Raw genomic sequence first — 57,157 nt, 5'->3', positions numbered from 1 at the left:
GTTATCCTGTGTATTTAAGTTCCTGTGTTTGAATCCTCATTTGTCCGGTTTGTCCTTTACTGTCGTCCTTTGGACTTCCACGAGTGTGACAGTGACCACTTGGCTAAATGCCTCTTTTGGTGAGCGAGTTTCTTTTCTTATTTTTTTCCTTCTGGTTTCTCCACACTTAAATAGCAATGAGCAAAATTCCCCATAGAATGCATTCAGTAGTAGCCTGTCAGAGATTAGTGCTCGGCTCAATTAGGTGCAAGCTATGGTCAGAACGGTTTACATAGCTGTTCAGTTTTAACATTTAAGTGATTTGACTGTATAAAAAAGTAACAGGTTTTATAGAGTCACAACAAAAATCTTTTTGTTTAAAAAAAAAAAAAAAAGTATTAAAGAAATATATATAATATATATATATGATTTATAGATACAATCTGTAGATGGATAGATTCCTCTGTGGAAAAAAATACAAAATATGTTTAATACAAGAACAACATAATGAAGCAAAGAAAAAAAAAAAAAAAATCAGCTTTCAATGGGAAAAGATGCTTTAAAGACATAGTAATTACTACCCTCTCAAACAAGGACTATAATCAAGTTTAAGCCTCCTCTGCCAGCCTGCCACTATAGTCTAAATCTTCAGAGGCAGAAAATTGATGAAGGTCAAGAGTTTAGCATGTTAGACAAAGGCTCATTCAGACTGAAAAAGCAAGGAGCCCAACTATATCAACCAGAGAGAGCATTAACACCATAATTTCCTAAACCTATAATCACTAATTGATAAAAATCTGTTGTAAGATGATAGCATTGTAAGATAGCCTTTATAGAAAGGGTATATAATAGGGCTTGAAACTCTTAAAACATTAATACATAATAAAGTTTAAAGTTTGTATCTTTGCGGAGAGTTGCCATACTTCTATTGTTTTTAACAACATTTTACATTTATTGTTTCTAACAATATTTTCCACTCCCTAACCCTAAACCTGTAACACCGTAACAGAAACATTTTAATTTATTTTTGCATTTTTACATTTTGAGATTAGACATAATTTATTATAATATGTTTATTAATCCGCATTTCCCTCATGGGAACTGCTGGCTGGTCCCCACAATGTACCTGTACACACACACACACACACACACACAAACACACACACACACACACACACACACACACACACACACACACACACACACACACACACACACACACACACACAATTAAAATGTATTCCCACAAATGAGGAAACCAACAAACAAAACAACAACAAAAATTTGGTTGAATCTTTAATTTGGTGAATTTGAAGAATACAGTCAATTCTTCAATATGTGTAAAAAAAAAATTAAACTTTTAATTTACTTGTCCTACCATGATGGTGAAAGCGTTGTCACATCCTGGGTGTCAAAAATTTAAGGAATGTTACTTTTTTTTTTTTTTTTAATTGGGAAAATTATGCAGCAACACGGTTGAGTGCAAAATGTACTACAGTACGTTTCTTCTGCCAAACTGACAATCACCCATGGGATCATTGTCTAGGTCATTACCATCAACAGCATATAACGACTGGAGGCTGTTTCACAATAGATTAAAGATTTTGCATTAGCATTTCGCATTCCATAATGCATGCAAAAATCTTTGATTAATGAAAATATAGTAACATACTGTTTTATTTTAATAAACATCAACCATACTTAATTTTCCCTGTGGCTCTAGTAGAGGTTCATATAAAGATAACAGCTGGTGACAGGTGGTAGAGGTTTTACAAAAAAGTTAGCTTGAACACATGAAACCAGCTCGGCACCAGTGTGTTTCCATGGTAATGTGAAATTAACCTTGTTTTCGTGTAATGTTTCTCATTTCCTTTGCAACACAGACAAATCACACTTGCTCTCACAGACTTGAGCTAAATGTGTCTTTGTGTCACACTTACACAAATAACCCAAGGGTATGTTCATCTACATTAGCATAGCTTCTGTCCAGCATACTCAAGGTGCCTTCAATCATCAGTCAGAAATATGGAAATGTTTGCATATAAGGAAAGTATAATAAGGAACATCAGAGGCAGTGGCTACCTATGATATATGGGTAGTTATAGATAGATAGATAGATAGATAGATAGATAGATAGATAGATAGATAGATAGATAGATAGATAGATAGATAGATAGATAGATAGATAGATAGATAGATAGATAGATATTGTAATCCAGATTATAACAGCAAAGAGATTGTTATCAGTTTTATATCTTCAACAATTTGTCATAATAAAAAGTGTGATTCTTTGTTATGTCCATATCCATCATCTTAGACAGATATGCACAGATAAGCGATAACTGAGACTGTTGTAAACTTTTGTGAATACAGTATAATATCTCTCTTCCCTTGGCATTTTAGCATTGTCTTTAAAGGTCTTTAGGTTATTAGAAGCTGTCGACTGATGTAATTTAACGACAGATTATGGACAATAAGTATGAAGTTTCAATAAAACAAAGAACATCATTTATTAGGCAAACACTGTTGTAGTGATTGGTACTCATGTCACCGATTACGTCGTGATTTTTGGATCACACATCGCTTAAGGTGTGGTTCTGAGTACATCAGATTAATGTGACCTTTCCAACGTGATTATGTAATGCGTGGCACGTCGCAGAGCGCTGCAAGATGATCATTTGTGGTTAAAAAGTATATAATTTTTTTATTTGTTTTAGAAAATGACCGATGGTTTCTCTAGATAAGACCCTTAATAGCCTACACTGTTCTCACATTTTAAGTAGGCTACAAAGAAACATTTTAATAAAAAGTGATCAACAATTTCTTAATTCATTTACAAAGAAATGGTTTAATAAAAAGTGATCAACAATTTCTTAATTCATGGACACAATTTTTCTGCATGTTATGCGCTGAGCTCTGTGATGTATGAGTATAAATGTTTCAGTGTGCATGCCTGACCAGTTGAAGTATATCAGTGAATTATCAAATGTAGTTTCAAACGTTTTGTCTGCCGTCACAGTATTATTTCACTATAACAGTAACCAAATAGCTGGAACATTAAGCACTTATATGATAAATGATTAGCCATGATTAAATGTTATATTATTATTATTATTATTACCAGCAATTTATTTAATTATTTTATCTTCAAAAGTACAAATGTCACAGCAGCCTTTCACAATGTTGCAAACGGGCCCTTTGCACCACCTGGTGGTGATTTCGCAAAAAGAATCACATGTCACTTGGTTGTATTTGATGTTCCGGCCTCGTGGGGGCGTTACATGCAGCAGTGATAGGCATTTTGGTTGATTACCTTTTGTACGTTTCATCATTGTATTACACGTTCAACCATGCACCCTGCTTTACACACTGAAGTTACTGATGTATACAGAAACATTGTTTTTTCCTTTAATTGTTTCCGTTCTATTATTTAGTGTTGCCATAATTTTCTGATTTAATAAAGCATTACTTTTGAGCCTATAGTTTAGTTTATAGGTTTACATGTGTCCCTCGTTTTTGTTGCTTCCCTGTTTCAAGGGTCGTAACAGGCCTCATTTGATGCCATCGTCCCCTCATTTTGTTGTTTCTATCGATGGAGACCCTGTGCCCTGCCTGACTAACATGCCAAAATCTGTATTTTGCATTATTTTGAACCTTGGGGTCAGGAGCGGGTTAGGTAATGTCAATTGTTACAACTGCATGCTTTCAATGGCCTCACTATCCCTTATATTGGGTATGTGGAGCTAGAGATTAAGCTCTGTGGGCGAATAGTTGCGGGCTACAGAGTTCTTGTTGTTAAAGACCCTCCAGGTGGCCTGTGCAATCAGAAACATGGATTATTATGGATGAATGTCTTGAGACAGTGTTACCTGATGTTTCAAAAGCCTTGTGTTTCGTGTCTCAGGTGTGGTAATTTATGCTGAAAATGGGCACCATACAGGTGCTGGTCATATAATTAGAATATCATCAAAAAGTTGATGTATTTCACTAATTCCATTCAAAAAGTGAAACTTGTATATTATATGCATTCAATACACACAAACTGATTTATTTCAAATGTTTATTTCTTTTAATTTTGAGGATTATAACTGACAACTAAGGAAAATCCCAAATTCAGTATCTCAGAAAATTAGAATATTGTGAAAAGGTTCAATATTGAAGACACCTGATGCCACACTCTAATCAGCTAATTAACTCAAAACACCTGCAAAGGCCTTTAAATGGTCTCTCAGTCTAGTTCTGTAGGCTACACAATCATGGGGAAGACTGCTGACTTGACAGTTGTCCAAAAGACGACCATTGACACTTTGCACAAGGAGGGCAAGACACAAAAGGTCATTGCAAAAGAGGCTGGCTGTTCACAGAGCTCTGTGTCCAAGCACATTAATAGAGAGACGAAGGGAAGGGAAATATGTGGTAGAAAAAAGTGTACAAGCAATAGGGATAACCACATCCTGGAGAGGATTGTGAAACAAAACCCATTCAAAAATGTGGGGGAGATTCACAAAGAGTGGACTGCAGCTGGAGTCAGTGCTTCAAGAACCACTACGCACAGACGTATGCAACATATGGGTTTCAGCTGTTGCATTCCTCCACTCTTGAACAACAGACAGTGTCAGAAGCATCTCGCCTGGGCTAAAGACAAAAAGGACTGGACTGCTGCTGAGTGGTCCAAAGTTATGTTCTCTGATGAAAGTAAATTTAGCATTTCCTTTGGAAATCAGAGTCCCAGAGTCTGGAGGAAGAGAAGAGAGGCACACAATCCACGTTGCTTGAGGTCCAGTGTAAAGTTTCCACAGTCAGTGATGGTTTGGGGTGCCATGTCATCTGCTGGTGTTGGTCCACTGTGTTTTCTGAGGTCCAAGGTCAACACAGCCGTATACCAGGAAGTTTTAGAGCACTTCATGCTTCCTGCTGCTGACCAACTTTATGGAGATGCAGATTTCATTTTCCAACAGGACTTGGCACCTGCACACAGTGCCAAAGCTACCAGTACCCGGTTTAAGGACCATGGTATCCCTGTTCTTAATTGGCCAGCAAACTCGCCTGACCTTAACCCCATAGAAAATCTATGGGATATTGTGAAGAGGAAGATGCAATATGCCAGACCCAACAATGCAGAAGAGCTGAAGGCCACTATCAGAGCAACCTGGGCTCTCATAACACCTGAGCAGTGCCACAGACTGATCGACTCCATGCCATGCTGCATTGCTGCAGTAATTCAGGCAAAAGGAGCCCCAACTAAGTATTGAGTGCTGTACATGCTCATACTTTTCATGTTCATATTTTTCAGTTGGCCAAGATTTCTAAAAATCCTTTCTTTGTATTGGTCTTAAGTGATATTCTAATTTTCTGAGATACTGAATTTGGGATTTTCCTTAGTTGTCAGTTATAATCATCAAAATTAAAAGAAATAAACATTTGAAATATATCAGTCTGTGTGTAATGAATGAATCTAAAATACAATGGAATTAGTGAAATAAATCAACTTTTTGATGACATTCTAATTATATGACCAGCACTTGTAAATGTAAGGATTTGGTTGATATGGGTACCAAATTAATATAGTGAGTTTTGGTCACGTTACTTAAACCTCTGGGGTCGACGAACGCGCCGGCGCGTTTTGGTCTTTTTTTCACATAGCAGAAAAATCGACTTAAAATACTGTCTTTTATGGTCATACAGATAAAAGCAATACATAATTCAAAACTGTAGTCTACTTTTATATGTGTCCACTTAAAATAAATACAAAACATTGTGCTTTTGTAAAATAAAGAAAACAGAGTGTTCTTTCTGCCGTCTTGGTCTCTGTAAACTTTTTTCTGGAGCTCGTCACAAAAATGAAATAAAACTCAGCGAATACTTGTCACACAGACATGAACAATATATCTATAGAAACATTTAAGTATCGACTTTTAAATGATCTAATTCAAAACAAAAGAAATATTCTCTGTTTATGTAATCTGTATGAAGAGAGAGAGATGTCCAGTTGTTCTTGTGTAAGCTCAATACCGTTAATGTGAACATGCCTACAGACAGCTTGTGCTATTCATACGGTAATGATCTGAGGCGATCCATGCCAACAGAGTCAGCTTCCACATCAACTCATTAAAATGCATCAAGTTTCATCAGATTTACTAACTTTACATAGTTTTGGGATATGGTGAGGAATAATTCTAGACGAACTGACCTCAGAAGAAGAGCACGACTGTGTTTTCACTTCCACTTTTAGGAGGAACTTTATCCAGCCGAGGAAATGTGGGGTAATCTTCCATCGAACACCCCTCTTTTTATGGAGGCCTGTATTCTATTGTATTTATTTGTGCCATCGTTTGGAAATTTGTTTATTTGTTCTTATTTTATTACTGACTGTTTACTTGTCTTTTTTTGTCAATGTAGTTCAACGATTTAAATAAACCCTCCCTACTCTGTGTGTAAGCTATTACAACAAAATGACACAAATGATCAAAAATTATGAGATAACAAAACATCTTTATGGCGTTATAAATGGCAGTTTTCCACGAGGTATCGAAAATGGCATTGAATATCATATTTTTCAAGGTATATCAAAATTGCAAATTCCAGAATCATGACAACACTACACAAAAAAGTCAAAATGCCATTTGCCAAGTATCCTCGTAAACACGGTCAGTTAAAGTGAATGTAAACAGTTCATTTGATTACTTTATTCAGTTTCTGTTGTAGGCTATTACTTATCTGAATACCATTGTTAGTACATCTTCCTGAAAAACTTGAAGCACTGTTTATTTAATTTATATTTTTGTTCTGTTTTATTTGTACAATTTGTTTGTAATTAGTTTATTTGTTCTTATTGAATTTTTGACTGTTTACTTGTCTACCTTTACGTTGTTACAGTAGTTTTTGCTGAAATAGCCTATCGATAATTGTGACATTTTACTGATATCAAAAATTACTCATATTATGAAATAAGACTTTGATCATATTGCCCACCAGTAATCATGTTAAATAATCATGATTTCAGTATTGACCAGAATAAACTTGATTATGATTTTTGCCATAATCTAGCAGCCCTAGGTCCCGAAAACATTGAAAAGGAACTCCAAAATAGCTATAATGTCTTTCCTGTTGTGGCGGTTCAGCACCTTAATGTGCAGAGCCAGAGCATTTTTAAAGGCATTGTCAGTGATGAGGAAGGTTGCCCTGCCGTCAGACTTCGTGAAAGCCTGCAGAAAACTCCATTATGACAATCTAGATATCGAATCATGCAAAGTGTTCTCTTATTGAAAGAGTCAGCTGATGCAGCTCATTAAGAAGCACAAGGAGGAATTTTCCAAGCATAAACTGGATTGTGGCAAGGCCAATGAGTTTGTCTATCAAATTCATTTATCAGATGATGGACCCTTCAGGCTCACATGCCGCAGTGTTCCTCCAGCACAGTACCAAAAGTTGAGAAGCACTCTCTCAGAGAAGATTAACAGAAAATTATAGTCTTTTAATGAGTGGGCTTCATCACTTAGTATGCTGGTATTAAAGAATAGAGACCTTTACATGCGTATGAACTACCGTTGGTTGAAGGTTTGGACTGTTAACGATGCCTACCCATTGCCTCATCAGGCTGATTGGTTAACAGCTTTGGGAGATAATGCCATCTTTAGTGCAAAGGGCTTATCCTCCAGGTTTTATAACATCATCATGTCTGAAGAGGACAAGAAGTTTGCTACCTTTACGACTCTCATGGGCCTGTATGAATTCAATCATCTGCCACAAAGGCTCTGTAACTTTCCAGCCAGCCTCATGACCAGCATTTTCTGGGATCAGAATTTCAGTCATCAACTGCAAACATAAATATTAGTAAGTTCAGTTCTTGTATACTCCAAGTGTCAAGTAGTAGGCCAATGCCAGGCCTAATAGTTATGAATAAATGATGTAGCATTAGAGTCTTCCTTGTAGAACTTACGCTAAAGCTGACATTTTCAGGGAATGGTGGTGTACAATCAAAAACTCATTCAGAACTGATCCAGCATTGCAAAACCATTGTTCACCTTGACAGCTGCGCCCAAAGGAAAGAAGACCCCTGTAAGAGGCGCTGCATCATTTAAGAAACTGAATCCTGGTGATTGGATGCGTGAACATAGTGAAATGTTCCAAACGCTGATGACAGCCCTGTTCAAATCGACCATTTATTCTATCTACGAATGTGTCTACACTGTAAAACTCGATAAGTTCACAGTACTCAAAATTATTATAGACACCGATTACCTCAAACATTTAAGTAAAGCAACTCAAATCTTTTAAGTAAAGAATAATTATAATGAACAATTAAGTCAAAGTGATTTTTTTTTTTTTTTTAGTTTTATTTAAAGGATTAGTTCACTTTCAAATAATTTTTTCCTGATAATTTACTCACCCTCATGTCATCAAAGATGTCATGTCCTTCTTTCTTCAGTCGAAAATAAATTAAGGTTTTTGATGAAAACATTCCAGGATTATTCTCCTTATAATGGACTTCAATGGCCTCCAAACGGTTGAAGGTCAAAATTACAGTTTCAGTGCAGCTTCAAAGGGCTTTAAATGATACCAGACGAGGAATAAGCATCTTATCTAGCGAAATGATCGGTCATTTTCGAAAAGTGTTTCCACCAAAACCTCACTTTCGTATTCTTCAAAAAGCTTACGCTGTATGTCCTACGCCTTCCCTATTCTACTTATGGAACGAACGCAGCTCCAGTTCTGTTTTTTCCATAAGTAGAATAGTGAACGCGTAGGACATACTGCATAAGCTTTTTGAAGAATACAAAAGTGTGGTTTTGGCGGAACCACTTGGAAGGCGATCATTTGTTTATATACAGGTGCTGGTCATGTAATTAGAATATCATCAAAAAGTTGATTTATTTCACTAATTCCATTCAAAAAGTGAAACTTGTATATTATATTCATTCATTGCACACAGACTGATACATTTCAAATGTTTATTTCTTTTAATTTTGATGATTATAACTGACAACTAAGGAAAATCCCAAATTCAGTATCTCAGAAAATTAGAATATTTTGAAAAGGTTCAATATTGAAGACACCTGGTGCCACACTCTAATCAGCTAATTAACTCAAAACACCTGCAAAGGCCTTTAAATGGTCTCTCAGTCTAGTTCTGTAGGCTACACAATCATGGGGAAGACTGCTGACTTGACAGTTGTCCAAAAGACGACCATTGACACCTTGCACAAGGAGGGCAAGACACAAAAGGTCATTGCAAAAGAGGCTGGCTGTTCACAGAGCTCTGTGTCCAAGCACATTAATAGAGAGGTGAAGGGAAGGGAAAGATGTGGTAGAAAAAAGTGTACAAGCAATAGGGATAACCGCACCCTGGAGAGGATTGTGAAACAAAACCCATTAAAAAATGTGAGGGAGATTCACAAAGAGTGGACTGCAGCTGGAGTCAGTGCTTCAAGAACAACTACGCACAGACATATGCAAGACATGGGTTTCAGCTGTCGCATTCCTTGTGTCAAGCCACTCTTGAACAACAGACAGCGTCAGAAGCATCTCGCCTGGGCTAAAGACAAAAAGGACTGGACTGCTGCTGAGTGGTCCAAAGTTATTTTCTTTGATGAAAGTAAATTTTGCATTTCCTTTGGAAATCAGGGTCCCAGAGTCTGGAGGAAGAGAAGAGAGGCACACAATCCACGTTGCTTGAGGTCCAGTGTAAAGTTTCCACAGTCAGTGATGGTTTGGGGTGCCATGTCATCTGCTGGTGTTGGTCCACTGTGTTTTCTGAGGTCCAAGGTCAACGCAGCCGTATACCAGGAAGTTTTAGAGCACTTCATGCTTCCTGCTGCTGACCAACTTTATGGAGATGCAGATTTCATTTTCCAACAGGACTTGGCACCTGCACACAGTGCCAAAGCTACCAGTACCTGGTTTAAGGACCATGGTATCCCTGTTCTTAATTGGCCAGCAAACTCGCCTGACCTCAACCCCATAGAAAATCTATAGGGTATTGTGAAGAGGAAGATGCGATATGCCAGACCCAACAATGCAGAAGAGCTGAAGGCCACTATCAGAGCAACCTGGGCTCTCATAACACCTGAGCAGTGCCACAGATTGATCGACTCCATGCCACACCGCATTGCTGCAGTAATTCAGGCAAAAGGTGTCATGATCACCAGTTGGAGTGCCCTGTTTAGCCACCAGAGGGCACTCCAACACGGACTATTTTTCACCTCACTTGGACTTCAATTCCCATAACCCACTTCCCGGACTCATTATCCCGTTCATTGCACCCAGCTGTTTTGTGTTTCATCATTAGTGTCTGTCTATTTATTCTTGGTTTGTTTCTGCTTTTGTTATTTTGTTATTTGTTATACCGGCTTCTCTGTTTGTTTTTCCCTTGTTTTTGTATGGACTGTTTTGTGGATTTTGACCCTTGCATGTTGGATTACGTTTCTGGATTACCCCATTAAAGCTGCACATGGATCTTACCTTCTTGTCTCTGTGCCATACGTGACAAAAGGAGCCCCAACCAAGTATTGAGTGCTCTACATGCTCATACTTTTCATGTTCATACTTTTCAGTTGGCCAAGATTTCTAAAAATCCTTTCTTTGTATTGGTCTTAAGTAATATTCTAGTTTTCTGAGATACTGAATTTGGGATTTTCCTTAGTTGTCAGTTATAATCATCAAAATTAAAAGAAATAAACATTTGGAAATATATCAGTCTGTGTGTAATGAATGAATATAATATACAAGTTTCACTTTTTGAGTGGAATTAGTGAAATAAATCAACTTTTTGATGATATTCTAATTATTTGACCAGCACCTGTAAAGCATATACATTTTTTATTTATTTATTTTTAAACTGACCGTAATGTTTCTTTTTTTTTCAATTATTTTGATGCAGTGGTTGTAAAACCCAATAAGTTCAGAATAATCAAAATATTTAAGTAAACAACTCAAATATTATTTTAGTAGAACCTAAAGAAATATTATTTTATACTACACAAATTCAGTAATTACAATTTAATTGAAATATTGAATAAACTAACACCTAATCTTTACAGTTAAGTGTTAGTTAGCACCAGCATCCACTAATGTAACCATCAAAGATCACTATTTACTTGTTATTTTGCACACAAAATAACACAATTTCAACATTTATTCTCCCTTACAGAGTGTGACGCAAAGCATGCTAGCAATTTGAAATCTGCTGCAACTGAATGGAATGGACTCTTCTGATAATGTTGGTTACGTCGGTAATATCGGCAATGACGTGACATAGATGACGTCACTTTATATCACTCAGTAAACTTAAAAATAATAATTTCAGTATAAGGTTTACTCAAAAATGTTGAGCTACACACACACACACAAAAAACTAAATTTAACTAAACTCCTCGTTCAGAAACCGTAATTGTTTTAAGTTGCATCAGTGATTTAACAGACTTTAATTGCAGCATTCTCAATCTTTATAAGTTAGAAGTACTGTTCAGGTTTACAGTGTATGCATTGGTTAGGAGCTGTACAGTCGCAGGTACCAGAAGGGGAAACTAAGGCATGGCCCATTGCCTTTGCCAGTAAAGCTCTCACTCATGCACAAGCCAAATACCCTGCTCATCATAAGAGTTTCTGGCTCTGAAGTGGTCTGTCTGCAACAAGTTCAGTCCCTGGTTGAAAGGATACTACTTCACTGTCTGAACTGACAACAATCACTTAACATACATTTTAACAAAGCCCAAGCTTGGCATGGGTGAGCAGAGGTGGGTGTCTAAGCTGGCCTTCTATAGCTTTAGTATTCAAGGCAGTAGAAATGTAGTCACAGACACTTTGACTCTTCATCTGTGAGTGTGTCAGTCAAAGGCTGATGTCCGAGTCATATGTTGCATTTATTATAATATATTAGAAGAGGCGGAACAAGACAGACTGAAAGCATCTTGGATGGCATTCTCTCTAAGCTCAACACTTGTAATATTAAACACTTCCCCTGTGCGGTATAAGAATCATACTTACTCACCACTATCAAAGTGTCAGTGACTTGATGTTCACACAATGTCCCCAGGTCCCAGTCTGCTGCCAGTTATGTTATTAAGGGAGCGGCAGGACAAACAGCAAGAGAATGTGACCCTGTCTATGTGAGCACATAAAGAAGCCATCTAGGTGTGAGAGATCTGGAGAAACACTCAGGGTACTCAAAACTTTGATGCAGTAGGAGAAGCTAAAAATGCATGATGGAATACTGTATCAAGTGTGCAAAGGCATCCTGATGGAAAAGAAGAGATTGCAGTATCTTGCCTTAGCTTCTCTGGTGAAGCAGGATCTTCGGGGCATTCATGACGAAGCTGGGCATCAAGGTCAGGGTAGGAATTTGTCTCTTGCGAGACAGAGGTTCTTCTGGATCAGTTTAGAGTGGGATGTGTTTTAGCATGTTAAATGTGGCAAGCGTTGTGTAATGACCAAAACACAAGAACCTGAAGGAAGAGCTCCTATGGAAAGCATCAAAACATAAAGCCTGCTGGAATTAGTCTGCATAGACTTTAGGCCTGCAGAGAATTGCAGTGGTCGCAGTGTGGGTGTCCTGGTTCTTACATACAGACTCAGACTAAAATGACCAGAAAATGAGGTAAAACTCAAACGTGGTGTTTATTAACAGGTTTGGGCACTGATCGTGATCGTGACACTGGTCATAACAGACAACTTAAGATGGCCCATGCTTTCCACTGTAGTTGCCAATCCACAAAGCAAGTTGCGAGGCTGTTGTGGGATAGATACTTTTGCGTATATGGCTTTCCAGAAAAGATACATTCTGATCGAGGTGCTAACTTCGAGAGCTTTCTGAATCATGAATTCTTGGAAGTTGCTGGAATGAAAAATTCAAGAACGATTGCATATCACCCCATGGGCAACAGTCATGTCGAGAGATTTAACAGAACTCTGGATAACATGATCAGGCTGTTGCCACCCAAGAACTAGAAAAAATGGCTGCAGATGTTGTTACTACACAGCCCATGAGTCAACTGGTTTTGCTCCATTTTACTTGATGCACAGCAGAATTCCCATGCTCCCGGTGGATCAGCAGTGTGTAGAGAGACAATGCCATTGCTGACTATGATAGATCAGTTAGGAGGTTGTGAATTGATTTAAAGGAAGCTTTGGCTTTTGCTTAAAAGAATACTGAAGCTAGTCATTACTAGCAGGTGGACTAATACAACAAGAGGACAAAAGGATACAAAATTTAAATTTTTGCAGATTGAGGTTGAATAACTTGAACCCTCATTCAGTGACATCAGTGAACCTGTCGTTGACAGTTGTGGAAATATATGAAAATCTATCTATCTATCTATCTATCTATCTATCTATCTATCTATCTATCTATCTATCTATCTATCTATCTATCTATCTATCTATCTATCTATCTATCTATCTATCTATCTATCTATCTATCTATCTATCTATCTATCTATCTATCTATCTATCTATCTATCTATCTATCTATCTATCTATCTATCTATCTATCTATCTATCCATCTATCCATCCATCCATCCATCCATCCATCTGCATTTTAAAACAGTAAAGCTAAAATGAGAACACATCAAACAAGGTCATTTTTAAGTGATTTTAGTAATATTTTTAGCTTAAACTCAAGAGGGCTTTAATTAGAACATGGCTTTCCTTCTAGAATGAAATTTTTTGTTTTTATATATATTATTATTAAAACGTTAAGACAGAGGTGGGTTTTTACTTAATATAAGAAAGCAGTTATTTACATAAAAAGTGAACAGAAATTGCAAAATTACATTATATGATTTATGTATTATATGGTATGGCCACTGAATGGACATTTATATCGTATGGACCATAGTACCTTAGTCGTTGAATCGTTGATGGTCAGTGGTGAAGATGGTGAATAGAAGCCAAATGTAAACTGGAAGAATTTTGTCCATTCATAGTGTTGAATTATTATTATTAAAGTGCCCTTATGATGATTCACAAAAACAGTTGATACTGTGGATGAAAAACAGACTCATCAACTATCTCTCTTTAATGAGCCTTTGCAGTCTTACAGGCAATAAAATATTTGATGTTTTAGCAAAAAGAAATTTAAATATTTCAAAGTACCCCTGGAATGTGCCCAAATACCCTCTAAGGGATATGTACCCCTGGTTTCAATGCACTTTTCTATTTATCCCTGTGGAAGGACATATGTCAACATAAATAAACACACATGCTTGAAACGTGATTCAACAGTGCCATATTGTTAAAGACTAATGGATGAAAGCATGTTTAGTCGTAGTCTAGTGTGGATCTGGAGTGAGCTTGATTCCACTGTCATGCTTATTTAAGGACAGCTTGGCATTTGATGGACAAGAGTCTGCCATGATTCTGCATGAATCATTTTCTATTTATTCACTCCTCTCTCTCCCTTTAGTCTCTTTCTCTGCTTTTACTACGTCAGAATGCAGATTGAATCACGTATCACCTGACAGTCTGCTGTTGGCAAAGTTAATTTTGGCAGTTTTGAATAGTAATTGAATTTATAACTGAATTGATTTTTTTTTTTTTTTTTTTTTTAAGAATAGAATGTTCTTTTTATGGTAATATTTCATGCACAGAAGATTCTGAATCAAGCCATGATGCCTTTTGAGTCTCTTTGTTAGCCATCTCTTCCACAAAATGCACTGCTTGCCATCCCTAAACAGCACAAACTGAGCATGGGACAAAAGTTTGTTAGTTGCATACCTGCTTGGTATTCATGCATTTATTCACAAATCTGACTTGGCACTAGGCAGGTGGGAGTAGAAGGGAGGAGTAAGTGCATAGGGCAGGTTACAAGCTGTGTACCAATAGGTGGCACTCTCCCCTTTTTGACTATAAAGGGCAACCCTGAGCATTTGGGCATCGGGAGGATATGGGTCTGTCATTGGATGGAGACTTGAGTGTTTATTTGCATAATCTCAAGCCATTTGGCTGTAAGAGAGACATTACAGACATTACAGAGATACAGTAAGTAGATATTGTTCTGGGCAATATTCTGTCAGTACAAAGTCACTAATTCTGAGACATGAACCCCAAGGACAATACATTAGAGAACTTCCAGATAATGCACATGATGCATGTATAATTCAATTGAATGAGCATTTGAACTTTTTTAAAAACTTTTTTTTTTTTTTTTTTTTTTTTTAAGATCCAAGGATGCATTCACTTTCTTGGAAAACAGTATTAAAGCTATCATTTCTGTCCATAGACATCTGCAATTAATATCACAATTTTCATCCTAATTAAATGGCTTTAATGGCACAATCATGAATTGCAGGTCAAGTCCACAATACATTGTTTTTTTCTGTTTATCTTTAAGTTGCTGAATGAAACAGTCTTGTTGCAACTAGGTTCATGAAAAAATACAATGGAACAACAAACATTACAATTTCAGAATTTAAAGAAAAAAGTTTCATGTTGAAATAAATTAAATCTTTACATACTGCAACAGCATGTACAACAACAGTCTACATGCTATGTAATCAGGTCTTATCATAGAATACCTGTAACAAAAAGACTTTAATATAATTAACATTTGACAACATATTACACTAGCATACTAAAATGTATTTTATTGTGAAAAAACAACAACTTTACAATCAATCAGAAAGGGGGAAACACATTAAAAGCTCTCATTTATTAAATAACAAAATAAACGTTTAACAAAAAATAAAAATCTTGGCTCAAAGGGGGACAAAAAGCCAAAATAGCTGAAATAAAAGACAAGCATCACATGGAGACATCAGTGACATCATATGTTACACAGAGGGATTAGTGTGTATATATAATGTTGTGCTTTCAACATAATAGCGACTCAACAATGATTGCTTTAAGCAATTCTGGGAGTGAGAAGGTGCGTGTGTGAGCATGTTTCTGCTGTGCGCTGTTCTTTATATTTTCTTTTGTCTGTGTTTTTTTCTCTATTCTTGACTTTTATAGTTTATTATTTGTAGAGATTAACATAGGGTTCTGTTAAGTAGCATGCCGTGCTTTGCATGGTTCACCTGGCATTAGATATGGCGTCCATATTGGCAGGTGGAAGGACACCATTATCTGGTTTCAGGTGCGTGCCAGAAGCTAGTGCTACAATTGAAGATGTTCTGTTAGTGGTTCGTGAGCAGATAGAACATGAAAATATCCTTTCGGCTTCAAGAATGAACAAAGCTGTAGTTAGAAGCATTGGTTAACAAGGTTATTGAAAACAGTTTGTGGGTGAAGGAAACTTTCGTTAACACTACTCTGCTGTTTGCACCGGCAACAAAAGTGATCCCTCCGTTCATTAAAAATGAAGCTATAGTGAGAGAACTTGCATGATTTGGAAAATTGGTAAGCACGGTTAAAACATTCTCTCTAGGATGTAAAAATCCTGTGCTTAGACGTGATGTCTTTTAGGAGACATGTGTTCATGTTCCTGAACTCTCTGGATAAATTGTTGGATGTATTGTTTAGAGTGAATGATAGTGACAGCTTGTACATGATTTCTGCAAGTACAGAGAGTTTTCGATATTTTGAATGTGGGGATTACAGACATAAAAGACTTTCATGCCCTCAAAAGGAAACACTGGAAGAACCTAGGATTAGTAGTGAGGTGGGTGGATCATTGTTGCATAAGGATATGGAGGTCAAACAGATACCAGGAGATGAGAAGTCAGGCTTGGATGGAGATCCAGTGGCTGAGATGAGTAAGGACATTGGACTGGGGGTGAGCAACTTAAACCATGTTGATAATGAAAAGTCTAGTTGTGAATGAAAAGGCCTACATGTCAGTGGTGTGGAGTGTGCAAGCAAGGAGGAGAATGATGAGGTTACTAACATTATGAGTCAGAATTACATGAATGATGATGGGAGTTTGTAAGATATGTAAGAACTCTATCGAGCTAATGATGACTTGTATTATGTAGACTAAAGGTAAAGAAAATATATTTTTTCCCAGATAAAGATAAGTTTGTTGTATCTGTAGTGTGGGCATGTAAAATGTACAATAATACTGTTATCACAGCAGAAACGGTTCAGTAGTTCATAATGGCGTTAAGGAAGGGTAAAAAGAATGTGAATAAAAGGAAAACCAGAGGAAAAGCTAAATGTGATCATGGACCACAAAACCAGTCATATGGGTCATATGGGTTTTGAAATTGAGATTTATACATCATCTGAAAGCTGAAAAGATAAACTTCCTATTGATGTATGATTTGTTAGGATGGGACAATATTTGGCCGAGATACAACTATTTGAAAATCTGTAATCTGAGGGGGGAAAAATTTAAAATATTGAGAAAATCGCCTATAAAGTTGTTCAAATGAAGTCATTAGCAATGCATATCCACTCACAAAAATACATTTATGATATATTTATTTAAAATATCTTCATGGAACATGATCTTTACTTAATATCCTAATGATTTTTGGCATAAAAGAAAAATTGATAATTTTGACCCATACAATGTTTTGTTGGCTGTTGCTGCAAATATACCTGTGCGACTTATGAGTGGTTTTGTGGTCCAGGGTCAAAAAATAAACATTTTGGCTTTATGTATGTACCTGTCCATCTCGTGGAGTATCTTTGAATAAGTTCTCTAACTGTAAATAGTCTGAGGGATATGAAAAAGCTTAAAATATTAATATTAAGAATATTGCAGTAGGTTTTCTTTAAGAAAACCATAGTATTATGAGCAATGAGTTTGAATGGGAATTGTGGTAGAAGTGAGAATATGTTTATGTCATGTTTAAGTGTAAGTCATGGCTCTAATGTGCAGGAGTTGTGATCTTGTTTAATTTAACTTTGAAAGCAAAAAATCTTATCTAGATATGATCTGATATGATAAGAGTGGAAAGATGTAATTTTCATTTTCTTTTTGTTAATATGCCCCTAATGGTGGTTGGGGTGGGCCTGTAGAAATCACTGAGCCAAGAGGCCTGTGTGAACCTTAATCCACCCCTGCAGGTCAGCATTGGCTGAGACCAGCGGTACTTTACCTGCCTCTTCATGAAGGGGGCCAAGGATTAATTGATAAAAGATGTAGGATTGCTGCTTTTAGGCTACAAGCTGCTCAGAGGCTTTTATATGAGAAGGATGTTAGTTGGGCTGATGTGGCTTGTGGTCTTCTGAGGAGAGGAGGACTACTGAGACTGGATCGCCAATTGTTTTTAATGAATTTAAATGATGTAGAATGATGGCAAATTAACACCTTTTTATAAGGCAGTTCTAAAATCAAGGAATGTTTTGAGAATTGTTTGAGAATAAGGTATTGTAAGTGGATCATGGATCAAAGAGGAACCTCTTTACAATACAGCATTAACTATGAAAATCTTATCGACGGTGACACGCGAATATTCTAATTTCTATTTCTCCGCGACGTCGCGTCTGGAACAACAACACAAAGTATGGCAATGATAATATCAGGTACTGTTTATGTGCTTTATTTAATGTTAAAAGCATCTAATGTGAGTTTGAAAATCGTTCTATGTTCCCAGCTTTTTAGCTGTAATGAAAACAACACTGGCTAATTCACCTCAGATCTTGAAAATAAATGAATGGGCACAAGAACATTCAAACTGTCAACTCAATGCGAACAAACAAGTGTATTCTTTGACAAAGATTGTTTCAGTCACTCTGTATGTGCTTTAAACAATGTTTAAATTGTGTAATATTTATGAATTTTACTAAGTACTTGCCCATTTCATTGTGTCTGCTGTGCTCTTGCCGAGAGAGCCCGCCCACACTCTCTTCTGATTGGCTGTGGATTTTGATTGATTTTATCGCTTCTCATTTTCATGTCGCGTCTAGTGTGGACAGTCAAATTGTCCCAATAAACTTCCCATTGATAAGATAACTGGTGACCTCCAGTGGTGGATAACACTGAGCAATAACTACTAATAGACATAGGGCACACATTGATCCAGCAGTAAGGGAATGTCCATTTTGTTTTTAGTCTGAAGATACGTATCTCTTATCCTTGCAGTGCGAAAAGTTGAAGGCAATTTTTCAGTTATTGGATGTAGTAAAAATACTGTATTTTGTATTTACATTAAATGTTTTGTTTTTTTTTTTTTGGCCTGGAATAGTATCAAAATAGAAAAATAGATGCTTTCATTTTTTCTTTTTTATATATATAAATATATGGTCAAGCAAAGTTAGCTGTGTGGCTAACAAGAAAAGCTAAAATGAATGGGGATGTTTCTACTGATGTTAATATGACTTTAAGATGTCTGATATCTGCCCGGCTTCACATATTATAAAATGTTCACATATTATTAGTTCACATATTATAAAATGGTTGGAGAACTTACTTTTAAAACTTAGGGTTTGAATGATGTTTGTCAATTGGAAGATGGTATTTTACAAATTAATGTATTAGGTAAATCTTATGTTTATGTAATGTCTTTTTTAATGTTTGTTTAATAAGTATATGTTATGTGAATATTTATGTATATTTGTATATTAATATATTTTAATAAAGTTGTAAGTAAATAATTGTTAAAATAAGGAGAGATTAAAAGTCAAGTCTCTAGAGAGAGAGAGAGAGACATTTGTTTCACTATATTAGTGAGGGCATTGCATAGACTTCCACTGATTTTATATCAGGTTAATTGTATTTTAACCCAACCAACCCCTACTCTTAATCCCGCCCATCACAGAAACATGCAAAACACTAGATTTAAATAAAAACATGTTTTGGCTGATTTATAAGCCTTTTTAACTAGTGAGCACCAGTAAAATGTCCTCACTAGTCGGGTTATCCACTATATAATTAAGGACATTTGGCCCTCACAAGTATAGCCAAATCTGTACATACACAAACCCTCTGTATGATTATGATTCTTTTCAAATATTACACTGCATAACGTCAAAGATAAGCAGGTCAGAGAACCTGCTAATCAGTGTGTTTGTAAGAGGCCATGCAGTCCATAACAACAAAACAGTATTATTATGCATATAAATAACCTGTAGTTACACATGTACATACAGCACATTAAACTGCTTACATTTGACCAGGGAAAATTTTTATGGGTGGGATCCCATCGTCACAGTTAACCATGATGGAAATTGCATTATTGTTTGTGAATTGGATTTGTTAGATTTTTTTTTTTTTTTTTTTTTTTTTTTTTTGGCTCTGTGACTTTATTATTTATTATTTTATTAGAAGAGTATTATTAAATGTTGATGTACTTGCATTTTAAAATGCAAAAAGTGCAGTCAATAATAAGATTAGAATTGAACATCACGTCAAGTCCATTTATAAAGACATATCAAAATGTGTTCTAAAAAACAACACAAATAAATGAACTAATTTCATAGCAGATGGACTGTTGCCAGGTAACCCTCTTCAGATGTTGGTTTCTGCCAAAGCAGACTTGGGTGGTGATGTATTTAAATATACATTTTATAATATGCTTTGATGGAGGCTAACAAATAAATCATCTTCAGTTATAATAGCACCTTGTTTAAGAACAACAATTTATCAATGCCAAAAAGGACAGTAGCACTGAATCTATCTACTCCTGCACTCTTGAAAAGAGCATATCTGTAGGAGTAAGAATGTATCTGTGTATTTTATTTTTTTTTAAATGTGTGAATAAAACAATGCATTTGAGACATACAAAAGCAGTCACCAGTGCTGCCTTTGTCTAAAACTGCAGAGAGTTCTTTAAAAACTCCTTCTTAAAAGACCCCCATGAATTCAACGAAGCAAAAAAGAGTGGGAAAAAATGATTCAAGAAAATAGCTACTGTCTGAAAATAGCACACATTCCTTGCCCCAGGTGGACTCCAGTGTCTAGAAAGACTTTTGTAGAAAAAGTGGACCAAAGCCACAATAAATAAAGCATCTTGACTCTGAAAATAAAAGAAAACTATAAATGCTGTTGTAAAGATTAGTCACATTAGGCTGACTGCCAATTAGCAGTATTTGTCAGTACAAAGATATAAAGATGTTGCTGAAGAAGGTTAATTAGTCAGTAAGTGCATCAATTGCTCAAACTACAAAATTATTCAATGTGCCAAGAGGAAAATCCAGCAGTACTGTTTCACATACATATACACTGTTATTATTATATAAACTGCAATAACTGTGTGATAACTAGTTACTAACCAGAAACCTACCCTTAAAGGTGCCCTAGAATTAAATATTGAAATTACCTTGGCATAGTTGAATAACAAGAGTTCAGTACATGAAAAAGACATACACTGAGTTTCAAACTCCATTGTTTCCTCCTTCTTAAATAAATCTCATTTGTTTAAAAGACCTCTGAAGAACAGGCGAATCTCAACATAACACCGACTGTTACGTAACAGTCGGGATCATTAACATGTACGCCCCCAATATTTGCATATGCCAGCACATGTTCAAGCCATTAGACAAGGGCAGCCAGTATTAACGTCTGGATCTGTGCACAGCTGAATCATCAGACTAGGTAAGCAAGCAAGAACAATAGCGAAAAATGGCAGATGGAGCAATAATAACTGACATGATCCATGATATCATGATATTTTTAGTGATGTTTGTAAATTGTCTTTCTAAATGTTTTGTTAGCATGTTGCTAATGTACTGTTAAATGTGGTTACAGTTACCATCGTTTCTTACTGTATTCACGGAGACAAGAGCCGTCGCTATTTTCATTATTAAACACTTGCAGTCTGTATAATTCATAAACACAACTTCATTCTTTATAAATCTCTCCAACAGTGTGTAATGTTAGCTTTAGCCACGGAGCACTATCAAACTCATTCAGAATCAAATGTAAACATCCAAATAAATACAATATTTACGCAATTAGACATGCTGCATGACGAACACTTTGTAAAGATCCATTTTGAGGGTTATATTAGCTGTGTGAACTGTGTTTATGCTGTTCAAGGCAAGCGCGAGCTCCGGGGGCGGGGGAGCACGAGAATTAAACGGGCTGCAACCTATATATCGGTGCATAGTTAATGATGCCCCAAAATAGGCAGTTAAAAAAATGAATAAAAAAAATATATGGGGTATTTTGAGCTGAAACTTCACAGACACATTCAGAGGACACCTTAGACTTATATTACATCTTTTAAAAAGACGTTCTAGGGCACCTTTAAACTTAACCCTAACCCATGTAGTTACCTTATTTTATTCAGTACTTTCTTAAGTAATGTGCAGTAGGTGCACATACTAGGCATAGATGGACAAAGTTGACACCTGACAGAATACTTGCTATATTTAAAAAAATACAATATCAGATTCTAAAATCTATAATGTATCTCATTTACCATAATGCATGTATCATCACACTGAGGGATGTGTAAATGTTTGGCTAAGAATTAGGTCCAATGATTGTCTGCAGAGTCATAAAGCCAAGGGACAAACAACATGAGCCATTCACAAGACCAAGTGTAACCTATGAAAAAAATTATGAATGAATGAATGAACATGCATCCTTCATGATGGTTTAATATTCAATGATTATAATGCACCAATTCAAACAATTGTCAGTGAGTTCTCAACCAACAGATGCAAAGATTTGTCATAAATGGTACACTAACCCACTACACACAGTTCTGGACCTGTATGAGAGCCTTTGAAAATTGAATCTGTTATAGCAAAGGATGGCCTTCAATGTAGTATTGCCTGATGCTTCTTTTCGAAGTAAAAGTAATATGGCTGCTATAAGGATTATATTTGCTGCTTGCATTCCATCTTGGAATGCTTTACCTGCACATTACTGTGAGTGTCTGCTGAGTTTCTGTGTGTTTTGTGATGGATGTGTAAAGGAAGAATGTCATAACAAGAGTGCCACAAGTGCTACTGCAACTTGAATGTCTTTAGAGAGTAGGAAAATCATTCTGTAGTCAGAGAGTTTCATGCCAGAGCAATGAGAGGTCAATACATGCTATCAGACCGACAGAGAGGGATGGGGCAAAGGTGAAGAAGATTAAAACTGAGCCCTCTGAGGACAATCACAGTTAAATCTTCAGCAGCTGACCCTTATTGTTTCTCTCATTCATCTGTCCGTCCATCCGTCCGTCCGTCCGTTAGTTTATTAGGTGGTCATTGTCTTCAGTCGCCTTTCTCCATTGTTTCTAACAGAGCTCACACTTCCCTGAAACAGAGGAAAAATGGAAAATAAGCCAAAAGAGGGAAAAGCAAGAACTTCAAACAGCAGGATTACTTTTTTAATGTATGTTTGAATCTAATGGTTAACAAACATGGCTGTCCTTGCTAACCGATCATGGATGCATAAACATGACATGACACTGATAACAGTTTAATAGTCTAAAACCTGGCTTTCAACAACGTTTCACCTTTGATATGTCTTGAAAATGATTGTGTTGACAACTAATACTAAAACTAACTGAATGTCAGCTTTTATTCCATACACAATATTGATTTTGCATCACACTGTCTAGACTTCATCGACAGGCTAAAGGTCTATCCAGGCTGAGAAGGATCTGAATACGGCAAAAGATTTGCTTATTTGTGTTGACAGCTTTTGGATAACAGGCCTGGTTCTTGCCAGCCATGGCAAGTATGATACTAGATTAAAAACCTATGATGATGTTGTTGACTTCACTTAATTTCTGATTGGGTGGTGTAGTGAACAGCAGACGTGATGGCACCAGAGCTTCCCAACATACATCCTTTTGTCCCACTTTGATTAATACAAAAGAGTGTGATAGGACCCTCAATGACAGCTAAAGGACTATTGTAATTAGGACTGCCAAAGGTGGAGGACAGGAAAGATGACATCAACGGCCCATTGATGATAAGCTAATCTCATCACGAGTTACTTTTGTTCACCTCAGCCCTCCATGCCTGAGTCCAAGGTGTGAATGGCCATGGACTCCTAGGGCTAGAGCATAGTAAGAACAAAGAAATGCTCCAAAAGAAAGACAATTTCTATACATATTGGCTTGAAACCACAAAAAAGGACAGGAACACTGTAAGGAACATGTCCTATACGTCTTTTTACTCATTCAGGAAACTATGCACACACAGTGGAAACCGCACCGGGAATAAAGGCCAAAGCAACTGCACCCACTGAGACAGAAATGTGATACTTCAACCAATTCACATCAAGTCTGGACGCTATGAGTTCAGAACACTGCCTCAAGGACTTTGAGAAAGGTTTGAGAAAGAAATAAAGCATTTCCAAGGTCCTAAAGACATTGTTTTGTTTAAGTGTGTATTTTGGGACAATCAACAAGTTCCACAGGATGGTGATGGACGGACACCTGGAATGCTATGACCCAATCACATCACCACATCAGGAAAGGTGGGGATTAGTAATCCCCTCCCCAATAGGAAGGGATAAAAGCTTTCCCAAGTGAACAAACCCTTGTTCTGAGTTTCTGACCTGATGAGGGAAGAACAGCAGCATGATACTCTTGCAAGTAAACCTTTCACTGCACGGACCTTCAGACAGCCCAATTGCTTCTGTAGAGGACTTTGGCTCCTGACCTGCATAACTCGAGGATCTCCAACCTACAGAAGATCCTGCCATCTGACCTACAGTTATCTGGATTACACAAAGACCTCCAGCACTCAGTGCAGCTCTGCAACTGTTGGAAAGAAATCCAGTCTCTCCCACTGCAAATGGAAGGATACCAGCGGATGACATTTCCCATTCCCGGACTGATCACCCGACCAAGTGAAACGTAAATATAAGCTAACCAAACCTGTTCCCAAAGGCCTTGGCATTAGGTTGTTGATATATGAGATTGCTACTTGTGTAGAGACTGTTTATCTAGGGTCAGCATGCACAGATAGAAACATTAGACATGTTATCTGTATTCATAGTAAATTCTTATTTACTATTTCATACCAGCATCCAAAAGGCCACAAGTGACACCCCCATAGACTGCTAATTACCCATTCATTGCTTCGTCCAATCCGTTGCTCATCTACTTGGCATTCAATTTTGTTAACGTCCATTTGTGTAGTAGTTTGTAGTTTCTGTTTGATTACTGATTCAATTTTCTTAGTAGTTTAGTCATTTTCCTCCATAGTATTTAGTGAGTGTGATATTCTTAGGGGCCAAGCACCGAAGGTGCGTAGGCACCTATTGTAATCATTAGATCTCTTTTTATTTTTGATTCTTCTTCTTCTTCTTCTTCTTCTGCTCTTGAGTCTATGGCAGCCCATAGAACCGTATGGTAAAAAGTTGTGAAATTTGGCACACAGTTAGCGGACATTCTGACCTTTGTCCATAGCAAATTTGGAGTCTCTAACTCAATCTCTCTAGCGCCACCAGCTGTCCAAAGTTGCACTCATGTTTATGTTAATAACTTTTGAACCGTAAGGTTCCTTGGGTCAAGACGATTCGATTGCACTGATGACGTCATTTTCCGTCATGAAATTTTTTCCGTCATTTTGAATTTTCTGAAAAATCTACTTTTTCTAACTCCTCCTAGGCCGTTACTCCGATTTTCATGAAAATTGAACCAGATCATCTTCAGACCATGCCGACAAAAAGTTATGGAATTCAAGTTGATTCCTCAAAACGAAAAACACGCAAACAAATTGTATGTAGTGCTTGTAAAAATAGACGTAAGGCTGTATCTCCGCAACGCTTTATCGTATTCAGACCAAACTAGGTACATGTCATCACAAGCATGACCTGAGGCAATATGCAGCGTTTTGGCACACCGCCACCTACTGGTGCGGAGATATGAGAAATGGGTATTTTTGCTTATAACTTCTTATGGGTTTGTCCAAAAATTATAAATATGGCCTTGTTGGATTCAGGGTATCATGCCGAATCAAATTATATCCAATTCATCATTTCAGTCTGCCATTTTGAATTTTGTGCTAAAATGCTGTATTTTACGAACGCATTAGCATATCATTACAAAACTCGGTGTGGGTCTTTGGCACCATGCCCTGACAATACTCAAAAAGTTTTGGCGCAGCGCCACCTTGTGGTCAAAAGTTACAGAAATTAAAAAACAAAATTTACAAAAATTCTAATAGCTTTTGACTATATTAACAGATTGTAATGGAACTGGTCTCAGTAGATTCCTTGGGTCATGCTGAGAACATAGATATCAAATTTGCCATAGTCGGCTGAACTTCCTGTCCGCCATATTGTTTTTCTTTAAAAACATACTTTTTCTAACTCCTCCTAGACCGTTGCTCTGATTTTCACCAAAATTGAACTGTATCATCTTCAGACCATGCCAACAAAAAGTTATGGATTTCAAGTCGATACATCAAACCGTTTTCGTATACCGGAGCAACGAATTTGAGGCATGATGCAAAAATGACTCTTGAAGCTGTATCTCTGCAATGCTTTGACATATTGACACCAAACTTTGCAAGTGTCATGGTCACCTCACTCTGACCATACCACATTAATTTAGTCACAGCGCCACCTATTGGTCGAAAGTGATGAACCAGTAAATCCTGATTTTTGATCATTTTTCAGCTCTTTTGCCTAAAATAATCTTAATAGGTCTTTAATTGCTCACTGTTGCAGTTGGTCTGATGCTCACAGCCATGTTGGCTGGCTTATTGTGCCATTTTTGTGCTTGGCCCCGTAATTGCTGCTTGCAGCTATATTTTTATATCTTTTTGTTAATAAATTAATTTTTATTGCAAACTGTGTCATTCTTGTGTTGATAATCAGAGGCTCTACAAGCTCGCCCAAATCTCACTAAATCCTTCAGATTGGTCAGATGATAAACTTCCTCCAATTTATAAAATTCTAATTCAGTCAACAATCTTCCATGATTCCATCTTCCATTCTTTATTGTCAAGGTGAAATTCCTTGCTGGTGCCCCGAAATATTGGAAGGAATCATCGGACTCAAAATTATTATTAATATAAAATATTAATATTAATATTTAAGACCATAAATAACTACATTTGTGGTGCCCTTGTGTGAGGCTAATCCGAAATCACTACAGTGGGCAATACAATATTTTGGAGCCATGATTTGTGGTTTAACTCTTTTTCATGCTAGAAAACCTGTTTACTTTTTACATGAAATGATGGCTTCCTCTCCTGGAGTTAAAATATGATTTAGTTTCTGTACTGATCATTAAGACTAGGGGTGTGCAGAGGAGCCAATATCTATATCTGTATCAATCTCAACATTATTTTTTTTTTCTCTATTCAGATAAATCTGAAAGTGGGTGGAGCTTTAACTGGAAGTTCATGAAATTACATAAGAAGCCTTTTTTAAATGTAATTATTTTCCCTTCATAGTTTTTATTTAAAAATATGTCTTATATAACTCAAAGTAATTATTTTTTAATTATATACAAATTATTGAAATATCTTCTAATTACTTCCATAATTTGTGCAAAGCGTCATAGTGCATAGGAAAAAGGCTAACATTTAGTATTATTGTTTTAACTTTAGTTACACTGTAAACAAAGGTTCGCTATGAACGCAATAATAAGCATTTTCAAAAAATGGGTACATTGAGATGACATTTGGTATATGGTATATTCTATTTACCCCTCAACCATCAAAAAAAAAGCATTAACAAATTACTACAAAAGACCATGAATAACCTCAAAAGATCGATTATTTCTGCAGCAATAATACAAACATGTTAAATATCATTGTAGTAATATATGTCTGTATATTGTATGTTGTCTTATTCAAAAATGTTCAGTACATGAAACATTGAGTGATAATATTTAAATATGATTTCAGTCATTTTGACAGATTTACCTGCTTTAGAAAGATTCCAGTAAACACAGCTAATATGGATTAGAAGTGAAAAGGGGAGACAATTCCATTTTAAAGCATTCGTGTGAAAACAAAGCTGGAAAGAGAGACATGAGGATTTGGGGAGAAAAATGAGAGATTCTTATGCATTCCAGTCAATTATTGGTGGGATATATCGTAAATTAAATTGGTAGAGCAGACCACCAGTGTGCAACATACAGTATGTTGTCTTTTTTCATATTGTTACAGCAGAATGCAAAAGAGAAAAATAAAAAAAATAAAAAATCAGGAGGAAAAGAATTCAGCGACTGGAAAAAGCTCTTTGCTATAGGTATTCTTGTTACACCATGTCAAATTAAAATACCAAGTGTTACTTTATTCTCCTGACGTCTGAAAATAGAACATAAAGGAAATTTTACATGTAATCAAACTGTCGGATAAGGATTTTTTATATGACAGACTAATTGACTAACAGTAGTAAATGGACAATAAACTGTTTAACTGACAATAAAGCAAATGTATTTTAACATTAAAAGTCTAGCTGAGTACAGATTCATTTACATTCATTCATTCATTCATTCAATGAAATACTCGGATGCCCTGGAGTGCTAAATGTAACAAATGCTACAACTGTGCTGTGTGAGTGTGAATCCATAAAGATATGATAAATCTGGGTCTCACATCCAACATTTCCTGACATATCTTTGGGCAGTAATTGAATGATCATTACACCAAAGTTATGGCAAAGGCCTGCGTGAAGATGGGAAAATGGAGGATTTCAGGCTGTGCTGACATTCATTGCCTTTGATTTATGAGAAAAGCACTTCCTCTGATGTCAGGCACTCCAGTGGGCAATAAAGCGAAGAGCTAATCACCAGCAGGTAGCTTCTGTGAAACTGTGCATACACATGCATGTGCTTACACACGTAAGTCAACTCAGACAATCTGCTTCTTAATGTCTGGACCTGAATGGAACAGTTCATTAAAAATCCATCAGCAGGCTGGTACTGCCCACTATGATTTCTTTGTCAGACACACACCAACATACTGAACGTGTATGTATGGGAGAGAGGCAATACCTCGTAATTTCCTTTTGTCTCGTGCCTTTTTTTCCCCCTTTGGGATTTGAAAAGAGAAAGGTGATACAAGGACATGCTAAACCTGTCCAGTTTGTGAATGAAAAGCTTAATTTCATGTAAATAAAACAAAAGTCCCTCAAATTTAGGACATTCCCCAAATAGACCATTTAATATTATTATTAATATTAATATTAATATTATTATGTCTAGAATATTTTAGGGTCTTTTAACTAGTTGCTTATTAGCATGCATATTACTAGAATATTGGCTGTTTATTAGTACTTATTCAAGCACATATTAATGTCTTATTCTGCATGACCTTATTCTACATTCTTAATCCTCCCCAATACCTAACTTAACTAACTTACTAACTATTTATAAGCAGTAAATTACGAGTTTATTGAGGGAAAAGTCGTGGTTAATAGTGAATATGTGTTCCCTATACTAAAGTGTTACCCAATCAATAATTAAAATGATAACTGTAACAGTAACAGTAAATATGTAATGTTGTCTCACCGGTGAATGAGACATGAGTTAATTTGAAAGCGTTCCGTTCCACCCTCGACCATGGATGTCTCTCGCGTGTAGTATGAATATAATCCAGACGTACAGTATTATATTCGCAATTACTGACTACAGTAGTGACTATAGTAATTACTTACTAGTAATAACAGTAAATTATGCATAATTAATTAATCCCAACCCAAACCATAAATTCCCGTTCACACCTAGAACAATAACTATAAAGATAAATATAAGGATATAGTTCTAAAAAATCATTCTAAATATAAAAGAATATCACTGTCCTCACCACAGCTATAATGATATAGAGAAACGATATTGTTGGGATCACTTTAAGAACAAATCAAAATATTGAGAAAATCGCCTTTAAAGACCTGAAGGCATTTTTAGACTCATAACTCCAAAACTGTAGCAAGGAGAGTCAAAAGGTAGATATTGTTTGATAGAACACTTTAAATTTTTAGAAAATATAAATTACATTACAATTGGACATTCTCATGCTGAGAAACTCCTGATAAAAACAAACAAATATATATAATTTCAAATATAATTTTACACATCTTTCTTATTTGACATGCAATAATTCAGGAAGGCAATAAGATAGGTGGAAAATAATTTTTTGATGAAATTCTCTTACATGTGAGCTGCATCTGGATCAAATTCTGTGGTGATAGCATAAAGTAATCAAAAGTTACAGAATTTGGAACCAAGGTGGCTTTTTTGTTTAGCCCTTGATGCCCCCTAATGGGCATTTTTAAAATAATTCTTCCATGAGGAATACTTTGTGATCGACGCAAGGGATTATGTTGATTTTGGACTCCGGATTTTTGATTTTGGAATATTGGAATACTGGATGTTGATTTTGGAATATTGCTGTGCCATTCTACGATCTGTGCGTGTTTCATGAAGTTATGAATAAAAATGCCACTTGAAATCTACATATTTATTTTTAGTTAAATAAATAGTTAAAAAAATAAAAACATTTTTTTCTATTTATCAGTAAATAACTCAGCACTACACTAGTAGTTAATCGAATTGGCTACATGCATTGTAAAGTTCAGACTCTAAGCTTTCAAATGACACCTATTTTGATGCCTATTTAATTCAGTAGTTTTGAAAAACATGATTATTAATGTTTTCGCTGCTAGGTGACGCCTCTACACTCCGGTTTATAGAGACTACTCAGCACTTTTTAAGAGTTGATCAAAATGGTTAGATGCATTAAAAAAAACGAGTTTCTAAGCTTTAAAATGATACCTATTTTGTGTTATTCAATGTTGGAAAATAAGCATTGACGGTTCCGGGAACATTGGATAACACATTGCATCCCGCAAAGACGAGAGACATATTTTTAGCCAAATATGTTACATCATTCCATGAGTAATATATTGTGATCGCCACAATGGATTATGTTCCTCATTTTAACAATTTAAATTGCTCAATTTAATCATAAGAATCTGCTGTAAATGATGATATGCCATGATCTATGATCTGTGCAAGTTATGAGCAAATTTCCTTGTGAAATCAACATATTTGTTTACAGTGTGCACTGTTTTTGTTTTTAGACTCATTAGATGGTGAAAATAAAGCAACAGGAGCATGTCGGAGGCATAATCTGAATGTGTAAAGTTTCTGATTTTGTATGCAAAAAAAATTATTGTGTTACCTACTTGGTTTCAGTTACTATTGGCTCTTAAAGCGCGACACGCAAACAGGAGTCCTTAGCAATGCATAAAACTTACAAAAACACATTTTTGATATATTTACGGTAGAAAATTTACAAAATATCTTCATGGAACATGATCTTTACTTAATATCCTAATGATTTTGGGCATAGAAGAAAAATCAATAATTTTGACCCATACAGTGTATTGTTGGCTATTGCTACAAATATACCTGTGTGACTTACGACTGGTTTTGTGGTCCAGGGTCACATATAGAAAACAATCAGTCATACAGCTAGACTGTAACAAGGACACCTTAAAATAAAGTGTAACCTAAATTCTGAGTTGGAATCATGAAGTTTATTAAATACCTTTATCAATAACCACTTTCTGACCATTAGAAATAATTGTGACTTTATTTATTTATTGCCACTGTGCCTTTAAAACTTCTATGTAAATACCTTCTTTGCATTGGCAATGAGTGGTGAGGAATAATAGCTATTCTACTTCCTCCTCACAGACCCTTTCACATTTCCGGGGTTCTCAGAAGCGGAAGTCATTATAAGTGAGAAACTTCTATAGGTGACTGGAAACTACAACAAATATATTTTACATTTCCATTTGCTCCAATAGCGCATAAAAAATAATACAGTACAGCATTTTTATGACTTTCCACGAGGAAAAAAAATATCAAGACATTTATTACTGTGACGATCAGTGGCAGGAGGAGCCAGGTGGGGAGCACAGCCAGGATGTAGGCCCACGGTGGAGCCATTGTGGAGACTTTGTGGAGATCCAGGTAAAGCCGATGAGACAATTGACACTGATGGATCTGGAGACCGAGGCAGAGCAGCAGTGATGAGCGTCCAAGGTGGAGCCAGTGTACTAGAAGACTGAGGCGGAGCTAGTGAGACTGACTTCCAGGGTGGAGCCAGAAAGAAGGCGGTAACCCTACTGATCCGAAGGGGTGAAGGGACGAAGTGCAGCTAAAGGCCCATAAGTCCATGGCTTAGGTAGAGCGATGTCTGACCAAGGAGAGCCTGAGAGATGTGGGAGCCCAGTGGAGTCATAAGAATGGCAGCACCAGGTGGAGCAAAGGGAGGGAGGACCCAAGGTGGAGCCGACTAGTTGACGAGCTGAGGTAGAGTGAATGGTTTAGTGACTGGAGGCAGAGCTGAAGCCTGAAAGACTCGAGGCAGATCCACGCAACAGGGTGGAGTCAACAGGGAGGGTGCCAAGGGACTGAAGGGAGCCAGCAGAAGTGGGGCCGAAGGACTGGCTGTCTTTAGTAGAGGAGGTGGGAGAGGGAGGCTGAGTGGCATCACTGGAGATGCAGGACACTTGGAGCTCGTCGATACCAGTGGAGACGCAGAAGACTTGGAGCTGGGCGGAATTAGCAGAGAAGGAAGACTACGGGGATAATCCTCTTCCAAATCCTCATCATATATTGCAGAGGCCAGCTGCAGCTCACCCTCAGCGGTGGAAGTGTGGGAGGGGCTTCATTCCACACCCTCAAACTCCACGAGGACCCCCATTGCCAAGAATGATGTTGCCGGCTCACTCACCTGGTCAGACTCTCTGTGGGGCTTGGCATCCTGGGCTATGATAGGCTCAGGTGTCGTCTCTGGCATTGTGGCAGGCTTGGGCTCCGTGTCTGCAGTGTGCACTGGCATAGGCTCCATGCAGGGTGTGAGAGGCAGCTGGCTGGGCTCTGGGTCTGGAGTGGGGCTGGAGCATGGATGGTGAATGGAGATCTGTTATTCACCAGTGCCAACTCCATGAATGTGGCAAAGTGTCCCAAAGGACCGTTCATGGGCAAGTATGCCTTAGACCGCTCACTGAGGCTGGTGTAGTAAAAAATGCAAAGCAAGTGTTCCGGATAGTGGGTGAGGCACAATCAGATATAAAAATCCCCTTGTGTAGTCTTTAAGGTTTTGCTCCTTCTGCTCCAAGCAGAGCAGGTAAGTCCACTAACTGCTGGTAAGTCCATTTTGTTCTGTCACGATCAGTGGCTATAGTAAATCGCACGAAGAAGGATATAACAAAGAACAGTTTTTAATTCAATAATACAAAGCAGGAATGCACAGGAGATAACACTGGGAGAATAGCAACCACATTAAGACATGGACGACATGGAACAATGAACAGAGGAAACTGAGGAATTATACATACAGAGATAACTCTATGAAAAACAGGTGAATGTAATAAGTAACTAAGGAAACTAAGTAGCAAACAACTGAACAGGGAAAATGAAACCAAAACACAGTGAAACTAAAAAGAATTTAGAAAATTGCATTTGTCATAAGAGAGAAAGATATTAAATCTTTCTGTCACTCTCTCAGCCATTTTAGTAACACTCACACAGCAGCATTAACTAGTTTTCTGTAATTGAATGACAAGGTAATGTAAAACAAAGCACACTGATATAAAAGTACAAAAAAAAAAAGATAGATTTATGATGTTAATAACTGTGGAAACACACCGTCGCAGTCTGTGAAAAGGGTCCAGTACCAAGTTTCTCAAGACTCAATAGGACATTCATCAAGAGTGGCATTGTTCTTTAGATCAGCAGACAGCACTCAGACGCACACTCCACCTCAGTCTGTGACCTGCTCTTCTCTCAGTGATGGTACAAAACAAAAAGCAACCAAATGAGTCCAGTTCCTGATATACAGTACATCTACTCCTTTGATGTAGCAATTTTGCTTGGTTTATTAAAAGTTGTACATGGGCCAGTTTTGAACCCCATACCACCTGTGCTAAAATATGTCTCTCTCAGAAATAAGGGCTTGTCAAGTCAAGAGTAATAACAACTAAAATACTACATCATACACATTTTCTACCATTTGATGTGTCTATTAAATTATTTAAGAGTTGTATGATAGGATACACAAATTAATTAAATAAGCACAGCACGATCGCAAATCAAATTGCTGCGCTGGCGTTGCCAGCTTTGCGCATCTCTCAGAAACCAGCTCTCTGTCAAGATTAGTATAAACTAAGATGCTGAATCATACATATTTTCTACTAGCTACTTGATATGTCTATTTAGATTATTTAAACCTCATACGATATGATAGGCTGCATGATATTTCTCAGTCGATATCTCTCTCAGAGATGGCAAGCATTTAATGCATTCTTTATAATTTGTACAGATTTGCATTTGTATTTGTAGTAGAAGTTGTTTAAGCAATTTTCAGCCAGTAAATATTTTCTTTCAACTTCCATGCTCTCTAATCAGCTATATCTTGTACATAAAGTTCTACTGGAAAATAATAATGATGTTTTTTGTTTGTTTGTTTGTCTTTTATGTAACATTTAGTATTATTGTTTTAATCTCGAAGCACTGCACGTGAGGCTATCGGCTCTGACAATTAGAATATATTTAAATAAATGTTATAATTATATTAAAAATAATTATTTTATGAGTTATACAAGGCATGTGAAGTAATATGTGGTGAGACTTGCTACCGCTAATACATTCACAGACATTGCTGTGAGCATGTAAGATATGCTGCTGTTGCACATATAACATATATGAAATAACCCCTGTAGCAGATCTATACAGGTGGAGCTGGAGAAGGTGGACTGCTAACAGCAAACACTACCAGTATTTGAATGTTGAGCCAAAACTCATTGGCCACTAATGCAACAGCAACCAATCAGCTGTGCTATGTAGATAATGATGTGATCACTACCAAATTGAGTTAAGGACCAATCAGCCTGTGCCATCTAGAGTTTCATGACAGAACTAGGTATTTCTTTCTTTATATTCTTAAAAAGAATGTAAAGGCAAGTTCTACCAAACATAGCAGATCCCTACCTGGACTCCATAGTGTCTTTGGTGAGATAGACAATCCAGTAGACCAAGTTAAAGGCCCCAAAGGACAGAGGAAAGAGGATGCGTGAGTACTTGTCAATAATACTAGTTCCTATCAGCATGTTGTTGGCAGGGACAGTGGAACCTTGCTGATGGAAATCACACTGAGGCGGCCTGGGGAACCTGTCAGTAGCATCTCTTTGGGAGAGGGAGTTCAGCCTTTTCTTCAGCACACCTCCAGGATCTAGAGGATTCTAGACACAGAGAGATTAATTTGTGACATAAGAACAGGCAAACAGTTACATTTTGCATTTTTAAGATTGGGCAATGGAAAACAGGGGAAACACTGCAGCTGGTGTAATATGAAAATATAGAAAATTCTATTACAGTGTTTTTGTTGTTGTTGTTGTTGTTGTTGCTGCTCCAGTGGAAGCAAACAAACAAGCAAATGATATCTAATATCTAATTTAATATGTACAGTATCTATTTATCTATTAGGTTTTCTCAGAAAAAAATAAAATAAAATAAAAAAAGAGGAAAGTGGAATTAGCTGTATTTCAAACAGTCTGTAAAGATAATATAGCTGAAACAATTTAAGTTAATTTGTGTCAACACTAACAAACTGTCATGTTGTGGCAGGGAGTAGGTGAGGCAGGATCTAAGTGCAGCTTCTTTAGTTAAGATAATAAACAGGAAACAGAAATCAGGAGTAATTCAGGGGATAAAACACAACAAAACAGCCTAGTGTAACTAAGACAGTAACCAAAAAAGAACTGAAGAAACTAAGGGATATAAATACACAAGGGAAACAAGATAATGAGCAGCTAAACTAGAAACAGGTAACGCACATAGTCAGAAACTACAACTAAGTGGATGGAGAGGGAAAAACAGAAACCAAGTTAATTGGAGGAGAGGCTGGGGGAAGAGTTCATAGGGGAACATGAGGAAGGCAGAGGGAAGGACCAAGCAGGAGACACTGGAGGGTGGAGCCAGGGAATACATTTTGGAGGAAGGAGCCAGGGAGGATATGACAGAGGGATGAGCCAGGAAGCAACCCAGAGCAGAGGCATTAGGACAAAGGGCAACGGTGGAAACGATGGAGCCAGGAGCTCGTCTGTCTGAGGTGGAGCTGTAAGTGGGAGAGACCCGTGTGTTGCAGAGGAGACGAAGACCCGGGGTTACTCCATAGGACAGGAGGGCCAAGGCAGAGCCAAAGGTTCGCTGAAGCAAGTCGGAGACAGGGGCTCAGAAGACAGAGGCAGAGCCTGTGAAAGCATGGACAATGGTGGAACCAGAGGGAAGGAGGAGCCCGACAGAGCCAGAGGGGTGAAGGGCTGAGGTGTAACCGGAGACCCGGAAGTCTGAGTCAAAGCTAAAATGACAATGGACCAAGGCAGAGGCAGAAAGACGTGGGAGCCCGGTGGAGCCCGAGGGAGAGTGGATCCAAGTTGGAGCCGATGGGTCAGAAAGCTGAGGTGGGGTCCGGGGCTCGGCGGCTCGGGGTGAAACCAGGCGGGGTCTGACTCCAAACATTTAATCCAAAACAATCTGGGTCTGCGGTGGGCTTTTTGCAGTGGGTGTGGTGAAGGGCTGGATGGGTTCTGGGTCCATGGCAGGGGTGGGCTCTGGCTATGGGTCCGAGGAACACTTCACCATCGAGTAGGCAGACTCCAAACAGGTGAGGACATACTCCCTCCAAGTGAGATCCCCATCGCTGGCAAGTCCACCCACTGGCTGTTCTGCATGCTGGCCCAATAGACAGTCTTCAGACTGGCATCATTAAACTTGGAGAAATAAGCCAACTCACAAAGGTGGATGGAGTATTCCAACAGAGGAAGTCCCAAGTGATGACGGCTAGTGACTGCAGCTCCTAGATCCATTTGTTGGGTTGGGAGTAGTTGAGACAAGATCTAACTACAGCTTCTTTATTCAAGATAATATACAGGACATAGAAATCAGGAGTAATCCAAGGGATAAAGCACAACAAAAAAGCCTAGTGTAACTAAGACAATAACTGAAAAAGAATTTAAGAAGCTAAGGGGAATAAATACACAAGGGAAACAAGATAATGAGAAACTCAACTAGAAGAATGTAATGAACATAATCTGTAACTATGGTAACAAATAATGATTGGGAACAGGAAACAGGAACAGAACACATGACAAGGTGAAACAAACTAAAAATCCATAAAACAGCATGAAAACCTCACATAAACACTTTAGCTTTGTGAGCAGCACACTGATATGCACTGTTGTTGCACTTTGGGACAAATTCAAATCCTGGCTTGTTGTTCTTTCCGATTCCAGTCTACAATCAATACTAAATAAAGGCTGTTTGTTTATGTATTTAAAGGCATATAAATTCTCCAGATGGGTGACAATTAATGATATCTGTAAAATGAGTTTAAATCAGTCTTTGCTTTGACTGAATAAGGTTATTTAGGGCTTTTATTTGCAGCGCCTTAGCCCCTTTCCGGCTTTGGAACGTTTTGGCATTGAGCAACTGCTTTGACTCGGTTCCATCATTGAGCAGGTTTCCAAGCTGTGAGTGTCAGCTGCAGATCACTGTGTCGCCCCTACTGCAATGTGAAATCGCCCAGGGAGCACCTGGCTCATGCTGCCATAATACCGCAGCTATTTTTGACACCGCAACAGGCAACAGCTAACTCAGGCTAAATATCCAAGGCAATGGGACATTCACACACTTGCATCATATCCCTGGCTCTCCATATGTATTTTATAAATGTGCACAGTTGCACTGTTCTCCAAAAGAGCCATCATATATGAATATTTAAGATTTTTAACCTCAGAAATGCTTATAGGTAAGGTGTTTAATTTCTGCACAGTAGCGTCACCAAAAGAATTGCAAAAATAGTGACTTATCTCAAACACACCTTACTGCTCTTTTCCCTACTGCCTCCTATTCACATTTTTTTCCCCCCAGTTATGACGTATTCTTACCCCAATCTGCTGCCATTGCTTGAGCAAGAAGGTGATATGTCTGTGTTTTAAAAATGCCACAGTGTTCAGCCTCAAGAGTTTTTAAACTGGGATACAAGAATAAATGGTAACACTTTACATTAATGTAGTGAAATTGATCTATTATAGTGAGACTAAAGGATGTTGTTTTTGTAGTTTTCTCATTCATATCTCATGACTCACTTTTCTTACAGTGTTGCTTATTAAAAGCTATTTAAAAAGGTCATGATGCCTATCCACAGTAATGTATAAAAACTAATTCTTTGTTAATCCAGATGAAAGTATCAATCTTTATTGTAAAAAAAAAACAAAAAAAACATGAGATATTAATAATGAAAATTTTAATTCCAATATTAGTTACCTGTGAACCTTATTGGGTGGAAACCTGCAAACCATTTATTCATGAGTTATAAATGTTTGTAACCTGTGAAAGTACACCTTAAAGTGGACACAAAGTGAAGCATTTATTTATAGGATATGTGAGATTAAAATTTTACTTCAGAGCACGCTGGAACAGTCCTAACAACATGGCTTTACTGGATTCTATATTTATATGTGTAATCGCTGTGTTACTTCTTCTCACCTTTTAAAGGCTGCCTATCTGTAATCTCATCTCCTATTACTCACCTGATCAACTGCTTTATTTCTTCTGGGTCTGTTCCTATATCATTAAAAACTGCTGCCGTTACTCCTATTTTGAAGAAATCAGGACTAAATTCTTCTGCTATGAATAATTTCAGACCTGTATCCAATCTACCTTTCATTTCTATACTGCTAGAAAAAGTTGTTGCCTCTAAGCTACAATGTCATCTTTCTGATAACAATCTTCTTGATCCCTATTAGTCTGGTTTTTGATCAGGCCATAGCATTGAAACTGCACTGCTAAAAATTGCCAAAGCCTTCTATCTGCTGATTCTGGCTATCTTACTGTTCACATCATGCTTGACTTAACTTCAGCTTTTGATACTGTATCCCATCACATACTTATCTCTCCTCTTTCAGCTATAGGCATCACGGGTAGTGCCATTTCATGGTTTACATCCTATCTCACAATTATTCATTGCTGTCCATAACTTCAAATCTTTCACTCTCTCAAGGTGTCCCTCAAGGCTCTCCTTTTTTAAAAAGTCTGAACTTTTGTTTTTGACTGATGGGGCATTATTAATTCCAACTCAAAATATTAAAAATCTAGGTTCACCCTTCACTTACATTTCAATCTCATCTAAACTCTATTTCCAGGACTGCATTTCACCACCTTTGCAATATTGCCCGACTGCGGCCTGTTCTCAGCCTCAAAGACACTGAAACTCAACTAGAGTTGCTGGCTGCCCGCTAAAACAATGGCTAGATTACAATGTGTAAAATATTCTGCTGCTAGAGTCATTTTTTTCAAGCCAAGAAGTCTGAACACATTACCCCTTTGCTCTATAATCTACACGTATTGCCTGTTTCTGTCCGTATTCAGTATAAAATTCTCCTTTCAACTTTTGAAGGCCTTCATAATCTTGCTCCCCACTATCTGTATGAACTGTTGCACTATTATACACTCCCTCGCTCTCTTCGGTCATCTGACTTAAAACTGCTTACTGTACCTCGCTTTCGTCTCTCATCAATGGGTGATAAATCATTCAGTGCAATGAACTCTGGAACTTACTTCCACTAACTCTTCGAGACACCTCTACTATATATCCTCATTTCAATCACAACTAAAAGTATTTTCAGCCCCTCTGTCTAGTATTTTACTGTTTAGTTTTTGTGTGTTAATGTGTATATGTGTGTATGTATGGTCCCACTTTATATTAAGTGGCCTTAACTACTATGTACTTACATCAAAAAAGAAGTACAATGTACTTATTGGGTTCATATTGAATTGCAAAACACTTTTGCTGCTATTGAGGTGGGATACGGGTATGGTTAGGGACAGGTTTGGTGGTAAGGGTAGGTTTAAGGGTAGGGGTAAGGGTTAAGGGATGGGTCAACAGTGTAGTTATAAATGTAATTACAGAAATTAATTACAGATGTAATTACATTCAGGTGTTTTTAAAATATAAGTACAATGTAAAAACATGTATGTACACAGTAAGTGCATTGTATTAAATTATTCATTTAAATGTAAGTACATAGTAGTTAAGGCCACTTAATATAAAGTGGGTCCGTATGTATATATGCATGTATCATGTTGATGACGTTTACATCATTATCTCCATGTACAGCGACCTTGAACTTGGGAAAGCCACTTTATAAATAAACCTTTATTGTTGTTATTATTATTATTATTATTATTATTATTACTTCAATGTATTAATACCAGGTACTGCAAGTGTGGATAGCCAAATACTCAAGTTACAGTGGGCTTTATCATGATATCAAAAATAATTATTGATTGCTTATTAATATGTTAATGTTATGTGATGGTGCATTAAGTCATTGATTTTCATGATTACTACAAAACTGTTAAATTAGATTTAAAGTTTAATCATTTTTGTTTCAAGTTTAAAGTTGAACTGATATAGTGCATCAACAATAAAAAATATTTTCAATATATATAAAATACAATCTCTTCTGTGTGTGCAATAATAATTAATAAATAAATTATTTGTCTGTCCACTTTACATTAAGGTGCACTTTTACAGGTTATTCATGTTTATAACTCATTAATAAATGGTTCATAGGTGTCCACCCTACATTAAAGGTCACATGTATCTAATAATGGAATTGCATTTTTATTTTTTTTAATATCTCATTAAGTTAACATAAAGATTATAAAATAAAAATAAAGAAATTTGTTTTTATACATTGCTGTGGATAGGCATCATTTTTGCACTTTTTTGCAGAGTATCATGGGTAAGACAGAGTAGCTTCTGACAAACAACATAGTAAGAAAAGTGACACGAGTCATGAGATATTAATGAGAAAACGACAAATACATCCTTCAGTCTCACTATAATAATAATTTTGCTGCAACATGAAATAAATCAGGAATCTGGTTTTGAGTGAAATAAGTATGAATAAATATATTTATTAAGTATTTTATTTATGAGTTTAAAAATGGCTCACTATTTGACATGTATTACATTAAAGTCACCCTTTTTACTCATGCAGTTGTAACTGCTTATTAATAATGCATTTGTAAATGAGTTATTATGAATTTGGAACCGAACCAAACGGAGCCACAGACTTTATCATTATGCCTGTGACATCAATGACATGCAATGGAAGAGTGACTGTGACTTTACACGTTAATTTACTTCCTCGTGGCAAGAGTACTAAGGCATTGTGTATACCCCTAGAGCAATCAAGACAGAGAGGATAGATCCCCTCGCTTTGAGCCTGGCATGCTTTCGCTTGGATGTTTTGCTACATTTAACTGATTATATAATCTGCAGCAGCAAAATGGTTGAGGAGGCCACTGGCTGTCTCTTTTCGTCTAGTGTGCTTGCTATTAGCTAAAACGAGAGCGAGCCATGAAAGTCAGAAAGAAGAGAGGCTGGAATTAATGGAGAAACAAAGATGTAGATAAGAATTACCGAAACAAGTTCTCCATCACTTCTGGCCGCTGCTGCGGCCGCAGCACAGGCCATATTGGCCCGCCGAAGCTCCTTATTGGCCTGCAAGGTGGAGAAATAGTTGACAGCAGCAAACTCGATAAGGGCAGAAAAGACAAATGCGAAGCAGACAGCGATGAACCAGTCCATGGCGGTGGCATAGGAGACCTTTGGTAACGAATGCCGGGCGCTAATGCTCAGTGTGGTCATGGTTAGCACTGTGGTGATGCCTGTTGAGAATACATAAAAACAAACAAACAAAAACAGCTTGATAAAGAGATTTCAGATTTCAGTTTTCAGATGAAGTTTTAGCAACATCATTAGTTTAACTTGATCCTAAACAGTAATTAAAAACAGTGATTTAATGAATAGCTCATTCAAAATTGAAAATTCTTTAATTATTTACTCAACTGCATTTGACACCCAAAATCTGAGCTGTGAAAAGCTCTTTTTTGGAAAATGTAAAAATATGAAAATTTTCTGTGAGCATATAAAATGTTTTCTGTAAACACTTTTCATCAGGCTAACGATACAGTCAAAAGCAAAACAAATTCAATGACATATACTTGAAGTACATATTTATTTATTTCAAATAGATGTTTATGTCCCTCTAAAGGAGGGCCAATAAGTCATTTGGTTGCCATTTGCAATTTGTAAAACCAAAACACACCAGACATGATTTGTAGACAGGGTTATCATGAAATCTTAGGAAATCTTAGTCTTAGGGGGAAAAAAGGTTATTTGTAGTTCTATAGATCCATTTAGTGGATTTTAACCACCCTGAAATGAGTATGAAATCTGCATTATGAAATTGGTTTCATGCTAGTTTCTGTGATTTAACAATGCCTTGATTCCAACAAGAGAAATGTCATGGTTCTGTGTCTTTAGCTATGTCTACAATAATCCGTCTGCACTGAGACAGCATCATTGTCCTGCGAAAACTGAGCTTTTTGAAGATGCTCTCCGAAGTGGATTCATTTGAAAATGGACTGTGGACTTGAAGTGGACTGTGAAAATGGAGAAATTATAAAACGATGATACATTTACTCATGTGACGCGTATTGTACCAATAGATATCTGTTTTCGCTTGCACAATGTTGCTAAAGATAAATGGTACAATCTTCATATTATATTCCTGTAAAGATGACAGAATATTTACTCATAATTGCTGTCCTGCGTCAAAACATTTTGGAGGGCAGTTATGTTTTATACCATACATGGAATGGTGAAAATGATTGTGCCAGAACAAGCAATAGAACTTTATTATGTCTGGTCTCTGTGAATCATCTTAGTGAGCTTTGATACATTTGTGGGGGTGGGGGGTGGGGAGGGTACAGTTATTTCATAATGGATTATAGAGGCCCATGGTCCGCTGGTGCGTGTTGGCTCTGTTGAATAGGTCATTTACTCAAAGCTCTGCATGAACTCCCATGGAATAGCTGCAGGATAAATAGCCATTAGTTCAGTAAGGACTGAAAAGCCTTTGAGATTCAAAGTGATTTGTCCAAAAGATGACAGATAACATTATTTAACAATCTTCACGATATTGAAAAGTGTTGTTTCATTTAATAAAATATATTCATAGAATGATAACCCAAAGGCAAGGGATTTTTATTTTATGAGCAAAGAATGGCCTTTCTATATTACATTTAGTTCATGTTTCTTAATGTTTGGAACTATAAATCTTCTGTGTTGTTTTTTTTTTTTTTTCCTAATAATTTTCCTTTTTTTTTTTCTCCCCCACATAAATATTTCTTTAGTTTGCATATTGCATATGATTTCACCAACTATACTACAGACAAAACCATCAGAAAACATGATGAGATTTTCTATTAAAAGTTGAATAAAGTATTACTCTCACGTTCTGTTGTGTTTTCAGTTTCATTTTCAATCACCTTTTTCATTACTCACGTTTTCATTATTTCCATTGTTTCCTTTCTGTTGTCATGGTTTCTAGCATGTGTATCACTGGTTGTCATGGTTACTCATTATTTCATTATTGATTTCACACACCTGTTCATTGTTTGGATCCTTGGTTAGTTGAGAATATAACATCCTCAGTTTCATTCATTCATTACAGTTTCATTATTCATTCACTCATTATTTGTTTGTTGGCTGTGACGGAGTACACGGTTACGTAGTTTTCTCGTGTTGGATCATTCTCTTTTCTTTTGTTTAACAAAGTGACTGCTACATTCAGATCAGCTACGCTCACCTTGTCTTCTTAACAATTACTTTTTTTGGTTTTGGTGTTGTTAGAATATTGCAAAAATACTAATATAGTATATTAGTAAAAACAACATCAAAATGAATACTGTTAATCCTATTGTTGTACAGTCCAGTAGAAAGTCTAGTCAAAAAAAAAAAAAAAGAAAAAAAGAAAAACCTGCACCAGTTAACCCCATAGCTGCCGAGATTGCAGATTTCTTTCAATAAGAGTGCTATTAATTTCATTACATTGTAAAACTATTTTGTTTCAAAATATAGTATCCACTCGACCAAATCTCTGCCATATCATGCTCACTACCTAAGGGATGCAACCTCTATTCTTCGAGCCTCTACCCCCAGGTTCAGATGTCCTGGGACATGAATCACCCTGATGAACAAAAATCTGTTATGGGCCTAGAGTAGAATCTGCCTCGCAAGCCTGCACAGGGGGTGAGAGTGCAACCCTCCCTGACAATTCAGGTAAGAGACCACTGATGTATTGTCTGTCCTGACCAACAAATGACAAGCCTTGTAGGTACGGAAGGAATCTCCTGAGAGCCAGGAATTACGCTAGCATCTCTAGACAATTTATGTGCCAATCAAGATGAGTGCACTTCTAAACCTCCAGCAGGCTCACAAGATGATTTTGTTCCACCTGTGTCTCATGCTATCGTAGACCGTTTTTGCTCTCTATGATTGGAGTATGCTCAAGTGAGTGTGCCGTTCGGTGAGAACCCTACTGGCTGGTCGCTGGCAGTCGATCTTACAGGTCAAGGTGCAGTCGGAGATCGGTTGGCAACTCTGGTCTGATGTTTGGCAATTTCTGACGAATGTTTCTTGCCTGGTTCTGCTAACTATCCAGCATGGTTACACCATCCAGTTTCAGAGTGGTCTGCCTCATTTTATTGTCTGCACCTCTCCAGTGAATAATCAAGGACACAGAGCCACCCACTTGCGAAAACTCACCAAGAGGAGATAGATAATCTTCTGTACAGGTAACAGATAAACTGCTTTCTGAAGATCTAAATCTGAAAGGTGATGGCGCCAACACAACCTTTTGATTGGTATGTGACGTATGCCTTGAGGGGCGGTGCAAGTGCCACCAGGCAATAAATTGGCATGATTCTATACAGGCTTCAGACACCTGGGGGTGTTCCCATAGTGTCAGCTACTGACACAGCATCAAGTGATTCTAAGAAAGGGAGACAACAGTTCCACTTTCTCAAATACTTAAACACTGAATTTGCACCTTGTGAGTTACTGATAGTTGCTTGTAAAAGATGTATAATAAAATTCATTCAAAAAACAAGAGAACATTTTGTACTCAAAGTTGATGTGTTAGAAGCAGGAAAAATGGGCAAGCATAAGGATTTGAGCGAGTTTGACAAGGGCCAACTTGTGATGGCTAGAGACTGGGTCAGAGCATCTTCAAAACTGCAGATCTTGTGGGGTGTTCCCGGTCTGCAGTGGTCAGTATCTATCAAAAGTGCTCCAAGGAAGGAACAGTGGTGAACCGGAGACAGGGTCATGGGCGGCCGAGGCTCATCGAAGGCTGGCCCGTGTGGTCCGATCCAACAGACGAGCTACTGAAGCTCAAATTGCTCAAGAAGTTAATGCTGGTTCTGATAGAAAGGTGTCAGAATACACAGTGCATCAGTTTGTTGCGTATGGAGCTGCATAGCTGCAGACCAGTCAGGGTGCCGATGCTGACCCCTGTCCACCGCCGAAAGAGCCAACAGTGGACACGTGAGCATCAGAACTGGACCATGGAGCAATGGAAGAAGGTGGTCTAGACTGATGAATCACAATGTTCGGGTGCGTGTGGGTCCCTTACCTGGGGAACACATGGCACCAGGATGCACTATGGGAAGAAGGCAAGCCGGCGGAGGCAGTGTGATGCTCTGGGCAATGTTCTGCTGGGAAACCTTGGGTCCTGCCATCCAGGTGGATGTTACTTTGACACTTTCCACCTACCTAAGCATTGTTGAGACCATGTTCACCCTTTCATGGAAACGGTATTCCCTGGTGGCTGTGGCCTCTTTCAGCAGGATAATGCGCCCTGCCACAAAGCAAAAATGGTTCAGGAATGGTTTGAGGAGCACAACAACGAGTTTGAGGTGTTGACTTGACCTCCAAATTCCCCAGATCTCAATCCAATCGAGCATCTGTGGGATGTGCTGAACAAACAAGTCCGATCCATGGAGGATCCACCTCACAACTTACAGGACTTAAAGGATCTGCTGCTAACATCTTGGTGCAGATACCACAGCACACCTTCAGGGGTCTAGAGGAGTTCATGCCTCGACGGGTCAGGGCTGTTTTGGCATCAAAAGGGGGAAAACACAATATTAGGAAGGTGGTCATAATGTTATGCCTGATCGGTGTGTATATATAAAATTTCAAGCTACAATATCAAAGTGAATTGTCCAGTGAGTGGTGGTAAAAGGTGTTCAGTTTTATCTGAAACAGATTAACACAAATCTGTTAACTGTTGCTGTACATATTAGAGATGGTCAATACCATATTTTTAAATTCAATATGATACTGACCATTTGTTACAATTTTATAACTGATACTGATTATTTTTTAAATGGCAATGTGGTTTTTCAAAATAGTGTTTATTTTAAACACTATTTTAAAACGTAATTAAGTTTTAAAGCTTACACTTTATAAAAAGAACATTTAGCACTTTCTAATTGTTTCTAATTTTTTTGTTGTCATTGTTTCTGCATGTGCAAATTAGCACTACACCAAGCTACATTTCCTTTCTGCCATTCTCTCCATCTCTCTCAGTTTAATGCAGAAGTGTGCATTGTGAGTGTGAAGATGTGTGTGGCCACACCCTTTCTTTTCAGTCATGTGACACAAGCCACCTAAATATTTCTATATAGGTATTTTGACACAAACATCAAACTAAAGTACCCAAAACATTTGAAATTAATGCAGAAATCCATGTTTTGTATTAATATAATTTTAATATTATTAGTTATTAGTTAGTAGTGTTTGTTGTTATTGTTGTTTAAAGCAAATGATTCCAAATACACACGGTCAGGCCAAAAAAAAGTTGCTGTTTGGATTTAAATAGGTAAACGCTTATGATCGGATAATCATTGCAGTGATTATTATGTTTTTAGCATGTTATATATTTGACCAAAAATTGATGACTTTACAGAGTGCTCACCTCTTGCATTGACAATACAGATCTTGACCAAAAATTGATGCACCTCTTGATGGAAATAAATGTTGTAATGTTATTTCCATAAAGAGGTGCATACATTTTTGGTCAAGATCTGTATTGTCAATGCAAGAGGTGAGCACTCTGTAAAGTCTCCTCCAGCACATCCCAAAGACTTTCAGTGAATTTAAGGTCTGGACTGAGAGGTGCCAATTCATGTGTGAAAATGATTCTTCATGCTCCCACACAACAATTCTTCCACAGTTTGAGCCTGATGAATCTTGACATTGTCATCCTGGAATATGGCCATGGTGAGTCTTCCTACATGGTTGTTTAAGAAATGAAAATCTACACAATACATCAGTTAGGTTTAGAAGAACTGTTGCCAAACATTTAACATGCTAGAAACATAATAATCACTGTAATAATGATCCAGTCACAGACTCTTTAGCATTTGCCTATTTAAATCCAAACAGTGACAAAGCTGAATGTTCAGCATCATACAGTCTTCAGTGTCACATGATCCTTCAGAAATCATTCTAGTGTGCTGATTTGCTGGACAGGAAACATTTCATATTATTATTATCAATATTGAAAACATTGAAGAAAAAAAAAAAAAAAAAAAAAAAGCAGCAAAAACTGTTTGCAACGTTGATAATAATAATATGAAATGTTTTCTAAGCACCAAATATTACTATTTTACTATATTTTTGATAACATAAATCTTCTTGGTATAGCAGTCTTAATAAAATAAAGTAGTCTTGGTGAGCATAAGAGACTTCTTTCAAAAAGAAAAAAAGTTATATTGCCAAACTTTTGACAGGTACTACCAAACAAGTTTACTGTTAGAAAAAGCCATATATATGGAGCTGGTCTGCATTTCCCAAAAACATTGCAAGCCAAAGTTGATCATAGAATAATTGCCACCAGCGGTCTCTACGATCAACTTAGGCTTACGATGCTTTTGGGAAACTCAGCCCTGGCTATCAGATGCAAATGTCAAAATGTATTACTCTACAAATCATGTGCTATGTTAAAAATGTTTTGAGATCATAACAGAGTATTGTGCAAGGAACTGTGCTAAATTACGTCTTCATTATTCAATAATCTGCCAACGTAATGATAATTAGTGAGAAAAAGAATAAAAGTTGTTGGGTTTTTAAAAAAAAAAAAAATAGATATAGAGGCACATATTTCCAATGAGTCTGGGTTGCAACTTTCATTATTTTCATGACATGCCAAGTCATATGCTGTCACTGTACTTTCCATTCACCATTTATGTTAAAAAAAAAAAAAATCTGCAATGCAGCCTCAAATATTTTTATATTTAAAAAGTCTTGCCTGGTACCATCAATCAAGGACGATCATGCAGACATCTCTCATCAGTAAAACAATCTTTGCTTTTTGCATTTTCACCACACTATACCCCACCTTCTCAAAACCTGCTACTTTTAAGGGCAAAGGTGTTGCTGATAAAATCTGCCATCCTATCCACATCAGGACTAGCTTGTTGTGTTTTCTGTGGGTGATGTATAGGGCAGCTCATGGTCAGTGGGTTGAGCAGATAGAAATCAGATACGTTTTCTTATTCAAGATGAGACTACATTCAAGAGAGAGAGAGAGAGAGTATCTGCTATGAGGACAGTCCAGTATGATTCCTTACAGAAGGGTCATGAAACTGTTAAACTTTATGTTCAGAAACTCTGAACTTATAACTGACACTCATAACTATTGAATTAAATATTACATATATAGCTCAATCACAACTTCATGGCCCTACACAATCGATACCTTCCACAGATAAATATAATTTAAGCTTTTCTCTTCACAATCTAATTAAAAAAAAAGAATGAATGTTCAACTGCACTTATAAAATTAAAGTTTAATATTTAGACAGAGCTTATTTATACAAGAACCCATTTAATGGATCCTGAGCATGAATAGAAATGTAGTGAAGAAAGAAAAAGAAAGCAAAGGCACAAAAACGAATCCTAGGGGCAAAAGAATGCTTTTAAGGGCAAAAAGTCGGTCCAAATTAACCTCAGTCAATTACATCTTTGAACCATATGCTTTGGGTTATTTCAGCTCTTAGTGGTAAAAGATTGTGATGTAGAGAAACTACAATAGATATGGACAGTGAGTGCACCTATTCATCTCTACTCTCTAAAGCAAGTCATTTGTCAGAACCTCTTACTCCTTTTCTTTTTTACACTGTATTAAGTTTTCTTTCACATCTATTTTCACAGGCATAGCACTCTCACCTCAGAACTGAGAAAGAACTGAGAAACATGCTGTAGGTTACTCACCTCTCTACATGAGCCGGTGTTTGCTTTGCAGAAACTAATCTCCTGACATGGTGTAAATAACACCTCACTCAGAGCAAGCCATTTTTATACTAAAGTTGTGACTTTATCAGCAAAAGATGAACATATCCCAATTAACCCATTTACGTATGCAGGCAATAAAGCTTAAATGCATGTGGCAACTTCACTGACTGGTGGGAAATCATCTTTAATATCTCAATCTTTGCATCTGTTTCTATGAGAGTGCCCCTATCAAGACATATTTCGGCAGTGAAAATTCAAATGCTGATGTGATTTTCATAAAGATAAATTCTACAGTTGTAGGTTATAGACTGATACACTCCTAATTGCTCCAAAACCCATTCCAATAGCCCCATTGAAACACAAGTGGGAGACCACTTAGAGGTTTGCTTGAAACATTTGTGCATAACAAATTAATCAGCTGAAAAGGCCATGAGGACAAAGGAAAGGTTAATACATTTTAACACTACTTTAGCACTCTTTAGTATGCAGTAAAGTTTAATGCAAGATAATTCCATACTCTTTCCACAAGTGAAAATTTGAATCATCTTTTCATGTGTTATATATGGAAAATAGGACAAACAGAGGAAGGCAAGGAAGAGGATCTCAAAATGTTTGCTTTTATATTACACCACCACAGAACCAGGGCCAAGGCACTTTAAGTGATTTAGAACCATTGCCAACAGTTGCCAAGAAGAGTGCATTAAGATAATGAAGCAGAATGTAGATCTACATAAAAAAGTAACAGAAAATGTGCATCATCTCATCAAGTTATTAGCAAATTTATCTGGAGTCTTTTTGTTTACGAAGAAAGACTTTGATGTTTATTTATGCTGGCGCAATTTTTGTGAGAACTTTCAGTATCAGTCAAGCACTTCACAACTCTTCACTTTAAATTGTGCTGTAGACAAATTTGTTTCATATCTGGTGTGCTTAAAAGTCAAACACCTTCTTCTGCTTTCTCTGGCTCAGTTCCAAAACTTAGTGAGCTGCTTTGCCCTCTGCTGCCTATATAGGCTGCTGTCTTTTAAAACATCATCCTACCTGAAATGGAGCTTCAAGAGTGACTGATTTGGAATACTCTAAATGGGGGGCAAGCCAGAGTGCTACTCATGTAAAGCACTCAAGTGACTCAACAAAAACTTAATTGTAATCATTAGTGATCTTCTTCTTATTATTCTTCTTGAGTGAAAGCCAGCCCATAGAATTACTTGCGGGAAAGTTTAGAAATTTGGCGCACAGATAGATGACATTCTAAACATTAACCACAGCAAATTTGGAGTCTCTACCTCAAACACTCTAGCGCCACCAACTGTCCATATTTGCACTCAGATTTATGTTAATAACTTTTGAACCATAAGGGCTAAAAACATTTTTCTCCCAATTGATTGCACCATATGACATCATTTTCCATTGTGAAAGTTGACTAGTCAAATTGTTCTCGAATAACGCCAACATGAATGTGAGGCTGTATCTCAGCAAAGCCTTAGCATATTCAGTCCAAACTTGGTTTGTGTTATGACAAACATGACCTGAAGATACCAGCACAGTTTGTGCAAACAATACCCAATTTTCCCATATAGGCCATTTTGGGTCTAGATAATTTTGAATTTCTTTGAAAACCTAGACGATTTTCACCAAATTCGATTTAGATCATCTTCAGACCATGCCAGCAAAAAATTATTGATTTCATGTTGATAGACAAAACCATTTTCATTTAACATATCAATTTCATTGAGGTCATGATGCCAAACTGACAACAAACTTTGTGTGTCACTGTCACCCCACACTGACCAGTTCACATCAATTTTGTGTTAACGCCACCTATTGGTCAACATTTATAAGCAATGAAATCATATTACAAGTAAATGCATTTATATTTTTTTTTCAACCATTTTGCCTAAAATCATCTACAAATGTGCTGAATTAATCATTTTTACAGATAGTGCACTTGACCCCTTAATCACTGCTTGCAGCTATATTTTCAAATGAGTTTGCCATTAGCAAGTTAACAATGAACATAGAATAAATAGCCCATACAAAAAGGTAAAATAGTCTAAATAATCCATAGTCTGTTTAATTAATACTTTTCAGCACTAAATTAATTATTATTATGGTAACACTTTAGTATAGGGAACACATATAAACTATTAACTATGATTTTTCCCTTAAAAAAAAAAACGTCTAATTTACTGCTTATAAATAGTTAGTAAGTTGGTTGTTAAGTTTAGGTATTGGGTAGGATTAAGAATGTAGAATAAGGTCATGCAGAATAAGACAGTAATATGTGCTTAATAAGTACTAATAAATAGGTAATATTCTAGTAATATGCATGCTAATAAGCAACTAGTTAAAAGACCCTAAAATAAAATGTTGCCATTATCACTTTGTACACTGTTTGGATTTTTTTTTTTTTTTTTTTTCACTGAGCTTGTTGCTATACATTCTAGGATTGCATTCTGTTTGAGTAATACATTGGAATTTGGCCAAAACAAGGTCATAATGATCTTAGAAGGCATAATGTTCCTGCCTACCTTTTATCTATGATCTATTGTTCCTTAAAAATGCTGCAGCCCTCTAGTTCTGAAATGCAATGTCTGATTTCAATACTAATTTTGTATGCATAAAATGCCAAGCAGTCTTGCATTTAGTATTATCATACTAGTGCATGTGTAGTGAGCCCAACAGACGAACAATTAAAAACGAAGCAAAAAACAGAGGCTTACCAAACACAGTTCTGGCAGGTACTGACTCTTTGTCAATCCAGAAGGAGACTTGCGCTAAGATCACAGTCATAATGCAAGGGATGTATGTCTGGATCAAGAAGAAACCCATTTTCCTCTGCAGGTGGAAGTATACCGTCATGACTATGTATTCACCTGAAACAGATGGACATAGGACATCAGTGGCATAGGCAATCCTAAACAAGTCTGTATAGATTCTGTAGAAAAACATTAAAAACAAATAGTAATTCTAGTTTGAAAAATGTCACATTCAACATATACGTTTAAGATTTATTTAAATCAAGACAATGAACTTTTAATTTTTCAACTGAAAAAAAAAAAAAAAAATGTTGGCAAGAAGTTGGCATTAAGAAAGCTCTCAGAATTGATGCCAGAAAACAACAGTCATTTGTCACTAAATCATGTGTCCCAAAGATCATACCTGTGTTTGATTTCAACCTCTCACTAGACACCGTCTGTCCCATGAGATCATACTGTAGTAGACTGGAACTCTCTTGAGGAACTTCCACTGAAAATAACGGTCCTTTCTTCCACGTGTAAACAATCTCACTCATAGGGTAGGCATCTATATTAGGCACAAATCAAAACTAAAATCAGTCATACCAGTAAATCCATTTAAAGGGAATATGTGCCATTTTAACATACATACAGCTGCCAAATTTCAAAGGGCATGAATGTCCATCCATTGGAAAATTTATCAATCGCATGGGGCACTCTGCATTGATGGTTAACCTAAAAACAATAAAAGTGTTACCTTTAATTTATGTGAAATAACAGACGATTTTGTTAAACTCTATACTCAGTGGGGTTCAAAAGTCTGAGTTTATAGGAAAATTCTTCTTCTTCAGTACAGTATTGTATAAGAATACATTGAATTACAGTTTTATTTTAAACAATTAACCAGTAGGACTGGTAAGAGAATGTGTTAAGCTTATACTGCAGTTTTAAAGAGCAAGTGTGCAGTCCATATTTGACTTGGAGAGCAAATGTTCTGGCACGCAGGTTACCTCATGGTGTACAGAATAGTTCCGTTCTGCATGATGCGGAACAGCTTGTTGGGAGTGGTCATGTTGTGTGAAATAGAACGTTTGCCATTTCGGAAAAATGTGTCCGGTGTCCAGATCTTGCTGACCATTAGGTTGTTGAGACGCAGGATCTCAATGGGGCCCTCAAATTTCAGCCGGTCATCAATCCACGTTTGCCGAAAAAACACATCCATTGTGTATTCCTAAGAAATTATTATTCTTTTTTATTGTTTTATTAAATATTCACATGTAGTTTCCATGACTACAGTTTTAAATAAACACAAATCTAAACTGTCAACAGCAACCCACAATACTTTTGTACGAGTGAACATATCAGCAAAGTGTCATCGGGTATGTATATGATTCAGGCTGGTATACATTCACCACCAGGAATGGTATTTTTATCCTTTTTTCCCCACTAATCTTGGCAGAGATTTATCTATACTGTCGTTCGGATTGTCACAGTGTATCACATGGCAAGCGAGGTGGCTTTGGACACTGTAAAAAAATAGTGTAGCAGTGTAACAGAGGAAAGAAAGCTGAGCCGGGACCCTCACTGTCAGGGATTGTCAACCAGATTAAAATCCCTAAGCTGCTATAATGACATCCTGCCCAAATGTCAGAATAATGAAGCCAGGCCAACATGACTAGAGGCAGTGGACATAGAAAACATGCAATTACAGTGGATTTAGGTTTATATGCATGATTGCATGTAATTGTTTTTACTCACATACCATTTCCACATCAGAAACAGGACCAAAGCTGGTGACAAAGATGTCCGTTTTAACCTCTGTGACAGGACCTATAGTTTTTCAAATATAAGTAATAGAAAGAAAGAAAGAAAGAAAGAAAGAAACATGAGCCTTAGTTCACTCATTGCAAATATTTTAAACATAATGATCTTACAAAGCAGTAAAGCAGTTTCTAAAGATGAACTTGATGAAGACTGACATGCAAAGTCCAGAATAATTTACAGTGAAAATAAAGTAAAATGTATTTATTAAACTACCTTTAGTAAAACTTTAATATGTTAAGTAATTAACAGCAGTTGCTTACCTCCAAATCCAGGTCGGAGTCTGTTGTCATATCCATCTAACAATCTATCCAAAATGCGCGTAATGTTATCCAAATATATCCTTGTCTCATTCGGTGGATTTGCAAACACCTGTCCAATACTGTAAACAGACTCAAAACCTAATTTCCATTTTCACACATGAATAAGCAAAGCAGAAAAATAAACACATGTGCAAAGTAAGATAAAAACACTTTGCTACTTACCAAGACAGGAAAAAACATGTGCGTATCCAAGCCATGCTTTACGCGCACTCTCTATCCAAGTGTCCCCTTGTCAACTGGTGTTAGTTGCACATCCCATAATTTATGTGTGCGAAAGGAGCTGGTGTGGGTGCGAGGCTTGTGTGCATATCCTGAAGCTTTTATGCTTGAAGTCTTACTGGAGTTCCTCAGTGGAGTTCCTCTTCTGACTCACTCTGATGGAAAACTAAAGTGCTTTTAAAGAGGCAGAGGGATGTAACCAAAGGACATTGACAAAGATCGAATAAAGCTTTATGAGAGATTAGAGGAGAAAGACTGCTGAAATATTCTGATGTTTGAATTTACACTATGATTGGTGTGCTATTTTGTCTGCTTAAACATATCAACTTTGATCATTAGTTAATGTACATTCAAATACTTAAAATGTCATGAAACTTTACTTAAAATCTTCATATTTATAATTAAATTCACCACCACTGTTTTTTTAAGCATTATATAATATTTGCCAATTACTTATTTATGAATGTTGTTTTAAAGTGTTATCAAAAGCATGTTGTCTTTGCTTACTGAAACATATGCATTTATTTCAATAATAAATTTAGAGTTTTTCTCTTATGTAATATACAAACATTTAAAATAGCTTTTAAGTTAGATTTCATCAGTTGTTGTGAAAATTTCACTTTCAGCTTACAGTTAGGATGAGAATGTATAATATTAAGCAGAAAGATATTTTCGTTATTGGATTTTGTTGAAATGTGGATATTTTTTATGAACTTTGTATTTATTTTTGTTTTGTGATTATTCGATAGAAAATCTCTTATGCAATAAAATGTCATGCTCAGTATTTCTAGTCATCGGCTGTCATGCAATGGTGATAACATGGCTCTTTCTATGCTGATACAGCCTTTTTCACACACTCAGAATTGATGGGATCACATCTGCACCATGATGGCTCTTTCCACAGGAGCTTATTCAAATGATGCTGTTTGAATCTGATGGCATAACCTGTATCACTCACATTGAAACAATACTAAGCCATTATCCTAATCCACAGTCATTGGGTTTTAATGCATCAAGCCATCATCCACCATTGGATTCATCTTACATTTTATGGCCATTCAGTGTGCACTGTCAGTGAATGACAATTACATGGTGTTATGGGATGGGATCAGGAGCTTTTAAAATTCTGCCACAGTTTCATCAAAGACCTTGGAAAAGTGAAGTTGCCATTAGGTTACGTCATGAAATAAGTCCAGTTTGATCTATACCAAACCCAAACATGATAATCATGGAGCTTTCAGGAAATATAATGATGGCAGAGGATGTTTTTGATACGACTGTTGAACAATGAAATTGTTGGAATGTGAAATACCAACAGAGGCAGCCCTGTTGACTACTGAAGCATAGCGAGAACTGGGAGGCAAAATCCAAGCAGAGGGGGTCAATGGAGCATGAACAGGGTGTAAAGGTGTGCCAGCAGACATTGATACTGTGCTTCTGGTCACAATAACACTGCACCCAAGCAAATGTTCTCTGTATGGTCAGTATGGCATTTTGTAAATAACAGTGTAGCCATTGTCGGGGGTGGGGTGGGGGGGGAATCAAGGTAGTTGTGTGAACATCAGACCAACTATTAATTCAAAGTTATACAGACTAACATTGTATGTGACATTGTATTGAAACTGATGACAGATACCTGTACCTATCAACCTATCTGTGTACCTATCTACCTAGAAGTATAAATATCTGTCTGTTGAATCACTAGACAAACAGTCTTTTTAAGGTTCCTGCTTGGCAATCAAGTAAATTTAATCAAACTACTACATTATTTTAACCCTGGCACAGAAAGTTTGGGATTCATATAATTTGAATAAGACAGAGTTGTCACAGAAGGATCAGGATGATGGAGGAGACTGCTGTAAGGAATATTTATTAATCAGTCAATGGTAAATAAGGTGAAACAACGAGGGAGGCGAGTAGCGCACAATAAATCCCTGTTGAAAAAAAAAGCATATGCTGGTAAGGTATGTTTTGAAGCTGGGGTGCTGGTTTGAGCTGGTTTATGCTGGTCCTTAGCTGGTTTGAGCTGGTCAAGTGCTGGTCCATGCTGGTCCTGTACCAGCTTAGGACCAGCACTTGACCATCTTAAACCAGCTCATGACCAGCTAAGGACCAGCATAAACCAGCTCAAACCAGCAGCTTCAAAACATACCTAACTAGCATATGCTGTTTTTTTCAACAGGGATAGGGAACATTTAAAAGCTAGATCTTCATTTCTGTTTGCTCCTGGACTTATGTTGAAGTGTTTCCTTCCTTTCCTTTGTTTGTTCTTTGTAGTCCTTTTTGTTCTTTGGTTGACCCTGTTCATTAGTCTTGATTGTTCCCAGGTGTGTCTTGTAAGATTTTTAGCTCTTGACTATTTATACCCAAGTGTTTCCTGTGTTCTTTGTCAGGTCTTGTACTTGTATGACTGTTTGTTTGGTGTTCTCAGTTCTGCACTTGGTTTTCAGTTTTGCTCCTTGTGTTTCCTGGTGTTTTGTTAATATTTGTTAAACTACACTGTGGGCTATGATTCTGCTCCCACTGTGTTCTCAGCGGTGCCTTCCAGCCTGCCAGTCTCAGCACTTCTAAGTCTGGTGTTCTCAGTGCTTCCAAGTCCAATGGTCCCAAGCCTGGTGGTTAAGGAGGTCCTTCCACTTTCATTGGTGCTGCCTATGATGGCAACGGATATCTAATGTATTTGGGCCACACACACGTCTACATATACTCTTTAAATCCTCTGTCTGCCTAGTTGAAGACAATTGAGGCTGTCTCTGAACACTCTACCTGTTCTGTCACGGTCAAGGACGCCATCTCTGAACCCTCTGCCTGTCCTGTCATGGCTAAGGCCATCTTTGACACAACTGTACTTCCTCTCAAGGCCCCGGAGGCTGTTTCTAAACTCTCTGTTGGCTCTGACACGGCCTCTGAGGCTGACTCTGAACTCTCTTCCTGCCCTGTCATGGTCATTGAGGCTGCCATTAAACTCTCTGTGCTCTTTTTTTTTGCTACCTCTAGGGTTTCATGCTCGCCATCTCCACCATTGTCTCCAGCTCGGCCAGCTCCTCCTTGGTCTTCTGCTTCGCCTTGGTGGTCTTCAGTTCCATCTGTTCTGCCTTGGTGGT

General features: G+C 37.1%; 1 protein-coding gene across 2 annotated transcripts; it reads right to left on the bottom strand.

The window, feature by feature from the left end:
- Positions 1-21,965: 21,965 nt before the first annotated feature.
- On the bottom strand, positions 21,966-54,223 carry gabra6b (gamma-aminobutyric acid type A receptor subunit alpha6b). Of its 2 annotated transcripts, none has more exons than XM_048167233.1 (10): positions 53,997-54,223; positions 53,775-53,893; positions 53,453-53,520; positions 52,701-52,921; positions 52,343-52,425; positions 52,115-52,258; positions 51,676-51,828; positions 41,225-41,472; positions 34,723-34,973; positions 21,966-23,057 (listed from the first exon to the last, which is right to left on the bottom strand). In XM_048167233.1, exons 1-10 carry the CDS (start codon positions 54,029-54,031, stop codon positions 23,048-23,050), a joined length of 1,332 nt encoding a protein of 443 aa, XP_048023190.1. In that variant the 5' UTR covers positions 54,032-54,223; the 3' UTR covers positions 21,966-23,047. The 2 variants fall into 2 exon arrangements, with proteins under 2 accessions (XP_048023190.1, XP_048023191.1); XM_048167234.1 differs by having other exon boundaries at positions 53,775-53,912; positions 53,997-54,222.
- Positions 54,224-57,157: the final 2,934 nt, after the last annotated feature.

The sequence above is a fragment of the Megalobrama amblycephala genome, linkage group LG18 (assembly GCF_018812025.1).
Source record: "Megalobrama amblycephala isolate DHTTF-2021 linkage group LG18, ASM1881202v1, whole genome shotgun sequence".
In the NCBI taxonomy this organism is placed as follows: domain Eukaryota; kingdom Metazoa; phylum Chordata; class Actinopteri; order Cypriniformes; family Xenocyprididae; genus Megalobrama; species Megalobrama amblycephala.
This window is presented reverse-complemented; position numbering and strand designations above follow the sequence as displayed.

Coding starts and splice junctions, on each gene's coding strand:
- gabra6b (XM_048167233.1), bottom strand. CDS start 54,031: ATGGCTTGGATACGCACATGTTTTTTCCTGTCTTG. Junction 53,894..53,996: donor ACATGTTTTTTCCTGTCTTG/GTAAGTAGCAAA, acceptor GTCTGTTTACAG/TATTGGACAGGTGTTTGCAA. Junction 34,974..41,224: donor GTGATGGAGAACTTGTTTCG/GTAATTCTTATC, acceptor CTCTGTGTCTAG/AATCCTCTAGATCCTGGAGG.